Source organism: Pelmatolapia mariae, linkage group LG13 (genome assembly GCF_036321145.2).
Source record: "Pelmatolapia mariae isolate MD_Pm_ZW linkage group LG13, Pm_UMD_F_2, whole genome shotgun sequence".
NCBI classification, from domain to species: domain Eukaryota; kingdom Metazoa; phylum Chordata; class Actinopteri; order Cichliformes; family Cichlidae; genus Pelmatolapia; species Pelmatolapia mariae.
The window spans coordinates 25,882,869-25,954,957 of NC_086238.1; the positions used below are offsets into that span (position 1 = coordinate 25,882,869).

General features: G+C 41.5%; 1 protein-coding gene across 1 annotated transcript; it reads right to left on the reverse strand.

Moving 5' to 3' along the window:
* Window positions 1-21,034: 21,034 nt before the first annotated feature.
* Window positions 21,035-53,682, reverse strand: LOC134640010 (peroxisomal membrane protein PEX13-like). The gene is made up of 5 exons (XM_063491567.1): window positions 53,364-53,682; window positions 53,151-53,285; window positions 22,614-22,882; window positions 22,102-22,224; window positions 21,035-21,933 (listed from the first exon to the last, which is right to left on the reverse strand). Exons 3-5 carry the CDS (start codon window positions 22,735-22,737, stop codon window positions 21,812-21,814), a joined length of 369 nt encoding a protein of 122 aa, XP_063347637.1. The 5' UTR covers window positions 22,738-22,882; window positions 53,151-53,285; window positions 53,364-53,682; the 3' UTR covers window positions 21,035-21,811.
* Window positions 53,683-72,089: the final 18,407 nt, after the last annotated feature.

The following is a 72,089-nucleotide window of genomic DNA, read 5'->3' on the forward strand; positions in this document are numbered from 1 at the left end:
GAGGACGATTCGCTACTACCGAGGGAACCGGAGATTCGTTGCTAGCTGCTGCGAGCGGAGACGGTTGCTACCGCAACGAGCGAGTGATTCATCGGGTGCGGCCAAGACTTCATGGATACACGGAGGTATCGTTATTAAAAAGAGCTCCAACTAAAGCGCGCCAACAAAAACAGACTAAGAGTGCACTCAAAATAAAATTAGACAGTTTGAGAAAAGAGAGATTAAAACCTATCCCCCGGGGTTCTATTTTATTTTCTATATTCGTTCTTCTTCATAAAAAAAAAGGGTTTGAATGTGAGTTTCCCGCAAATGTTTAATACATTTTCTAAAACTGAGATCTCGTGTTGGTTTTATTGCATGGTGTTTTAACATTTAAGTATTCAGATACATAAGCGTTTACAGGCCAAGTGTATTTCCCATAGCCTCCAATTGATTATTTAGACGTGAGAATCATACGATACCCTAGACTGATATTTACTTTTCGAGATGTATCTTTTATCACAGAATGTTTAACCAGGGTTAAGACTTCACCCGAAGGCATAAGGTGGGTTTTATTACACGAGCCGGTGGTAAAAGTGTTACACATATATATATATATATATATATATATATATATATATATATATATATATATATATATATATATATATATATATATATATATATATATATATATATATATATATATATATATATATATATATATATATATATATATATATATATATATATATATATATATATATATATATATATATATATATATATATATATATACACTCAGAAAAATAAAGGTGCCAACTGAAACCAAAAGTGGTTCTTTAGACTGATGCCACAAAGAACCTTTCAAACAATGGTTCTTTGAAGAACCATTTCTTTCAGTCGTTCATTGAAGAACCTTTAATGGTTTTTCAAAGAACCTTTTTTAAAATGGTTCTTTAGAGAACCATTTTTAAAAGCTCCTTCAAATGGTTCTTTAAAAAAAACATTTTAAAGAACCATTTTAAATCTTTCAAAATAAAATGTATCATAAATTGAATTTAGGTAGGATAAAATAAATACGAGCACAGCATAGACATATATTAATGGTTTATTGTCATTTCATAATATACCAAAAGACAAAAAGGCATTTTAACCCTCAGCACCACATCACTACTAATACATGTTACATATTAGTCATTTAAACAGTAATAATTAAACATTTTTACTATACTTTAAATAAATATATATATGAATACTATATCTATAGATAACACAACAATTAATACATGTATTATTTAATTAATAAAACATCAGAAAGTGATAAAGACACATTAGAAATAGCAATTGCTTCATAACAGACGAATAAATCAACACATTTTCATCAGCAGATGTTTGCATAATCTGTAAAAATATTTCAACAAGTTTTTGATTAAAATTATCAATGAACTTCAGCCTTACGTTATGTAAGGTAAGTTTCATGTTGAACTCATGGTTCTTTGTTAGTCCAGTTTAGGACAATGTCTCTGACATATGTATCATTTCAAATATATGTCATATCAAAACAAGCCCACACCTGCAGTTGTTTCAGTTTTTCACATGTGTTTCCTGTCAGCTGGTCAACCGCACTCAGGTGGACATCCATATCAACCAACCAAACGACAAGCTCCTCCCTTTGTGCTTCAAATCCCTCCCACTCTGAGACAAGGAGCTGAGAGAGAGAAAACAAGGGTCAATTATAAAGAAGAGAGAAAAGTGAAACCATCCTCAGAAGGTCTGACTCGCATACCTGCAGTCGACCTATGATGGACTCCAGTTTGGCGTCATCACAGCGGCGGCCGCACTCCCTCACCAATGCCAGCAGCCGAGTCTGCAGGGTGCCCTGGAAGAGCAGAGTTAATGTTCGACTCTTCCTGGTCAGTCTCTCCAGCTGGGTGAGCCGAGGTTTCCCCTCTCACCGCCGCCTCTGAACACACGAAAACAAATTGCATGTGAAGCAGGAGGTGCAGATTTTTTTGCTGTTCTTTTCTAAATCCAGGCTTGATAACGTGAAGGTATTTGGAAAACTTTTTTGGCCAGCGGACGACTGTTGCCTCGCAGAAAGTCAAATCAAATGTATGCGATACACAATCAATTCACAAGAACACATTATAAAAAACAAGTCCAGTTCTTGCCTGATTTCAAGTGAATTCTGCATCAAAACAGGGTAACAGAATTAAAATGAGTGTTTGCAGCAAATGTGAGCACAAAGCCTCACTTTGTACAAGCCTGCTATTAAAGTTCTCCTCTATGCAGACAACGTTCCTGTTTTCAAGGCACAACTTGGATCTGCTGTACAAATCTTATGGATACACGCTTAAAGCAAACAGAAGTTTGCACAACTCCAGATTCTGATCCCTCCACCTAATATGGTCCCAAAAGGCTAACAAATACCCACATAGCAATAGCAATAAAGCAAATGTTGAGGCTTCAAAATACAAAGTCCATAAACCAATGGCTGACATGGGTTTTATCATAAGGGTGATAAATATACAACATATGTTTTTAAGACTAAAAGTATAATACAGATTTTAGTCTGAGAGATTTGATGTTCATTTACCTGCAGATGCACTATACGTGCCTGCTCCGTGGTTTTCCACAACGTTTTGCACATCACTATTTAATACAGGAAGTAGGTGAACTAAAACAAGTCATCTTTCTTTGTGAGAGGACAATATTAATGAAACAAACCTCAATGACATCATAGAGATCCCTAAAGATGCTCCTGCTGCTTTTCTTCCTCCTCATCCTAAGCTTCCTTCTCCTTGTCCTCGACTTCCATCCAATTGTAATTCAATCTAATTGTTTTTCTCCCTCTCGTCTTCCTCATGTTGTTGGAGCTGTGAACAGAATTAATGTGAATCTGAATTGATTTTTGCAAACAAGAAAAATCTACAGCTTTTCGGTCAGAGGTGGTCTTGTGATTTAAGCCGGGTAGAGTAGACTTATGTGTTGATACTGCCTGCTTCAGCTCTACGACTGGCTGCTGAGTGATATTTACACCCTGGCTGGATTACAATCTTTAACCACGTGCTGAACTTTGGCCCAGCGTTGATTTGTCTTGTTAGTATAATGACCTCTCTTGGCTTAATGTATGATGGTGGATAAATGAAATGTACAAAGAAAATTTAACTACAGGGTGTGCCATTTATATGGATACACCGTAATAAAATGGGAATGGTTGGTGATATTAAAGTCCTGTTTGTGGCACATTAGTATGTGTGAGGGGGCAAACTCCTCAAGATGGGTGGTGACCATGGTAACACTCAGTAGTCGCCTCATTGTTCTGACACACACAACAAAACTATTGACTACACTACACACTAACTACACAAGATTTGCACTAAACGTCGCAAATCTCTCGCATCTCAAAACACCGCCGTCACTCCTAAAACTTCCCCCTTCCTAAACAACTAAATGCCGCCATATCATTATTTGATTGGTCGACATGGTACATTTTTCGACCAATAGGAAAGGGTTTTTTTGGTTTTGGTTTTGGTTTTGCTCACAGGCGGAGAGTGCTTTCGAGTGTTTTCCTTATAAAACGCCATTTTTACCGTTTCTTCCCGCAGTAAATATAAACAACGCTAGTATTCAGGAAGAAAACCAAACATTGCAGATATTTTTATCATAACTCTGGTTTTACGTGGCCTATCAACACAATTTAAAAACTGGTATAAAGTCCACACTTTTTCCATCAATTGTTCCGTCTGTCCTGCTCACATCTCCAGTGGTTGTACACGTTGTCATTAACGTGGCGCTTTGCTAGCTAAAACACCGGTGCACATAAGGACGCTGTCATAGCCTGTCGACGACGTTCATTAGCAGCGTATATACGAATGTGAATCGCATTATTGGCTGGACTATGGGATAAGGCGGCATCGTTCTAATCCCATACGGGAGCAGCCAGTCACTTACTGACTAACACTGCAAAACAGAATTGTTAAAGTTTTGATTTTAATTTCAATTCAGGTTAGATTTTGTTTTTGTGTGCAGAGACCGTGCCAGCAGTGCGCGATTCCAAGAGAATGAGTCTGCATCAATGTTCACCTTCCCCGGCCTGTATTTGACATCAAACCTGAAATCTGCCAGCTCACCTACCCAGCGGTGGCCTACTGCATTCAGCTTTGCAGTACTCATCACATATGTGAGGGGATTATTGTCTGTATAGACCAGGGGTCGCATGTGGCTCTTTCATCCTTATACTGCGGCTCCGCGTGGCTTGGGACAATACACTTCCATTTAATACTTATCAATAAATTGATAAGTATTTAATGATAAGTATTAAGTTATATAATAAATATAATAAAATTATATTTTATTATTTTTGTTGCTCAAAATAAGCATCGCATAACGTGGAAGCCGGTGTACCCGCCAAAACGCCATGCATTTATCGAGACTTTCAACCTCGGGTAGGCCAAGTATGGAGAAATGTAAGAAAAGAAAAATATCAGAAGAAAATAGAACATTTAATGATGCCTGGGCAGATTCATTTGCATTTACTTCTGACGAGAGTGGCCTACCAGTATGCCTAATTTGTGGAGAGAGACTGGCTAACAATAAAAGGTCAAATGTCGAAATAAAAACACAGCCTTTGCTGAAAAATATCCAGAGGGAGAAGAGAGGAAAAAAGCCTTTTTGGAAGTGATTTGGAAGGCTGATCTGTGGAAACATCAATTCAAGAAGTGGATGAAGTCTGCATATGCAAGTTTTGTGGCCGCTCAGGAAATAGTCAGGCGTGGGAAGCCGTTGACGGACAGAGAATATATGAAGGAATCATTCATTAAGATTTCAGAACACCTATTCGCTGACTTTAAAAACCAGAGTGCACAATCTCCGTGCAGAAAATCTGAGCGATGCCTCTCTCTGCGAAGACTATCAAAGACAGAACCATCAAAATGGCAGAAAATATCACAAGACAGCAAATTAAAGACGTCAGTTCAGCTGCAGCGTACTCAATTGCCTGTGATGAGTCCAAAGACAAAAGTGACAGTGAACAAATAGCGCTGTTTTAGCAATATGTGAACTCTGCTGACCACAGCAAGAAATGATTGAGCTGATAGCACTAAAATGCCAGACACGGGGGAGGACATCTGTGAGGCTGTGATGATTGTTTAAGAGTCAAAGAAATAAAAACAAGCCACCTAGTGTCAGTGGCTACTGATGGGGCACCAAGTATGACTGGAGGGCACAGGGGCTTTGTGGCCTGGCTGCAGAAGTCACTGGATAGAAAGCTGCTGACGTTTCACTGCATCCTGCACCAAGAGGCATTGTGTGCGCAAACCTTTCCTCCAGAATGCACAGAGGCCATAAATGTTGTCATTCAGATCATCAATAAAATAATGGCAAAAGGTTTAAATCCAGAACTGTTCATTACTGGATGAGGTGGAGAGCATTTACCCTGATCTCCTGCTGTATAACAGAGTGTCCAGAGGAGAGGTGCTGAAACGCTTTGCTGCATGTCTGGGAGAGGTGAAAACTTTCATGAGCAGCAAAGGGCTCACCTTTTCTGAGCTGGAACAGCCAGAGTGGCTGAAAAAGCTGCACTTCGTGGACATTACAGCGAACCTGAAGAAGCTGAATACAACTCTGCAGGGGAGAGGAGGCACAGCGTTACACATGCTGGAGGAGGTGTTAGCGTTTGAGTGCAAACTGACAGTTTTAGCCAGAGATTCACAGAGAGGCACACTGTTTCACTTCCCCTCTTTAAGGGAGTTCAAACAAGCTCACAAGGTGATAAATTCAGAGCATTTGCAGTCTGCAAACACCATAATTATTTGGGAAATAATTCCACGAGTTCAGAGAGGAAAAACCCACATTATCCTTCCCCGTCACAGCCCTGACCATCGATCCATCCCTGTTAAATGTGACTGGATTTTCAGGTATAAGTCAACCTGATCTGGAGCTGGAGCTGGCTGACATAGCTGACAAAGATATGAGGGTGTCCAAATTCAAACGCTTGACAGAGTATCTTGAAGATGTTGCCCATCAGAAGGCCACTCTTGTTCAGAATCACAAATGGAGTGATACTGAGAACCTTGTTTGAAACATTGAATGCCATCCCCGACACACAAACATGAAGAAATATGCATTTGGAGTCCTGTCGATCTTCAGATCCACATACGTATGTGAGCAGCTATTCTCCACCATGAACTGTGTTACAAACAAACACAACTCACGCCTCACAGACGACAGCTTACAGTCCTGCGTAGATGAAAGTGACTTCATGACGCCCTGATTTGCAGACGCTGTGCGCAGAGGTTCAGGAGCAGAAGTCCCATATTAAACTTACCACGGCAGACCCGACGATGTTTGCATGAACATGCTCTTCAGCATCTCTTTATTGACCACTTTAGTTCACTGAAACTTCAATGCCAGTTTAGTTTAAGACATTAAACTGGTCGCGCTTTGAATCCAATTGATAATAACAGAGCTATGCTGGACATAAGCAACTGTGTTAGTGTGACGCCCTGCATATTTGAAGGATTACGATAAACTTCAGTTCTTACTGAATCTATAACATTGCCTTGATCTGCCTACATCATTTTAAAATGCATTTTTTAAAAATAGTTTGTGTTGTTAAATGAGTTTTGTGTCACTGTGCACAGTGAAAAACTCACCTGATGTAGTGGTAAGGCCATGTTCACCACTAGATGGTGACAACCTCCCACAGGTATTTTCTATACGCACTAAATTTCACACTAAAAAGCCTTGGTGGGAATTTTTGTTTGCATAGAAAGTAAAGGAAAAAATGTCTTGAGGTCTTTTTCCAGTGTTTTCAAGATTGTGTTTTTCAGATACACATCAAAGCTTCACACAGACAAACACACACACAAAACAACAAAATATGTCAAATTACATAAGATAAGATAAGATAACCTTTATTAGTCCCACGCGCGGGAAATTTGTTTTGTTACAGCGGTGGACACTGCAAAGTTACATGGAGAATTAGAAAAAAGAAAAACACTGGAATGGAGTGTGATATCAATAGAAACTGTACACAATAGAATAGAATAAAATAAAATAAATATATATACAATCAAAAACAATAGAATACAAATGCTATATACAATTGAGTATAATACAACGATGCCGGAAAAGAGTATTGCACTTACTGTTATTGCTATTGCACATGTGTGGATGGGTGTGTTTGATCAGTTGAAGTCTTTGTTGTGGAGTCTGACAGCAGTAGGGAGGAAAGACCTGCGAAATCTCTCCATCCCTCATCGTGGGTGCCGCAGCCTGCCACTGAAGGAGCTGCTCAGTGTTGTCAGAGTCTCTTGCACGGGGTGGGAGATGTTGTCCAACAGGGATGACAGCTTAGCCACCATTCTCCTGTCACTCACCACCTCCACTGGGTCCAGAGGGCGTCCTAGAACACAGCTGGCCCTTCTGATCAGCCTGTTCAGTCTCTTCCTGTCCCCAGCAGAGATGCTGCTGCCCCAGCAGACCACACCCTAAAAGATGGCTGAGGCCGCCACAGAGTCATAGAAGGTCATGCACGTCTCATTCATTTTTTGAGAATCTCCCCACTTTTAGTTTTCATGGAAAATAACTTGTGTTATTCATGGCATGACATCATTTCCAATAACTTTGTCAGGTCAGTAAATAGCTGCCACATAAGTACAAATCTAAATCATACATGTGTATTATAGAAAAAAAAAGCAAAAACCGTTGTGCTGTTTGTTCATAATAAATGGGTAGGGGTGCATAGTCAGTAAAAGTCACCAAGGCTCTGCAGAGCTCCAAACCTCCTCTGCCACAAACAGAAGCATCAAAAATGTGCGCTGGGAGCTTCATGGCATGGTTTTCTACAGCCAAGCAAATCTATATGTATGTGGCCAAGAACCTTAGTCCATGTAGGGTATCTTAGCACAGTTTACTTGTGTCAGTTAGGTCAGCTAGTGGGAGGGCAGAGAGGGCAGCCTTTACATTATTTTATTGTAGAGTGACAGGAACTGCCTATGAGCTTCTAATCAGGCAGAAGTATTGACAGAAAATATATCAAAGGAAATACATTGATGAAAATCAAAGAAGAGAAATATTTATGTGATGTTCCATTTTCCTGAGAACTGATTGGCTGTGATGACTCCTTCAAGTACTACATGCTACTTTGTCCTGCTAGTTAAGCCTGCTGTCTGTTCTCAGGCCTCCTCCTGTTTCACTGACATATATCCATCACCAGAGGGCTCCACCGACCTGCCTGCTGACATCAGAGCACACCCCTGTGTCATGTGACCTGGCTGGAGTTGCAAAGCTGGACTCAGACCTCAGGAAGAGAGATTTTTATCAGTCAGCTGGCAGATGACACAGTGCTCTTCCTTAAAGATGTTTCTCAGGTTTCAGTTGCAATCAGCACCCTTGAGTCTTTCTCCAGAGCATCGGGCCTCTTCCTAAACCGCAATAAGTGTGAACTGCTACCAGTGAACAAGTGTACCGTGTCCTATGTTTCCGGTATCCCAGTGAAAAGTTGTGTAATATATTTGGGAATCGTTATTACCAAGGATATGAATTCTAGGAACGCTCTAAACGTTAACGCTATCATCAACAAAACTCAAAATGTCCTCAACTTTTAAAAAACATGAATCCAAACCCGACAATTAAAATATCTGACATTTATTTTTACACTACATGTTGTTTAGATGAGTTTTTCATATGTGTTTGGTAATATTTGACCTTTCTTCATTATGAAACAATAATCAGAGAAAGGTCTACACAGATTAGTCTTAATATGAAACATTAGAAAGCACAGCAGTGTTATTGCAGCCCCGCCCTCACATTGTGAGCAATGCTGTGACGTTTCTCAGTTACAATAATGTGACATAACTTCTGCCAAGCAGCTTCTGTGTTTGGTAGCGTTGGTGTCACTGTGTCTGTAAACATGATAACTGGAAACAGGCATGTAGAGCGGCCCAGTGTTAACAATCCAGTCAAAGTTTGCCTGACATCCACTGAGGTCATCAAAGTCCGTCCACCGTCTTTCACTTATCAGGGTCGTGGGGGGCTGGAGCCTATCACAGCTGTCATAGGGCGAGAGGCGGGGTCCACCCTGGTTCCACAGGTCGCCAGCCCGTGGCAGGGCTAACACACAGACAACCATTCACACCGATCCCCACTAACTGCATGTCTTTAGACTGTGGGAGGAAGCCGGAGAGAACATGCAAACTGCACGCAAAGACCCCGGCCTGATGAGGTTAGGGTTCTGAGTTCGATACCCTAACCCAGAACTGAACTCAGGACAGAGGAAGGGATGGGTGATGTTCATGTGTGCCCAGGTGTATGATGTGGCTCTTTGCGGTGACACAGTAAAAAATGTGGCTCTTTGTCTCTGACTGGTTGGCTGCCCCAGCCCTGGCCCTTCATGTATTTCAGTAATGTCTTTTTCTCCCGTCTCCTCCTCTTGTTTACATGTTTTCCCCTTGTGACCCATTCCTTCTGTCACGTGTGTTTTCCCCCCAGCCATCATGTTCTGTTTGTGCTTAGTTATGTCCATGTAAATGAAACTTAAAGAATCTTTGGCTCACGTCTTCATCTGGATGGTACAGCATAACCAGGTTAAGTCATCTCTAAAAAAAAAAGATATTTTTGAGTGTTTTTCAGTGTTTTTAATTATTTGTTTTAATTTTGTTTATTTTTCATTGTTCAATGTGGCCTGGTAAGCATTTTGTCAATATATATTTCATAAGGTCATCGTTAAATATTTACAAGAAATCAGGCATTATACAGTGTGTAAACTTCAGTGCAGTGTGATTTGGATGCTCAGCAGAAAATGTAGCCAGACATCAGCTGGGTTTAGATACATTTCAGATAAGATAACCCTTGTTAGTCCCAGAGTTGGGAAATTCAAATTGTTACTGCAGCAGAGGACACAAGGCAGGAACAAATGAACACATGCAGCATACCTAACAGCAATAATGCTGTGCAAAAATAGAAGAAATATAGACCAAGAAATAGATATGTACTTATATATGTAAGTTTATATATCTATATCTATCTATCTATATATAGATCTATATACATATATATATATATGATGCAATAATACAGATTACTAGTAGGAGAAGAATGAAACATTTCATAGTGCAGTGTTTGGGTGTTAATAGGTATTAACAGGTATTGCACACTGATTTATGTAAAGACCCCAGTGTGTGCATATGTGGTGTACATTCACTGCTGTTGTGCAGTGTACAGTCTGACAGCAGCTGGAGGGAAAAGCCTCCAAAATCTCCCCTTTGCACACTGTGGGTGCAGCAGCCTATCACTGGAGGGAAAACAGGTTAGTGTTGTCAGGGTGGCCTGTATGGGGTGGGAGCTGTTATCTGACAGAGATAACTACCTCCACTGGGTCAAGAGGGCATCCAAGAACAGAGCTAGTTTTCTTGATCAACCTGTTCAGTTTCTTCCTATCCCCAGCAGACCACACCATAAAACATGGACAATACCACCACAGAGTCCTAGAAGGTCTTCAGGAGCTCTCCCTGCTCCCTTCCAAAAGACTTCTCTGTTGCAAATACAACCGTCTCTATCCTTTTGTGTAGATGGACTCTCTGTTGTTACTCCAGATCAGTTTATTGGTTAGATCACTTATATGAGTCAGCTATCTTAATGCCCATTCTCTGGATGTTCACTGGTGTAGGTGGAGTCCACTACCTGCTCGCTGGTTTTCGGAGTGTTGATCTGGAAGTGGTTCTGCTGGCACCAGTTGACAAAGTCCTCAGTCAGTTCTCTGTATTCCCTGTTGTCCTGTTGTCAGTAAAGTACACCGTGAGGAGATGCTCTCATTGCCCACTCATTATTTTAAAATAGAGATAGCCTACATAGTTCATACATATGCGAGACTTTTATGAGCCAATTAGGAGAAAGCGTTAAATGAGCTGTGGGCCACTGCTGGCACTGTCATCACATTGGAGGGTCACTTTAGTGTTTAAGTAGTATAAAAACAAACGAGAAAAACCCACAAATATTTCAGAAAATGTACGGTTTTGTTTGTTTGCCACTGAATAGTGTTGGAATAAAGTGTGAAAATTATGAAGGATTAAAATATTCCAAGAGCTCAAATTACTTCACCAAAACATGTTTCAATTATATTTTATCAACACAAATTGCACAGGTTTATTGAATATGAATAACTTGTGTTAATTCAACTCAGTTGTTTAAGCTCCTGCCAAAGTAAAACATCTGTGTGCATTTAGTGTAATAAACTATTAAACCAGAATTACATATTAGGATTTAGCCAAGTGTTAGGATGTAATACAGAGTAGTATTTCTAGTAGGCTTGTTTTGATATGCCTGTTTTCATTTTATTTTCTAAATTTTAAAGAAGGCTTTAGAAAGGTCAAAATAAATCTTCTGTGAGGGCGTATCAGCTATTCTAGTAGAATTTATTTTACCAATGCAAGGGTGCATTAGTACCTTGTAATACAACATATCTATTTCATAAAGGGCGAACACAAATTTCCAAAGAGACTTCCTGACAGCTGCCATTTTAAGTATAACCTCTGGTACGGGCACATTCAGTTTGCAGCAGCTATGCAACAGTGGCCTCTAGAGGTGTTTACACACTATGACCAAATCAGACAATGCAACACAACACGCAGGTCGCCCCAATGAATTGATTCAGCTTGTAGCAGTGACTTGTTAACTTCTCATTTGTCAAGCATATCTCCCATGAATGATATGAAATCATTTAGAGACATAACATTGACATCACAAAGCAGAAGCTGCAATCAGTTTTTAGGAAAGTGAGTTTAATAGGAGTAGGTAAAATAATGCAGTAATTTCTTAGTTTTATAATCCCTTTATAAATCATGTTGGCTACAGCCTATTTAGCAGTGCAAAAGGAGCATCGGACAAACAAACAAACAAATAAATAAACAGTCAACAACAACAAAAAAGTTAGTACCCAGGGATAAAAATGTTGTGTATGAAAGGGAAACCTAATGGACAGATGTGATGCCTGAACAGTGGTGGCTTTAAGTGATGTATCAACTCAAACATGCATCCATGGTCTGTGTTACATAAGTACGATGATCGGTGGTGACGGTTGGCGCCGCTTTGGAAGCAGAAACTGTTGGTTTGAAAGCCTTCAGTGTCTCCTTGTGGCGGGACTCTTATACTGCACTGTAAGATGTCGAGCAGTGTCAGTCGTATGCTAGAAAGTGATACATTAAAATTCCTGGGGTCACCATGAAGAGCTTACTTCCTTTCTTGCTCAGTGTGTAAAATGTGGTACTTAATGGACTGAAAAGAAAAATGATGGCACCCTTGTAGTTCACACAAGTGGTGATGATTCAGGGTTTTAATTTGTAAGGTTTGAATTTTGAGCCATCATAAATTTTAAAAGAGGAAAGTATACTATTTAACATATGTTAAGTCAAAGCTAATATAGCTGCTCATATATAGCTACTTATAATTTGAAGAGCTGCCTACACCAATGAGTAGACTTCCCAGAATGGAAACAGCACTCTTTGTGTGGTTTGAGAAAACAGTCAAGTTGTTAAGAACTATGACTGAGAAGGATGTGCCTGTGTACAGCAGCAGGCTGCCTTCCTAGAATTTGGATATCCCCCGTGTGCTCGTCTCTGCATTATGTGCATTACCTCTCTTGGAAAATTAAAACCACAGCAGCTTTTTATAGTTTTTTTCATTCACTATCAGCTTACACCAAAAGTCTACTCTGAAGAAGATTATTCAAAACATGCAACACAGAATAAAACAAGTTTAAATTAAAATTAAAGAAATCAAAATCTTGTGGACGTATGCCTTTTACATGTTGGCAAAATATTTAGGATGAGATGGAGATATAACACTCATGCACCCTGAAAATTATGAAGGTCTAAATATGTATCAAAGGGGCTCACTGAACATCAGTGGCTTTCTATGGGGCAAACGTACTTAAACCAGCCACTGTGACCATTGCGGCAGAGCAGAATGAATGATACTGATGGGGACTAAGAGGGTTTGTAGTTAAATTCCTGCTCTTACAGGATCAGTGAGTGTCTGTTTAAAGATTATTAACATACTTTTACATCACTATGGAACACCAGCATTTCTGCAGAGGACAGAACTCCCTGCTTTAATCTACCAAGATGCTCTGTGTTATGTTGTCATGGCAATATGAAGTCAAATAAATACAAATATACAAAAATGCACATTTAAAGGAGGACAAGAAGACAGGCAATTGGAAGAGCTTTTGAAGCAGGAAAACTTTTCTGGATTTCTCTTAATTTAACTGGAAATTTTGCGAATACAAGTCAAGAAGGAAACAAGGAGGCAGCTCGTTGGATTATATCTGAGGACAGGATGCATAAAGGAGAAGCATGAGGAGAGAGAAAACAGCAGAGCGATGGTGCAGAGCCAATCATGGATCAAGTCGAAGAAGCAAGCATCAAAACTGTGAGTAAACATAACACACAAAGAGTTAAAAATTACTGTGCTGATTAAGGAAACATTAAATTTGGTTAGTTTGGGGTCTGCAGCTTCAGGTTTATGGATTCAGTTGGTCTAAAAATTAAGGAAAGACAAAAAATGTTTCTTTTGAAAGGTTGTTGGAGGATTCTTACTGTAAGAAATATCTGGGTGTGCATCTGCTTTTATTTAAAAAGGTTGAATTTTATTTCGTCACATTGGAAAGGGAAAATTGGAGAATCGGGACAATAATGTGGCCAAATTTACTGTTTCCTTAATCAGAACAATAATTTTGATCTGAACTAGAAATTGTAAAATGGGTTATTTTCTTTCTTCTCTACTGATCACTGTGTTAAATGTTGAGTTACTTGTCAGTCTACATTAATGTTAATGGTACTTTTAAAAAATGCAGTTTATTCGTAATTTTGTAGAAAAAGGCTCTGCACCTGTGAAAAAAAACAAGTATCCACACCCCCAAAATCACTGTGGATCAGAGTAGCTAAGCCCTGGTTAACAGCAATTATATTACAGGAGATGAAAAATATTGGAATGATTGAAAGAAACAAAGATTGCTTTAGGGTTTGAAGATTTGAGGTAATATATAAAATAGTTTCTATATTACTTGAAAAAATGATGTTGGTTAGCGCTGCTGTATTTGGAAAAATGCTGGCTCACCCCTGGTCTATACAGACAATAATCCCCTCACATATGTGATGAGTACTGCAAAGCTGAATGCAGTAGGCCACCGCTGGGTAGGTGAGCTGGCAGATTTCAGGTTTGATGTCAAATACAGGCCGGGGAAGGTGAACATCGATGCAGACTCATTCTCTCGGTTTCCACTTGACATTGACACCTACCTCACAAAGTGTACTGAAGAGCTGACGAGAGAGGCCATTCAGGCTACATGGGAGGGTTGTGAGTCTGCAAAGAGACAAGATGCTGCATATGTCGCCGCCCTGTGCCTAACATGCCCAGCCAGAGACACCTGTGAACATGTCACCATTGCAGCCTGTCACAGTGACCTGGTAAAATCCCAAAGGAAGGATCCCTCTATCAGTTAACTTATCAAACTGAAAGAAACAAAATCAGTAATAACTAATGATGGCAGAAGGAGAGCCAGTGGCCCTGTGAGAGAGCTTATGCACGAGTGGGGAAAGCTTCATATGGAAAATCAGCTGCAACATCGTACAGCGGCTCAGCGAAGGCAGCTTGTGCTGCCAGCACAATATCATCTCCTAGTGCTTAAACATCTCCATGATGACTTGGGTCACGCAGGGCAGAGAGGGTCATTCACTTGGCACGGGACCGTTTCTACTGGCCTTTTATGAAGAAGGACATTGAGGCGTATGTGACCAGAAAACACCCCTGCATTAAGCAAAAGAAACCAGTCAAACACATCAGTAACCCTACGATGTGTCATATATGCATGCAGATTGATGTCATATGTCACCACAAGCTCAGCATCAAATGGCAACCCAGCTGAGCGATCTAATTGGACATTTCTTCAAATGCTAAGGACACTGGAGGAGAAGGCAAAGAGCAGCTGGAAAGAGCATCTGCCTCAGATACTACATGCATACAACTGCACCAGGCATGAGGAAACAGACTTTTCACCCCACTACCTCATGTTTGGTCGACACCCCCGTCTCCTAGTAGACTTAATTTTTGGCCTGTTAGCCAGAGATGGGACTGAAACACCTCAGAGCTATGCTAAAAAGTGGGTTTTGTGGATGGAAGAGGCTTATCGTATTGCAGCTGAGAACAGCCAGCACTCTAGTGCAAGGGTTAAGAAGAACTATGATCATCACACACAGAACACAGTCACTCTCCAACCTGGTGAGACAGTGTCCTAGTCTGTAACATGAGTGAGAGGGGAGGACCTGGAAAATTGAGACCTTACTGGGAGCAAACTGTGTATGTCGTCAAACAACAAGTGAGTGACAGTCCCATTTACAAAATGTGTTCAGAGACGTAATGTGTTTACTTCATAGAAATCTCCTACACCTCGTGAAAGACCTACCTGTTGACCACTGGGGGACCACTACCACGTAGAGGGAACCAAAAGAAAAGAAGTCATCGTGTTGGGAGACGTGACTGGTTGGAGACACCTGAAAGCAGTGACTGTGAAAACTCTGAAACAGCCAGAGTAGAATAGAATAGCCTTTATTGTCATTGTACAGGGTACAACGAAATTGGAGTGCCACTCCCTTGGTGCAAAATGCAATAATAAATATAATAAAAAAATAGTAAGATATAAAAGGTACAATAAAACAAACATAAGTACTCAACAAAAGTAAGTATGATATTTACAGGATAGCAGCATTAATATAATGACAGTATGACAGTATGAATAGCAGCATAATAATAATAGCATAATATAATGGCAGTGACAATATGGTATGGCTAAGCAGGTTCAATTGTTTTTGTGCTTATTTGCAATGGTGATAGCTCTGGGAAAGAAGCTATCCCTGAATCTGTTTGTTCTGGTTTTATGTGACCTGTACCGTCTGCCTGACGGTAATAGTTCAAACAGTTGATTGCTGGGGTGAGAATGGTCCTTGATGATATTGCCAGCTCTGCTGAGGTATCGAGAGTTTGCAATGACCTCCAGGCTGGGCAGAGAGCAGCCAGTGATCTTCTGGGCTGTGTTGATGACCCTCTGCAGTGCTTTCCTGTCTGCAGCTGAGCACCCTGCATACCATGTTGTTATGCTGTACGTTAGGATGCTCTCTATGGTGGCTCTGTAGAATGTCACCAGCAGCCTCTCCTCCAGGTTGTTCCTCCTGAGCACTCTCAGAAAGTGGAGACGCTGCTGGCTTAGAGTATCACCACAAGCTCAGCATCAAACAGTGAATATGAGAGCAACAATCCGGTTTGGATCTTGCACTTGTGTCCATCCCATTTACCTCGTGCCGCTGGGCCGTGACAGATGTCATATATGGCATACAGCTTGGTGTCATTTATGTCATACAGCCTTGTCTCATGTATGCACTCAGCTTGAAGTCCTGGAACGAGACAGCTTGATATCATATATGCATTCAGATTGATGTCATATAGGCATACAGTATGATGTCATATATGCATACAAATTGATGTCAGGTCAGGCATACAGTGTGATGTCATATAGGCATACAGTATGATGTCATATATGCATACGGTATGATGTCATATATGCATACAGTATGATGTCATATAGGCATACAGTATGATGTCATATATGCATACAGTATGATGTCATATATGCATACGGTATGATGTCATATATGCATACAGTGTGATGTCATATAGGCATACAGTATGATGTCATATATGCATACAGTATGATGTCATATATGCATACAGTATGATGTCATATAGGCATACAGATTGATGTCAGGTCAGGCATACAGTTTGATGTCATATATGCATGCAGATTGATGTCATATGTCACCACAAGCTCAGCATCAAACAGTGAATCTGAGAGCAACATATCAGCTGCAGAGGAATCCAGAGAGAGTCCAGAAAATAAATACACATTTTATATGTCAGAGCAACCCAGAGTTACCTCACCTGAAAGGGAAACTGAACAAGAACAAATTTCCTCTGTTCATTATCTCTCCTGTTTTACAGGATTGTAATCTGTGGTCACGCCCACTACAGCAAGGCCTGTAACATGAACAAATAAATACCACCAACAAGTGTCCCTAGGGGACTGGCGAGACTTTTAAGGCAAGTGATTACTTGCCAGGTTACCACATAGAATACCTAAGCTATTAACTAGCATCAATAAGTCAGTCACTAATATTCCTTGGCAGGTGATTAGCATCCCCTGGCCTAGTTACTGTCTACTAACTAGTAACTATTTAACACCAATTCATATTATTTGTTAGATTCACTTTTCTTCTTACTTTAGTCAAAAGTCTGTTGACCTAAATATGTTCAAAGTTGCATCATCTTGATATTTACACCAGTGTTGTACAACTCTGAGTGCATTCTGCAACTGATGGGAGGGAAAGGACTCCTTAGCACGACCATTAGAAAAGCCCCTACAGCGCACAAGTAGTTTGGTGTTTAAGTGGCTCAGAGGATCAAGGACAGGAGCAGTGACAAAAGTTATCCTCTCATCACGGTGAATTGTGTGCGCCTTATACAACAGGACAGCAGGAGAGAGCTGGACCATTTTTGGTGCCTAGGTATTTTGTGCAGGCGAAGCAATGAAAAACTCACAACTGCATTTCTTAGTCTGACAGGACAGGATGATCACCCTGAGGCGCTTAAGAGAAGAAATCCAGACCCTTTAACGTTCAAGGAAATTGTGACACATTAGTACAAACAAATAATCGTTAATAAATCAATATCAGTGACTTAAAATCACAGGAGATGCAGGATGAGTTATCCAGATTCATTTAATAATTAACCAACAAATTTAGATTGTCCAGTTAATGTTGCTACTAATTCCCTGATTGATACATTTCTTTACATTTGCCCATTTTTTTGTTGATTCGGAAATAATTCATTGATCAAATTAAACTCCAATTCCTGCAAGCTTTGGCAAAGCTGAGCATGTTCGGTCTGTTGTGTATACAGTTGTGGCTCTAAATACAAACTGAAGTGGCAAAGTGCACAAAAGCAAACTTTGTACCACTGACAAAACATTAGACCACAACTGTATTCATAACTCAGGCTGACTCAGGCTCTGTTAGAGCTTCTGCTCTGTGACCCTGTTTTGCTTGGCATCAATAAGTCATTTGAGCCAGGGATGATTCTGAAGTTCCTCTGGAGCAGTGGTTCCCAAACTTTTTTTCCTGGGCCCCCCTTTGTTTTACAAGAAAAATGTAATCTGCAATAAATTACAGGCAGTAATAAAATAAACTATTAACTCTTTTATGCTACGTCCACACGTAAACAGCGTTTCGAATCACCGAAAACAGAGATTTTTTAAAACTCCTTTTTTGCGTTTACGTGTGGACGAGGAATACAGAGTTCGTCACGCAACGTCAAAGGTTTGTGCCTTTTTTCACGTCACGCTGTGCGCCATGTTATTGTTTACATGAGATGAATTGCAGAATGGCAGATAGAGACGAAATACTGTTAATCTGACTATCTGCAGTTTTTACACGCAGTTACTGTCCCTCCATTTACAAAGGCAGAGGTGTCACGGTGTGATTATTTTACATGTAGTTGTTTTTTTTCCTGTGTAATAATATTCAACATTGCGATCAATACATTTTTCAAAAAATGCCTCTCTGTGCAAAATGGGTTTAAAAACATAAACAGCTGTGGGATACTGTTTGTCTGTGATTTGAACCAGGGGAACAAATCGTGGCAGGATCAGCCTGATATTATTTTTATCCCGCTGTAACTTTACTGTATAAAGAGCTAACATCTCCAAAATGTCAGGAGTAGTTAGTCATTACAACAAGTGTTTGTGAACTAAAAATCAAAAATGTGGGATACTGTTTGTCCGTGATTTGGAGAGCCCAGCGCGTGCTCCCGACAAAGGGAAAACCAATTCTGCAGGGGAGACCTACCTTGGCACTTGTGCAGGTGAAGCCAAAGGGAAGATATGCTTCACCATATTTTCTAGTCTTTGGCTTACAATGAAGTTGGTTTGGAAACATATTCAGCTATGCTTCATCTCCTGCTTTGCGTTTCTGTGGGCGCCCCGTGCTAGGAATAAGACACGCAGACTTAACATGACTGAACATGACGAACCGACGAGGAACACGTACACTGTGAATACATACAGAGGGAAAAGGGGACTGGAGATGAGACATGGACATAACTAAGCATAAATAGAACATGAAGGCTGGGGGGGAAACACACATGACAGAAGGAATGGGTCACAAAACATGTTTACAAAACATGTAAACAAGAGGAGGAGACGGGAGAAAAAGACTTTACTGAAATACATGAAGGGCCAGGGCTGGGGCAGCCAACCAGTCACAGACAAAGAGCCACATCATACACCTGGGCACACATGAACATCACCCATCCCTTCCTCTGTCCTGCGTTCAGTTTAGGGTATCGAACTCAGGACCCTAACCTCATCAGGCCGGGGTCTTTGTGTGGAGTCTGCATGTTCTCTCCAGCTTCCTCCCACAGTCTAAAGACATGCAGTTAGTGGGGGTCTTCTCGCGCCGTTCGCATTCACACAGAGATGCATTGAAGATCACCTTGTGGTTAGTGCCTTCTATTCGATGTACAGACTGAATAATAACACCTTCTAATTAGTATGCAGCCTGTTCTGTCTCCTATTGGTGCTTTTCCTACGAGTAATCAGTGCTTCATGGCTTACTAAGCTTAACTTTTTTCACAACATTGATAACAAACACACACAAAACAACAACAACAACATATCTTATCTAAAAAAAACTTGATTGGACCACAGTTTTGATGTTCATCCTACATGTTTATTGAGATTGTCTAATGTCTGCGACGGTATCTTCTCCCACGTCTGCGGACACCGGAGGCCTTGTGGGGTCTCCTGCGTCTGCGAACGGGGCGAGAAGACCTCGCATGTTTGCGTCTATACCTGCGTCGTGGCATTGTCCAAACGGCGGTACCTGCTCCACGTCACGGGTTCTATTTATGGACTCACCTGGCAACTTTAGTGATGTCACTGCTGATGTTGTCACTGTTGGTGTGACCTCATGACTCATTCATGCCATCTGAACTGTGGTGTAATTATGAGTCACAGGGGGACGTGAATTTATTCACAAAGTTGATAGATAGTTTGGGTCATAACTCAAAGACACAACGATGCAGTCAAATCATTTGGAATTAAATATCTGTAAATTACAAGATTTAGAGGGTTCTGACATCACATTCAGTCTCTCTGCTGTGATTTCAAATATCAATGCCCAAACCCCACCACCGACAAATAACACAGAACACGCAGCCAGTGACGCACCAAACACACACCACGTTTAGTGACCAATAAATCAAGCGCCACAGGTGGTGTAAATGACAGATCAGGGATGGGTAATAATGTTGATTTTTTTCTGTTCTTGTTCCTTTTTACCAAGCCGGGTTTGTTTGTCCTTGTTTCCCTCTCCTGCAGAGTTCCTCCTGACGGAGTTCATAAGCCAGTCAAAGATCTGCACGTCACAATGGACTGAGATGTCAACTTCCTCCCACCAAAAAAACAAAAAAAAGTAAAGTCGTCATGCAGCATGAGGACAAAAAGTCATACTACAGCTATTGCACCCTCTAATTTATTAGATTCTTTCAATTATGTTTCATAGGGGCCTCGGAGCACTTCTGCAAACTAAACGAGCTGTGCTGGAACTTACACCATCATGTAACCCAAAAAAGGAAATCTCTTATTCATAAAAAGAAAAAAATGTTTGCTTTGATTATTCCTTGAGAAACTGAATGTCACGGTCCTGGGTCGATGGCCCAGTGTTTTCTGTTTTGTTTTATTAATCTTTGATTTCTTGATGTGTCTTTGTTAGTTCTTAGGTTTTGGTTCTGTGTCCCCGCTGTTCTGTGTTGGTATTGTGCCTCTATATAAATAGCATCATAATTTCATATTTTGTCAGCACTTCCTAGTAGTATGTAACTACACCATAAATGTCAGGGTTTGCGTGTTGAGATATGAATGGAGGACCCAAGATGCAGGCACTGCTGATGTGAGTGAGCTTTATTCATGGAGAGTGACATACAAACAAAGGCGAGGGAGGCGAGAAACAAAACTAAGAAAACCTAAACTGGGAAAGCTGAGAACCAAATAACAAACCTGGACACGAGGGAATGGAGTTAAAACACGAAGGATGACAAGCAGGAAAAACAGCATGGAGGAGCACAGACGGACCAGTAACACACACAAGAGGACAAATGCTATAAATTAGTGAGGGCCCGCTTGAAGCTGACGCTCCGGCGCGTGTGTCAAAAAACACCAACACACCGCTTCAGAAGCACTCTGTCGATGCTTGATTCGTTTGGCCACAGTCACGTGATCAGTGATGTCCAATTGTGAATTGTGAATTCCACTGTGTAGAGTGGGCAATCATAATGACGCAGTTCAGTTTTTTTGTAGATTCAAGCTGCTCTTCATATTTTTGACCACCAGATGTCACCAGAGAGGACTGTGTTAAAAAGCTTCCAGTAATGAATCGTTTTTCAACACAAGCTTCAATGCTTCAGAAAGCTTTGTTTGGCCATCACTACTATAAATACACACAGAGGGAAACGAGGAAACTGCACACAGGAGGGGGACACAGCTGAGCCTAATGAATCTGACGAGACTGAGCTGAAAGACGAGATGGATCATTCAAGTACTGTACATGATGTGGGTAGATGCTGTACGTTTATGGGCTGCAGGAGAGGCACAGATTAGGGTATTTGTGCAGACGAGGTTGTTTGGGGTGCCTGCGTGTTTGCCTGCTGGGCCTGAGCGAGCCTCTCATATCTGTGGCCCGGCGGTCTCTTCTCTTGCTGAGGATCTTAACGTAGTTGGCTGGGACGAGCATGTGGTCTCACCGTCCACACTGGCCAGGAGCCAGCCACGCACACGGGGCTGTAGCTCTAAACACGAGGGAGAGGAAAACACTGTGATAGATGTAAACATGGGGCACGCTCACACAAAAGAAGAGCCCTCATCTGTTAGTTGTAAGATAAGGAAAACAAAAATAGAAGGTTTTGGGTCAAAGCACTCAGAATCAAATGTCCCGCAGCCAGTAAAAAGCTCATCACCTTTAGGAGCGAGGTTGAGCATCTCTCCAGCTCGCATAGAAAGCTCCTCCTGAGAAGCAGCTGTCAAGTCATATTCTCCTCTGGCCACCACGTGGTCGTCCTCCTCGCTCGCCCAGTTAGTGTCTAAACCAAGCAAGGAAACTGAATTAACGACATTCATAATTTTAACTGGTCTTAACCAAAAACAAGTCCTTCTGCTTTTCCTTACACTTGTAAAGTAACTAATGGCATATGGAGCTATGGTACCCAATTTATTTGCCACAGAGTTACACAAAGGCACATATGATGTCATACAAGCAGACTCATCTTTACACGTGTACTGCAGCCCTGAACATTACCAGGTTCAGATTCTATTATCAAACTTTACAACAGCAGCCTTAATTACTTTAACTCAAAACAATTAGCACCTGCAGCCACTGTCCTGTGTTGAGTACACCTCTCAAAACAACAAAATGTACTCATGTGAATATGTAAGTGCTTGCTGTTCCATCTCTTCCACCTGCTGCACAAACCTGCTGGGGGGGACGTCTTCAAGGTGAGGTGTGTGTCTGTATCCTCCCAGGCTGTAGCCACCACCATAGCCGCCACCATAGCTGTAGCTGTAAGGCCTGTAGCCACCACAGATGGAGCTCCCATAGAGGCTGTAAGAGGGGAGAAGGAGCTGTTGGATGGACGGTAGGACTGCTGGACCTGACGAGGGGGCACCAGGAGCGCCAACCTGGGCAGGACAGAAGAGCCAGCAGGGGTGGAGGAGCCTGTAGCTTATCCCAAATCTGTAGATCTGTTTGGTGACAACATAAAGATAGAATATCAGTAAAATCCACCCATAATTCATTGCAACATTAATTGAGCAAAGCATTAGTTCGAAACGTCATGGAGTCAAGCTAAACCACAAACTGAATGAACAGCTCATAGAGTGGCTCTCTTCCACAGCGTGTCCTTTGTCCTTTCTCCCTCCCCTCAACCCCAACCAGTCCTCAGAGGCTGCCCCTCCCTATACCTGGTTCTGCTGGAAGTTTCTTCCAGTTAAAATGGTGTTTTTCCTTCCCACAGTCACCAAGTGCTCACTCAAAAGGGTTTTTTTTGATCATTTAGTTTTCTCTGTATTACAATAGGGCCTCCACCTTGCAGTATAAAGTGTCTTGAGGTGACTGTTGTTGTGATTAACGCTATATAAATAAACTGAAATTGAATTGAGTCAACACTTCCTCCTGCCTCATCTCCAGCTCTGCTACTCTTCATCTGTACAGACTGTGGAAAATACACAATAAATTCACCATCAACCAGCAGCTAGTGGCAACTTTTAGCATGGGATGTTTTCTGACATGAGCTGACATTATGAACCAGTCAACACACCTTAAATATCATTATCACAGCTCTGATTGTTCAGCTTCTCCAATCTGATGACCATATTCTCTTAACCGTAAAAAGATATGTTGATATGTCCAAAAAAGATAAAGATGTGTCCAGATTTAATTCCATTTCCTCACTTAAAGCGGAAAAAAGTGTCAGGGTGGGGGGACTGATTGAACTGTGATTGTGGAATTTGCCTCACACAGGTGCGTTCACTATTGCTTGTTTGAGAATACTGCTGTATATATACAAATGCTGACTGTACAAACAAACTGTTGTACATATATTTTTAGAATTATCGGAAAATGTTGAGAAAAAGACAAGAAAAAACAATGACTTGCAGCATCAAGCGGAGGAGTTTAATCTTCTCTGGGTCTCGTTTAGGAGTTTGGGGACAGGTGAGCAGAGGACTGACAGATGAAAAAAAATGAGCTTTCTCTAAGGGTGTTGCCTCTCCCTTAAAGACAGGCTGAGGAGTTCAGCTACTCAAAAGGGGCTCAGAGTAGAACTGCTATTCCTTCACGTTGAAGAGAGGCTGATGAGAAAAGGAGAAAGAGGCCCCAGGGCAGACCCAGGACACTCTGGAGAGGCTATATCTCTCAGCTGGCCTGAGGATGTCTTGGTGTTATCCCAGAAGAAGTGGAGGAGGTGGCTGGGGAGAGGGAGATGTGGGCTTCTCTGCTTAGGCTGCTGCCCGGGTAAACCAGTCCTTGATAAGCAGAAGAAAATGGATGGATAACAATAATAAGCAGAAGAAGCTAAAAGACACAGACACAAATTTAAAATAAAACATTATTAGTTATGAATTGAAAGATATAATTATTCAGCTATATAATAACTCAGCTTATAAATATACATGTAGGCATTTTTTTAAAGTAAATTATCGGGCAAAGGAACTGAGTTTGTTGGCAAACAGCAACAGGAAGACAGCAGCTACATTTTCTTCTGAATTGACAGTTAGCAAGTACAGAACAAACAGAAATGCAATTACAATATTTATTTTATTAATTTAACTTATTACCCAGAACTGCAACAAAACAAACAAACAAAAAACGCTCAATTAACAGAAGAGAGAGAAATCTAGCGAGACACTCTGACTAGGACACGGCCTCAGAGGACCAAACTAGCAGTCAGCCACTTGTACGGCTGTGCAGATAAATAATTAGTTGCCGTTTTTGTTTTGGGGGCTTTTTTTATTCCTGGGACTTCTGATCCTCTCCAAATACACAGGGAAGTACCTGATGCAGCTAGTTTTGGGTACTACCATCACCAAGCATTTACAAAATCTATTAGAGGATAATAAAGTGTTTTCACCAACTTGGCCCAGAAGAAAAACATATTTTAGCATATAAAATAGCAGTCTCTTCCAAACAAGTCCTTTAGCATGCTGATGTTAAAAAATATCATGTAGAGTAAGACAGGCATAGAGAACAGCACTGACTGGGAGAGGCTTTGAACAGATGACATACTCAGTTCAATTCAACATATAAGACTTTAAGAATGCACAAGCATCTATCAAAAACCTATTTAATCTATCATCTGTGATATTATTATATACAATTATAATGTATTGTTCATCTCCCTTAGATAAACAGGCAGCCTTCAGGTATGAAATATTCATTTGTCTACTGTTTCAGTGGCTGATAGTGCCCCACAGGCCTCAATGTGAGTTTGAAGCCATTATAATGTTTAAGTTGTTTAACGATAAACAGATTTTGAATGAAAGCCACGAAACTTCGGTAGCACAAAAAAGTCTATATTCTTTGTGTCCATATGGATCAGTCATATTACCATTATTTCCCCCTAAGGTTGCCAAAAGCACCAAGTTAATACTTGAAAAAACTGCAGCAATACACAAAAATATAATCAATATTCTGTTTACTTGGTGACAACGCCGCTTTTAGCCTTCAATCAGAAAGCCTTAAGTTGGCTAGTTAAGCATCGGGCTAACGTTTAAAGCTTTCACTTTGGAGAAGTAACTCGCATTACTGCTACTGCTGTGTAATCTTGGTTAAATTCACAGCATATTCCATAAATTACCCTGCAATAACTAACTGTTATAATAGCGGCACCGTATTGCATCACACTGAGTGCATTTCAATCATTTATCCCGCGAGTTTGCTAGCTAGCAAAATAATAAAAACGATTTTAAAAATTAGCATGTGTAACGTACACACTCGAGAAAATGATTTACTAGGACTTACGCAAACTCCCCCATTGTGAAAACGTACAAATCCTTCTTGTATTTTTGGTTTTCCAGCAAACACTCATTAAAACGGCCTCCAGGCACGTTAGTGCACTCACCCCCGACTGTTCGGGGAGGGGGTGGGGGGTCACAAATTGAAACAGACTGACGTGCAGAGCTACAAGGCAGCCCAGGCAGAGAAATGTTGCTTTTAGACTTTTTATTTCTCTATCTGATAAGAAAACTATTCAATCAGATAGTTATTTGTGGTGAATGAAATACAGTTTCAAGACGTTTTAAGCACAAAATCCCAAATAGAAGCACTACAATATTAAAATCCAAGATTGTTCAAGGATTTCAAGCACCCGTACGAAACCTGCATATGAAGTTGATGATTGTTAAAATAAAATAGAACATTTTCATCAATTTCTTGTACGAAATGACTATATACAGAAAAGCTCGACATGTTATGCAAAAGAAAAAAAAAACAATTCTCGTAATTGTCAGTTTCGTAATTTCAAAATTCTTCAAAACTAACATTTTCTTTGATTGACTCATATTAAATTTCCTACGGTCAAATTCAGTGTGAACAATATTACACAAACAAACATGTGTGTGTGCGCCTGCGCATACATTAGAATCACTTTGATCCCTTGTGATGCGGTAACTTTGCTTTGATCCTGTATGACTGGTAGCTTTGCTTTGATCCCAAAACCCATAAATACCAGCGCTCACCTATTATACTTTATGGCATAACGGACGTTGACCTGACACCAACCCAAACCCTTTCGAGACGTTTTGAGAACATTTTAGGACAGAAACCAAAACAAGTTCAGTTTTGTTTCTAACCAATTCACAGAGCAAACAGACAGATCGTGGCTATTAAAGTCAACAAGAGCGACCCTGAAATTCTGCAACAGGCAAAACTGACCAAAGAACAATTTCAATACGAGACAGATTATCAGTCCAAGGAAAGTCGATATAAAACCTAAGCGTTTCGATGACCTCGAACATCGACTGAAGGTTAGGCGAGGACCTGAAAATGGCCAACCATTATTTGTTAGTCTAATCAAACAGATGTTGGTCATGTTTCTGAGGTCGGTTTTCTCCTTTTTTATGTTGCTCTTTCAGTTTTTCTCCTGAGATGAGGTATGAAGTGTCTGTGGTGCAGCTGATCTGGTCTGTCTCGAGACAGTCCAGGCTGCACTCACCTGCAGCAGGTGGAGACTCACCAGAACATTCAGACCTCACAAATTTTGTCTTTCTCAACTCTTCTATAAAGGGTTTCTCTCCGGAGGAGGTCCACCTTTATAATGGGTGGCCAGGCGGCCCAGTCTGGGTTTTTTCTGCTTTCTTTCACACGCCTGAGGGGTGGTGCCACACCATCACGAGGGCTGGCTAGGCTTTCGCAGCCTGTGTGAGTGTATGTGTCTGCACGACTGTGTTTATTGTGTTATATATTTCAAAAAGATGCACATCTGCAGTTTCTTTGGTGGATCTGGTCTCGTCTGTCTTGAGACAGTCCAGGTTGCACCCACCTGTAACAGGTGGAGACTCACCAGTACATTCAGAACTCTGAATGTGTGTGCAGTGTGCGCAAAATTTCCATGTTCGGATTTCTTTTGGGGAGTTTATCTCTGGATGTGTGTAAATGTATGTGCATTCATGTGTGCCTGCGTGGAGTCCTGAGGTTTGCTGGTAGGGTGGACGTCTACGCATAATCACAAGTGTGTGCAAACATTTCCATGTTTTAATTTCTGGGAATTTGGTTTCTTTGGGGGAGTTTATCTCTGGATGTGTGTAAATGTATGTGCATTCATGTGTGCATGCGTGGAGATCTGATGTTGGCTGGTAGGATGGACCTCTATGCATAATCACATGTGTGTGCAAGCATTTCCATGTTTGGATTTCTTTGGGGCGGTCCACCAATGTTAAGAGCGGTGAGGCGGCCCACTCCCGGTTTTTCCTGCTTTCTTTCCCGCACCTGGAGGGCGTCGCAACCTCCTCATGAGGGCTGGCTAGTTTTTGGGAGTGTGTGTGTGTGTATGTATAACTGTGCTTATTGTTTTGTTTATTTCAAACAGATGCGTGTCCTCACCTCTGCAGTGCTGCCGTCTCCTGTATCCCGGCATGTTTCTAAGGTACGGTTTCTCCTTTTTTATGCTGTTCTTGTGGTTTTTGCCCTCACATGAGGTTTGAAATTGGGACTATTTAACAGGACTATGACATCACATATATTTAGAATCTTACCACCAATTTGATCCTTTGATCCTTAAATCCATAAATAGGGGTGAGAAGTAATGACTTTTAGTCCATTAATCACAGCATTTATGTTCGCAGAATTGAAACATTTGCCAGAGAAGTATTTTGAAACATCTGGATCCTTTTCGGAGTAACTGCTTACAGATTCCAACATGTCTCAGAGAAAACAACCCTACAGATTTTTAAGGTAAGTTTTCTTTCTTTTTTCTGTTTTTCTGTTGTTCACTAAAAGAAAAGAGACTCACACAGGCTCACCTCTACACGGCTGCCGTCTCCTCTAACCCTGCATGTTTCTAAGGCAAGTTTTCTCATTTTTTATGTTGTTCTTTTGGTTTTTGTCCTGAGATGAGGTTTGAAGTGTCTGTGGTGCACCTGGTCTGGTCTGTCTTGAGACAGTCCAGGCAGCACCCACCTGTAACAGATGGAGACTCACCAGAACATTCAGATCTCACAAGTTTTGTGTTTCTCAACTCTTCTGTTGAGGGTTTCTCTGAGAAGGGGAGGGCAGTGTGGCCTGGGGGAGGTCCACCGATATAAAGGGTGGCCATGTGTGTGTATCTGTTAATGTCTAGATGTGTGCAGACTTATGTGCATTAAGCCTGCGTGTCTTATTCCATCATGTGTCATGTATCACTCCAAATCTCACTAGCTTTAACTGATAATAACTGTTTGCTTAGTGTTATGTCTAAAAGGTATTACACAATCGCCTCTAGTAGAGGATCAGGTTTGTTTTCCACTGATAATGGATTTTAACATGACTGACCAATGATTGTGGAGCACATCCATGTAGGAGCAAACTTAAATGTTTAAAAATGTTCAAAACTTAAGATATTATATTGCTGAAGTATGACGGAAGGAAAAAGTTACATTGTTTCATATTTTAAAAAAATCCAATTTCATATGATCAAATTTATGTCAAAAAGTTCATATTTCTTCCCTCCTATGTCATGTGTGAGTACTGTACTGTAAATGTCATATATATCAGATGATACTGATAACCTAATGCTAATTGCAATAACTATGCAGAGGTCTCTAGGCCTCCACTTTTATGGAGCATGTGAAGTTTGGGGCAGAGTGGACAAAGAAAAGTTTCTCAGCAGGTTCAACAGGTTGCTACAACACAGGCCGATGAAGTATTGCACTCACTCATCCAAACTGGCAAACATGTAACATACACCCTAAGACTGATCCTGCTTTTTACTCCTTTGCTATGATTTCATTTGATATTATGTAGCCTTGGAGACAGTTTGCATAGATTAGAATGTTAGATTGCTGTGATGTCATCAATGCCCGATGTTTTGTTTTAATGTCTTGTGATAGTTCTAAGTGCAGACAAAGTCAGAGTTCAAGTGAGTTTAGTACAATTTTGAACCAGTTTCTGACATGTGGTCAAAATCTTGGCCGACCTTTACCACACCACGTGCTGTGGGTGTGCGTAAATATCTAGGTGAGTAAAGTCTCCTTTACCTGTTAAATTCATCTTAATTTGGGGCTTTTACTTCAGGTGTTTTGATTCAGTAGTAACCAAGTGATCTTTGTACAAACTGCAGACCGCCACACTGATCCCTGGTTCCTCAGGATAGAGGACAGGACGTCAGATGGGCGAATCAAGAGCTCCAAACGCAAAGATTGTGCCACAGAAAGACTGGAAAAAGCTTCCAAAAGAAGCAAGGACAGCAAAAGTCCAACCCCAGGCCTCAGCCATCTTGTCTTGGAGAAGTGTAAGTGAGACATTCAGAGATTTTTTGTTTTACAGTTATTGATCATCTGTAGGCCTGTGTGGAGTTCAGAGGTCTAATTGGTTTTGGTTTTTGCAGCTGCTTTCAGAAAGAAGAGCAGCAAAGGAAAGTCAAGCAGCGATGGAACAAAACAACCACGCAGTAAAAAGAGCAAGACATCAAGCTCACAGGAGGAGGCCAGCTGCTCCGTCTACGAGTCAGATACACACAGCACATACAAAAGTCACACTAAAGGTAAGAAGTACATAGGTAAGTTCACACCACACCTGCAGTGATAGAGCCTCTTTCCCAAGCTCTCAGAGTTTAGCTGGTATCCATCTGCTAATCACTAGGAAGCTTCTAACAAAGACTGTATGAATGTGTACATTGAGGCAAAGTCAGCTTTCCTACATACAACTAATCACAACCCCTGTGTTTGTTTTGTCTCTCTGTAGAGGACTTTGAAGAAAAATACGAAGAGCAGGATAAGCTGGGTGAAGGAGGCTTTGGGACTGTCTTCTTTGGAAAACGCAGAGAAGACAATTTCCCAGTATGGCTTCTTATGTGTGCACTTTACAATTCTTCTAGTGGCAATCTTTAATGGATAATGTAAATCTGATTATTTGAACGTATTTTTCATTTGTCTGTCAGGTCATAATGAGACAGCTGGTACATGCAGCCGCTGAAATGCAATCCAAGGGTGTCTTCCATCGAGACATTAAGCCAGACAATATTGTGTTTGACACATCGCCTGATCATCCAGCATTTCTATGTGTCAAATTCATCGATTTTGGCATTGGAGTCCAGTTTAGAGCAGAAGCAGTCACACGAAGAAATGGTAGGTCGTCAGCCTCACTGTTTAAATGTCCTTGCCTGCCCACACGCTTAGTGTCCACATGAATTCCTTACCATGAATAATTACTCTCTGGATTTTAGGGACCAAATCAGCCGCTGTAAACTGGCAGGACTTTAATGCCACCACAGCAGATTGCGTCACAGTTTTGCAGCTGGGTGCGGTGATGGATTGGCTGGTACGTCACATCATCCCTGATGACAACAACACATCTGAGATGCACTCTGACATTTCAGAGGGGAAGCTGAATGTTAATTCTTTAACCTGTCACATTACAAAAACTTGAAAAAATCCCCCAAAGAAACCAAATTCCAAGAAATCCAATCATGGAAATGTTTGCACACACTTGTGATTATGCACAGAGGTCCACCCTACCAGCCAACCTCAGATCTCCACGCATGCACAAATGAATGCACATACATCGACACACATTCTGGTATTGATATTTGACATCACAGTAGAGACGCAAAGCTGGCATAGCTCTGAGGTCTTTCAGTCCCATCTCTGGCTAACAGGCCAAAAATTAAGTCTACTAGGAGACGGGGGTGTCGACCATACAAGAGGTAGTGGGGTGAAAAGCCTGTTGCCTCATGCCTGGTGCAGTTGTATGCATGTACTATCTGAGGCAGATGCTCTTTCCAGCTGCTCTTTGCCTTCTCCTCCAGTGTCCTTAGCATTTGAAGAAATATCCAATTAAATGGCTCAGCTGGAAATGGGTTGCCATTTGGATGGTATGGTGTTGTCCTTGAGTGAGCATCTCCAGCCAGGTGTCCCCACTTTGCAGTTATTTATTTGTAAAAAATGTTTGGTATCATGTATGATTTTCGTTCCACTTCTCAAGTGTACACCACTTTGTATTGGTCTTTCACGTGGAATTCCAATAAAACTGATTCATGTTTGTGGCTGTAATGTGACAAAATGTGGAAAAGTTCAAGGGGGCCGAATACTTTTGCAAGCCACTGTATATCAGATGATACTGATAACCTAATGCTAATTGCAATAACTATGCAGAGGTCTCTAGGCCTCCACTTTTATGGAGCATGTGAAGTTTGGGGCAGAGTGGACAAAGAAAAGTTTCTCAGCAGGTTCAACAGGTTGCTACAACACAGGCCGATGAAGTATTGCACTCACTCATCCAAACTGGCAAACATGTAACATACACCCTAAGACTGATCCTGCTTTTTACTCCTTTGCTATGATTTAATTTGATATTATGTAGCCTTGGAGACAGTTTGCATAGATTAGAATGTTAGATTGCTGTGATGTCATCAATGCCCGATGTTTTGTTTTAATGTCTTGTGATAGTTCTAAGTGCATACAAAGTCAGAGTTCAAGTGAGTTTAGTACAAGTTTGAACCAGTTTCTGACATGTGGTCAAAATCTTGGCCGACCTTTACCACACCACGTGCTGTGGGTGTGCGTAAATATCTAGGTGAGTAAAGTCTCCTTTACCTGTTAAATTCATCTTAATTTGGGGCTTTTACTTCAGGTGTTTTGATTCAGTAGTAACCAAGTGATCTTTGTACAAACTGCAGACCGCCACACTGATCCCTGGTTCCTCAGGATAGAGGACAGGACGTCAGATGGGCGAATCAAGAGCTCCAAACGCAAAGATTGTGCCACAGAAAGACTGGAAAAAGCTTCCAAAAGAAGCAAGGACAGCAAAAGTCCAACCCCAGGCCTCAGCCATCTTGTCTTGGAGAAGTGTAAGTGAGACATTCAGAGATTTTTTGTTTTACAGTTATTGATCATCTGTAGGCCTGTGTGGAGTTCAGAGGTCTAATTGGTTTTGGTTTTTGCAGCTGCTTTCAGAAAGAAGAGCAGCAAAGGAAAGTCAAGCAGCGATGGAACAAAACAACCACGCAGTAAAAAGAGCAAGACATCAAGCTCACAGGAGGAGGCCAGCTGCTCCGTCTACGAGTCAGATACACACAGCACATACAAAAGTCACACTAAAGGTAAGAAGTACATAGGTAAGTTCACACCACACCTGCAGTGATAGAGCCTCTTTCCCAAGCTCTCAGAGTTTAGCTGGTATCCATCTGCTAATCACTAGGAAGCTTCTAACAAAGACTGTATGAATGTGTACATTGAGGCAAAGTCAGCTTTCCTACATACAACTAATCACAACCCCTGTGTTTGTTTTGTCTCTCTGTAGAGGACTTTGAAGAAAAATACGAAGAGCAGGATAAGCTGGGTGAAGGAGGCTTTGGGACTGTCTTCTTTGGAAAACGCAGAGAAGACAATTTCCCAGTATGGCTTCTTATGTGTGCACTTTACAATTCTTCTAGTGGCAATCTTTAATGGATAATGTAAATCTGATTATTTGAACGTATTTTTCATTTGTCTGTCAGGTCATAATGAGACAGCTGGTACATGCAGCCGCTGAAATGCAATCCAAGGGTGTCTTCCATCGAGACATTAAGCCAGACAATATTGTGTTTGACACATCGCCTGATCATCCAGCATTTCTATGTGTCAAATTCATCGATTTTGGCATTGGAGTCCCTTTTAGAGCAGAAGCAGTCACACGAAGAAATGGTAGGTCGTCAGCCTCACTGTTTAAATGTCCTTGCCTGCCCACACGCTTAGTGTCCACATGAATTCCTTACCATGAATAATTACTCTCTGGATTTTAGGGACCAAATCAGCCGCTGTAAACTGGCAGGACTTTAATGCCACCACAGCAGATTGCGTCACAGTTTTGCAGCTGGGTGCGGTGATGGATTGGCTGGTACGTCACATCATCCCTGATGACAACAACACATCTGAGATGCACTCTGACATTTCAGAGGGGAAGCTGAATGTTAATTCTTTAACCTGTCACATTACAAAAACTTGAAAAAATCCCCCAAAGAAACCAAATTCCAAGAAATCCAATCATGGAAATGTTTGCACACACTTGTGATTATGCACAGAGGTCCACCCTACCAGCCAACCTCAGATCTCCACGCATGCACAAATGAATGCACATACATCGACACACATTCTGGTATTGATATTTGACATCACAGTAGAGACGCAAAGCTGGCATAGCTCTGAGGTCTTTCAGTCCCATCTCTGGCTAACAGGCCAAAAATTAAGTCTACTAGGAGACGGGGGTGTCGACCATACAAGAGGTAGTGGGGTGAAAAGCCTGTTGCCTCATGCCTGGTGCAGTTGTATGCATGTACTATCTGAGGCAGATGCTCTTTCCAGCTGCTCTTTGCCTTCTCCTCCAGTGTCCTTAGCATTTGAAGAAATATCCAATTAAATGGCTCAGCTGGAAATGGGTTGCCATTTGGATGGTATGGTGTTGTCCTTGAGTGAGCATCTCCAGCCAGGTGTCCCCACTTTGCAGTTATTTATTTGTAAAAAATGTTTGGTATCATGTATGATTTTCGTTCCACTTCTCAAGTGTACACCACTTTGTATTGGTCTTTCACGTGGAATTCCAAAAAAACTGATTCATGTTTGTGGCTGTAATGTGACAAAATGTGGAAAAGTTCAAGGGGGCCGAATACTTTTGCAAGCCACTGTATATCAGATGATACTGATAACCTAATGCTAATTGCAATAACTATGCAGAGGTCTCTAGGCCTCCACTTTTATGGAGCATGTGAAGTTTGGGGCAGAGTGGACAAAGAAAAGTTTCTCAGCAGGTTCAACAGCTTGCTACAACACAGGCCGATGAAGTATTGCACTCACTCATCCAAACTGGCAAACATGTAACATACACCCTAAGACTGATCCTGCTTTTTACTCCTTTGCTATGATTTAATTTGATATTATGTAGCCTTGGAGACAGTTTGCATAGATTAGAATGTTAGATTGCTGTGATGTCATCAATGCCCGATGTTTTGTTTTAATGTCTTGTGATAGTTCTAAGTGCAGACAAAGTCAGAGTTCAAGTGAGTTTAGTACAAGTTTGAACCAGTTTCTGACATGTGGTCAAAATCTTGGCCGACCTTTACCACACCACGTGCTGTGGGTGTGCGTAAATATCTAGGTGAGTAAAGTCTCCTTTACCTGTTAAATTCATCTTAATTTGGGGCTTTTACTTCAGGTGTTTTGATTCAGTAGTAACCAAGTGATCTTTGTACAAACTGCAGACCGCCACACTGATCCCTGGTTCCTCAGGATAGAGGACAGGACGTCAGATGGGCGAATCAAGAGCTCCAAACGCAAAGATTGTGCCACAGAAAGACTGGAAAAAGCTTCCAAAAGAAGCAAGGACAGCAAAAGTCCAACCCCAGGCCTCAGCCATCTTGTCTTGGAGAAGTGTAAGTGAGACATTCAGAGATTTTTTGTTTTACAGTTATTGATCATCTGTAGGCCTGTGTGGAGTTCAGAGGTCTAATTGGTTTTGGTTTTTGCAGCTGCTTTCAGAAAGAAGAGCAGCAAAGGAAAGTCAAGCAGCGATGGAACAAAACAACCACGCAGTAAAAAGAGCAAGACATCAAGCTCACAGGAGGAGGCCAGCTGCTCCGTCTACGAGTCAGATACACACAGCACATACAAAAGTCACACTAAAGGTAAGAAGTACATAGGTAAGTTCACACCACACCTGCAGTGATAGAGCCTCTTTCCCAAGCTCTCAGAGTTTAGCTGGTATCCATCTGCTAATCACTAGGAAGCTTCTAACAAAGACTGTATGAATGTGTACATTGAGGCAAAGTCAGCTTTCCTACATACAACTAATCACAACCCCTGTGTTTGTTTTGTCTCTCTGTAGAGGACTTTGAAGAAAAATACGAAGAGCAGGATAAGCTGGGTGAAGGAGGCTTTGGGACTGTCTTCTTTGGAAAACGCAGAGAAGACAATTTCCCAGTATGGCTTCTTATGTGTGCACTTTACAATTCTTCTAGTGGCAATCTTTAATGGATAATGTAAATCTGATTATTTGAACGTATTTTTCATTTGTCTGTCAGGTCATAATGAGACAGCTGGTACATGCAGCCGCTGAAATGCAATCCAAGGGTGTCTTCCATCGAGACATTAAGCCAGACAATATTGTGTTTGACACATCGCCTGATCGTCCAGCATTTCTATGTGTCAAATTCATCGATTTTGGCATTGGAGTCCCTTTTAGAGCAGAAGCAGTCACACGAAGAAATGGTAGGTCGTCAGCCTCACTGTTTAAATGTCCTTGCCTGCCCACACGCTTAGTGTCCACATGAATTCCTTACCATGAATAATTACTCTCTGGATTTTAGGGACCAAATCAGCCGCTGTAAACTGGCAGGACTTTAATGCCACCACAGCAGACTGCGTCACAGTTTTGCAGCTGGGTGCGGTGATGGATTGGCTGGTACGTCACATCATCCCTGATGACAACAACACATCTGAGATGCACTCTGACATTTCAGAGGGGAAGCTGAATGTTAATTCTTTAACCTGTCACATTACAAAAACTTGAAAAAATCCCCCAAAGAAACCAAATTCCAAGAAATCCAATCATGGAAATGTTTGCACACACTTGTGATTATGCACAGAGGTCCACCCTACCAGCCAACCTCAGATCTTCACGCATGCACAAATGAATGCACATACATCGACACACATTCTGGTATTGATATTTGACATCACAGTAGAGACGCAAATCTGGCATAGCTCTGAGGTCTTTCAGTCCCATCTCTGGCTAACAGGCCAAAAATTAAGTCTACTAGGAGATGGGGGTGTAGACCATACAAGAGGTAGTGGGGTGAAAAGCCTGTTGCCTCATGCCTGGTGCAGTTGTATGCATGTACTATCTGAGGCAGATGCTCTTTCCAGCTGCTCTTTGCCTTCTCCTCCAGTGTCCTTAGCATTTGAAGAAATATCCAATTAAATGGCTCAGCTGGAAATGGGTTGCCATTTGGATGGTATGGTGTTGTCCTTGAGTGAGCATCTCCAGCCAGGTGTCCCCACTTTGCAGTTATTTATTTGTAAAAAATGTTTGGTATCATGTATGATTTTCGTTCCACTTCTCAAGTGTACACCACTTTGTATTGGTCTTTCACGTGGAATTCCAATAAAATTGATTCATGTTTGTGGCTGTAATGTGACAAAATGTGGAAAAGTTCAAGGGGGCCGAATACTTTTGCAAGCCACTGTATATCAGATGACACTGATAACCTAATGCTAATTGCAATAACTATGCAGAGGTCTCTAGGCCTCGACCTTTATGGAGCATGTGAAGTTTGGGGCAGAGTGGACAAAGAAAAGTTTCTCAGCAGGTTCAACAGCTTGCTACAACACAGGCCGATGAAGTATTGCACTCACTCATCCAAACTGGCAAACATGTAACATACACCCTAAGACTGATCCTGCTTTTTACTCCTTTGCTATGATTTCATTTGATATTATGTAGCCTTGGAGACAGTTTGCATAGATTAGAATGTTAGATTGCTGTGATGTCATCAATGCCCGATGTTTTGTTTTAATGTCTTGTGATAGTTCTAAGTGCAGACAAAGTCAGAGTTCAAGTGAGTTTAGTACAAGTTTGAACCAGTTTCTGACATGTGGTCAAAATCTTGGCCGACCTTTACCACACCACGTGCTGTGGGTGTGCGTAAATATCTAGGTGAGTAAAGTCTCCTTTACCTGTTAAATTCATCTTAATTTGGGGCTTTTACTTCAGGTGTTTTGATTCAGTAGTAACCAAGTGATCTTTGTACAAACTGCAGACCGCCACACTGATCCCTGGTTCCTCAGGATAGAGGACAGGACGTCAGATGGGCGAATCAAGAGCTCCAAACGCAAAGATTGTGCCACAGAAAGACTGGAAAAAGCTTCCAAAAGAAGCAAGGACAGCAAAAGTCCAACCCCAGGCCTCAGCCATCTTGTCTTGGAGAAGTGTAAGTGAGACATTCAGAGATTTTTTGTTTTACAGTTATTGATCATCTGTAGGCCTGTGTGGAGTTCAGAGGTCTAATTGGTTTTGGTTTTTGCAGCTGCTTTCAGAAAGAAGAGCAGCAAAGGAAAGTCAAGCAGCGATGGAACAAAACAACCACGCAGTAAAAAGAGCAAGACATCAAGCTCACAGGAGGAGGCCAGCTGCTCCGTCTACGAGTCAGATACACACAGCACATACAAAAGTCACACTAAAGGTAAGAAGTACATAGGTAAGTTCACACCACACCTGCAGTGATAGAGCCTCTTTCCCAAGCTCTCAGAGTTTAGCTGGTATCCATCTGCTAATCACTAGGAAGCTTCTAACAAAGACTGTATGAATGTGTACATTGAGGCAAAGTCAGCTTTCCTACATACAACTAATCACAACCCCTGTGTTTGTTTTGTCTCTCTGTAGAGGACTTTGAAGAAAAATACGAAGAGCAGGATAAGCTGGGTGAAGGAGGCTTTGGGACTGTCTTCTTTGGAAAACGCAGAGAAGACAATTTCCCAGTATGGCTTCTTATGTGTGCACTTTACAATTCTTCTAGTGGCAATCTTTAATGGATAATGTAAATCTGATTATTTGAACGTATTTTTCATTTGTCTGTCAGGTCATAATGAGACAGCTGGTACATGCAGCCGCTGAAATGCAATCCAAGGGTGTCTTCCATCGAGACATTAAGCCAGACAATATTGTGTTTGACACATCGCCTGATCGTCCAGCATTTCTATGTGTCAAATTCATCGATTTTGGCATTGGAGTCCCTTTTAGAGCAGAAGCAGTCACACGAAGAAATGGTAGGTCGTCAGCCTCACTGTTTAAATGTCCTTGCCTGCCCACACGCTTAGTGTCCACATGAATTCCTTACCATGAATAATTACTCTCTGGATTTTAGGGACCAAATCAGCCGCTGTAAACTGGCAGGACTTTAATGCCACCACAGCAGATTGCGTCACAGTTTTGCAGCTGGGTGCGGTGATGGATTGGCTGGTACGTCACATCATCCCTGATGACAACAACACATCTGAGATGCACACTGACATTTCAGAGGGTAAGCTGAATGTTAATTCTTTAACCTGTCGCATTACAAGGTTTGAAAATTCTGTTTTCGGTGTTATCTGTCTTTATCTGTATCACTAATGCACACGCAGACTTATATAAACACCAACGTGATAAACTCAAACCCCTCTGTTGTATTTCTGAACAGACTGCAAGTGTTTTCTGTTGGGTTGTTACTGTCAGAACCATGAAGACCGCCTCACCCTAGAGGAACTTCAGAATCATCCCTGGCTCAAATGACTTATTGATGCCAAGCAAAACAGGGTCACAGAGCAGAAGCTCTAACAGAGCCTGAGTCAGCCTGAGTTATGAATACAGTTGTGGTCTAATGTTTTGTCAGTGGTACAAAGTTTGCTTTTGTGCACTTTGCCACTTCAGTTTGTATTTAGAGCCACAACTGTATACACAACAGACCGAACATGCTCAGCTTTGCCAAAGCTTGCAGGAATTGGAGTTTAATTTGATCAATGAATTATTTCCGAATCAACAAAAAAATGGGCAAATGTAAAGAAATGTATCAATCAGGGAATTAGTAGCAACATTAACTGGACAATCTAAATTTGTTGGTTAATTATTAAATGAATCTGGATAACTCATCCTGCATCTCCTGTGATTTTAAGTCACTGATATTGATTTATTAACGATTATTTGTTTGTACTAATGTGTCACAATTTCCTTGAACGTTAAAGGGTCTGGATTTCTTCTCTTAAGCGCCTCAGGGTGATCATCCTGTCCTGTCAGACTAAGAAATGCAGTTGTGAGTTTTTCATTGCTTCGCCTGCACAAAATACCTAGGCACCAAAAATGGTCCAGCTCTCTCCTGCTGTCCTGTTGTATAAGGCGCACACAATTCACCGTGATGAGAGGATAACTTTTGTCACTGCTCCTGTCCTTGATCCTCTGAGCCACTTAAACACCAAACTACTTGTGCGCTGTAGGGGCTTTTCTAATGGTCGTGCTAAGGAGTCCTTTCCCTCCCATCAGTTGCAGAATGCACTCAGAGTTGTACAACACTGGTGTAAATATCAAGATGATGCAACTTTGAACATATTTAGGTCAACAGACTTTTGACTAAAGTAAGAAGAAAAGTGAATCTAACAAATAATATGAATTGGTGTTAAATAGTTACTAGTTACTAGACAGTAACTAGGCCAGGGGATGCTAATCACCTGCCAAGGGATATTAGTGACTGACTTATTGATGCTAGTTAATAGCTTAGGTATTCTATGTGGTAACCTGGCAAGTAATCACTTGCCTTAAAAGTCTCGCCAGTCCCCTAGGGACACTTGTTGGTGGTATTTATTTGTTCATGTTACAGGCCTTGCTGTAGTGGGCGTGACCACAGATTACAATCCTGTAAAACAGGAGAGATAATGAACAGAGGAAATTTGTTCTTGTTCAGTTTCCCTTTCAGGTGAGGTAACTCTGGGTTGCTCTGACATATAAAATGTGTATTTATTTTCTGGACTCTCTCTGGATTCCTCTGCAGCTGATATGTTGCTCTCAGATTCACTGTTTGATGCTGAGCTTGTGGTGAAATATGACATCATACTGTATGCCTATATGACATCATACTGTATGCCTATATGACATCAATCTGTATGCATATACGATATCAAGCTGTCTCGTTCCAGGACTTCAAGCTGAGTGCATACTGCATACATGAGACAAGGCTGTATGACATAAACAGTAGCGGTTTTAGATACGGGCGACACGGGCGGTTGCCCGGGGCGGCATCGTGGTGGGGGGCGGCATCACGGGCATCGGCAAAAAAAACCCAAAACATGCTTGTACTCATGCTGCCCCGACATCATGCCAGCGCATATTGGGAATGGCATAGGCACCGATCGGTTTTCTATCGCCCATTAGCTGGGAGTAACGGCGCCCTCAGTTTGCGAGGTGCGCCTGCTGCTTGCGGCACAGGGAGGAGAGGGCGGGGCGGCGGGGGATTCTCTGGCTGGCTGGAGCAGCATCTAATAACCAACTCGCAAAATAAAACTAAATAAAAACAAACCAACAACACGAAAACACCAGACATTATGATACAGACTTATAATTTGCACCGATGTTTTTTCAAAATTCTATACGCGAAAAGTGAGCGTGAGAGCCCTCGGTGCGTCTGCTCGCTGCTGAAGTCAAAGTAAACTTTATTGTCATCTCCGCTACATACAGTCCAGTATATAGAGAGACGAGACGACGAGGCTCCAGTTACAGCAGTGCAAGTAAACGAACAATAAATATTTAAGAGTTTCACAAATAAATATACACTTTAGGACTTGGGGTAAAGGGATCAATAACAATTTAAAATGTATATTTTATATTTTGTTGATTTAAAGTCTCATACACAACCCGTTTTTAAAGTTTAAAAAAAAAAGAGAAAAGAAGAGGAGTGTAGCGACTTCCACAGTCGTTGAGCCTGCCTGACGCGCTGTCAACTTTACGCAATAATGCCAGAGGTGGAATTGCTTGCTTGTTTATTAAAGTGCTTGAAAAGTACTTTAATAAACGTGATCGGCTCGCGATTCAAACTCTTAAAACATCACAGGCTCTAATGCAACAAGGGGAAACTCGTTGTGCTGCGGTCAACAAAAACTACCAGCCCTCCTCTCTGTCAAAATCAAACCAGTGAAAGACAGACTGACAACGCCCTCTTAATGTCGCCGCTACCACCCACGTGACTCCCGTTACACATCACCATAGCAACCAAACAAATGAAAACCCAGTGATCATTAAAATTCAATACATTTAATTATGGCTCCTACAAGGAGAAACGAGCAAAAGATACAGGTAAGCAGATGTGTCATTGGATAATGGCAGGTCATGTATCCTAAAACATTAAGAATCAGAATACTTTCTTAATCCCTAAGGAAATTATGTGGGTTACAGTTCCTCCAAGAAGAAATGGTAAAATAGTAACAGTAGCAGACTAAACTCCAAACAATATATACAATAATATAATGTTAATTAGTCAGTGTCAATTGCTGATTTGTCCTGTTCTCATTGTATGACGAATTATGATGTCTGTTTAGTAGCCGTTTACATACTATGCATACTCTCTCTCTCTTCATATGTGTGTGTGTGTGTGTGTGTGTGTGTGTGTGTGTGTGTGTGTGTGTGTGTGTGTTTGATGCTGAGCTTGTGGTGATACTCTAAGCCAGTACTGTACTCTGGCTGTTTCAGAGTTTTCACAGTCACTGGTTTCGTAGGGTTACTGATGTGTTTGACTGGTTTCTTTTGCTTAATGCAGGGGTGTTTTCTGGTCACATACGCCTCAATGTCCTTCTTCATAAAAGGCCAGTAGAAACGGTCCCGTGCCAAGTGAATGACCCTCTCTGCCCTGCGTGACCCAAGTCATCATGGAGATGTTTAAGCACTAGGAGATGATATTGTGCTGGCAGCACAAGCTGCCTTCGCTGAGCCGCTGTACGATGTTGCAGCTGATTTTCCATATGAAGCTTTCCCCACTCGTGCATAAGCTCTCTCACAGGGCCACTGGCTCTCCTTCTGCCATCATTAGTTATTACTGATTTTGTTTCTTTCAGTTTGATAAGTTAACTGATAGAGGGATCCTTCCTTTGGGATTTTACCAGGTCACTGTGACAGGCTGCAATGGTGACATGTTCACAGGTGTCTCTGGCTGGGCATGTTAGGCACAGGGCAGCGACATATGCAGCATCTTGTCTCTTTGCAGACTCACAACCCTCCCATGTAGCCTGAATGGCCTCTCTCGTCAGCTCTTCAGTACACTTTGTGAGGTAGGTGTCAATGTCAAGTGGAAACCGAGAGAATGAGTCTGCATCGATGTTCACCTTCCCCGGCCTGTATTTGACATCAAACCTGAAATCTGCCAGCTCACCTACCCAGCGGTGGCCTACTGCATTCAGCTTTGCAGTACTCATCACATATGTGAGGGGATTATTGTCTGTATAGACCAGGGGTGACCCAGCATTTTTCCAAATACAGCAGCGCTAACCAACATCATTTTTTCAAGTAATATAGAAACTATTTTATATATTACCTTTTTAAACATCCCATTTTTCTTTCTAATGTCATTAAAACAAGTTTGCACATTTGTATAACAACAGTCAGACCTCCAGATCTTTTAAGCGTTCAGTTTTTTTCTCAGTGTCACACATAGATTAGTTTTCGTCTCTTTCAATAAGAAAGTCAAATCTTCAAACCCTAAAGCAATCTTTGTTTCTTTCAATCATTCCAATATTTTTCATCTCCTGTAATATAATTGCAGTTAACCAGGGCTTAGCTACTCTGATCCACAGTGATTTTGGGGGTGTGGATACTTGTTTTTTTTGACAGGTGCAGAGCCTTTTTCTACAAAATTACGAATAAACTGCATTTTTTAAAAGTACCATTAACATTAATGTAGACTGACAAGTAACTCAACATTTAACACAGTGATCAGTAGAGAAGAAGGAAAATAACCCATTTTACAATTTCTAGTTCAGATCAAAATTATTGTTCTGATTAAGGAAACAGTAAATTTGGCCACATTATTGTCCCGATCCTCCAATTTTCCCTTTCCAATGTGACGAAATAAAATTCAGCCTTTTTAAATAAAAGCAGATGCACACCCAGATATTTCTTACAGTAAGAATCCTCCAACAACCTTTCAAAAGAAACATTTTTTGTCTTTCCTTAATTTTTAGACCAACTGAATCCATAAACCTGAAGCTGCAGACCCCAAACTAACCAAATTTAATGTTTCCTTAATCAGCACAGTAATTTTTAACTCTTTGTGTGTTATGTTTACTCACAGTTTTGATGCTTGCTTCTTCGACTTGATCCATGATTGGCTCTGCACCATCGCTCTGCTGTTTTCTCTCTCCTCATGCTTCTCCTTCATGCGTCCTGTCCTCAGATATAATCCAACCAGCTGCCTCCTTGTTTCCTTCTTGACTTGTATTCGCAAAATTTCCAGTTAAATTAAGAGAAATCCAGAAAAGTTTTCCTGCTTCAAAAGCTCTTCCAATTGCCTGTCTTCTTGTCCTCCTTTAAATGTGCATTTTTGTATATTTGTATTTATTTGACTTCATATTGCCATGACAACATAACACAGAGCATCTTGGTAGATTAAAGCAGGGAGTTCTGTCCTCTGCAGAAATGCTGGTGTTCCATAGTGATGTAAAAGTATGTTAATAATCTTTAAACAGACACTCACTGATCCTGTAAGAGCAGGAATTTAACTACAAACCCTCTTAGTCCCCATCAGTATCATTCATTCTGCTCTGCCGCAATGGTCACAGTGGCTGGTTTAAGTACGTTTGCCCCATAGAAAGCCACTGATGTTCAGTGAGCCCCTTTGATACATATTTAGACCTTCATAATTTTCAGGGTGCATGAGTGTTATATCTCCATCTCATCCTAAATATTTTGCCAACATGTAAAAGGCATACGTCCACAAGATTTTGATTTCTTTAATTTTAATTTAAACTTGTTTTATTCTGTGTTGCATGTTTTGAATAATCTTCTTCAGAGTAGACTTTTGGTGTAAGCTGATAGTGAATGAAAAAAACTATAAAAAGCTGCTGTGGTTTTAATTTTCCGAGAGAGGTAATGCACATAATGCAGAGACGAGCGCACGGGGGATATCCAAATTCTAGGAAGGCAGTCTGCTGCTGTACACAGGCACATCCTTCTCAGTCATAGTTCTTAACAACTTGACTGTTTTCTCAAACCACACAAAGAGTGCTGTTTCCATTCTGGGAAGTCTACTCATTGGTGTAGGCAGCTCTTCAAATTATAAGTAGCTATATATGAGCAGCTATATTAGCTTTGACTTAACATATGTTAAATAGTATACTTTCCTCTTTTAAAATTTATGATGGCTCAAAATTCAAACCTTACAAATTAAAACCCTGAATCATCACCACTTGTGTGAACTACAAGGGTGCCATCATTTTTCTTTTCAATCCATTAAGTACCACATTTTACACACTGAGCAAGAAAGGAAGTAAGCTCTTCATGGTGACCCCAGGAATTTTAATGTATCACTTTCTAGCATACGGCTGACACTGCTCGACATCTTACAGTGCAGTATAAGAGTCCCGCCACAAGGAGACACTGAAGGCTTTCAAACCAACAGTTTCTGCTTCCAAAGCGGCGCCAACCGTCACCACCGATCATCGTACTTATGTAACACAGACCATGGATGCATGTTTGAGTTGATACATCACTTAAAGCCACCACTGTTCAGGCATCACATCTGTCCATTAGGTTTCCCTTTCATACACAACATTTTTATCCCTGGGTACTAACTTTTTTGTTGTTGTTGACTGTTTATTTATTTGTTTGTTTGTTTGTCCGATGCTCCTTTTGCACTGCTAAATAGGCTGTAGCCAACATGATTTATAAAGGGATTATAAAACTAAGAAATTACTGCATTATTTTACCTACTCCTATTAAACTCACTTTCCTAAAAACTGATTGCAGCTTCTGCTTTGTGATGTCAATGTTATGTCTCTAAATGATTTCATATCATTCATGGGAGATATGCTTGACAAATGAGAAGTTAACAAGTCACTGCTACAAGCTGAATCAATTCATTGGGGCGACCTGCGTGTTGTGTTGCATTGTCTGATTTGGTCATAGTGTGTTTTTTTTTATTATTAGTAAAGATAACATACAAATAAAATGCACCATATATTATACATTCAGAGAATAAACATTCCTTACAAATTAACAACTTTCATACATAGGAAAAAAAATATATATAAAGATGGGGTCACATAATTTAACAGATTATTAACTCACTAAATCAAAATCTTCCACAAAGGAGACAAAAAAAGCAGCCTTTTTCTTTTTAACTAAAGTCAAAGATTTAACCAACAGGTTTAAGGCGTTTTTCCAGTAAGCTAGTGTTGGTTTGGTCTTAAAAAAACGACATTTATGTATAAATTGCTTGCACAAGATTAATAACACATTAACACCATAATTAGCTTTCTTTTCTTTCAAAAACACTCCAAACATGATCATATTTAAGGTAAGTGGGGTAATTTGAATCCCACTGGAAAAAAGCCAGGTATGAAAATCCAACCAAAATATTTGTATAAAATTGCACAAAAAGAATAGATGGTCCAAATCCTCCTCTTCTGTTTCACAAAATACACAATTACCAGTTTCTATTTTGAATCTATCACCAAGGAGTCTATTTGTCGGGTAAATTTTATTCAAAATTTTAAATTGGACTTCTTTCCCTTTAGGAGGGATAGGGAAGGTGATATAATCAGTTCTTATTTTTTCAATTTCTTCCCTTTGGAAATCTTTTAATATGTAATTACGTCTAAGTAAATTTGGAGAATAAAGGCTCCTTAATGAAGATCTTAGAAACTTATTATTGCATTTAACATCACAAAATCGAATATCATCTATATATAAATGCCTTAACTTGGGGGATATGTCAGAATATATTATATCATTTACAACTATGTTTTTAAGTGACAATGGAATGGATTTTATAACCCGATTAAATTTACTTTTAGAACATTGGATATTAAACTTTTGGCAAAAATCTTGATGTTCTAGAACATGTCCTTCCTCATCTACAAAATGGGCAATTGCCCAAACACCTTTTGATAACCAATCTTGAATAAAAATAGATTTTCTGTTCATTAGTATATATCTATTGTTCCAAATTGGGCTATTATGTGGAGTGAAATTATGTTTAAATAACATTTTCCAATAAAGAAGGACCTGTTTATGGAATTCAGAGAGTTTAACAGGTAGCTTAGTAATTTCAAAGTCACACTTTAGGAGAAAATCGATACCCCCCAATGTGTTAAAGACCTTACTTGGTATAAAAAACCAAATGGAGTGTGGATTATTTAGGAAGGATTTTAACCATTTAAGTTTCAAAACACCATTCATTATATCGAAGTCAATTGCGTTTCCACCACCTTCAATGTATGGTTTAACCAAATCATCTTTAGATATATAATGGCACTTATTCCTCCAAATAAAATTAAAATTCAAGCTATTAATTGTTTTAATAACTTTATTTGATATTGATAAAGAGTAAGCTGGCTATATAAATCTAGATAAACTATCCATTTTGGTTAATAATATTCTTCCAAAAATTGTGATGTCTCTTTGTAACCACTTATTTAAGATTGTCTTACATTTGTCAACATTATCTGAAATATTTACTTTTTCTAAGACTTTGTGATCTTTTGAAATTGTGATGCCCAAATATTTTACCTCCTTCTTCACCTTTATATCGTACAGTAATTGTGAATGACACTCCTTTAACGCCAATAGTTCACATTTATTTAAATTTAACTTTAAGCCTGAAGCTTTTGAGAATGTAGTGATTATTTGTTTTACCAGGGGAATCTGATGTTCATTTTTTAAGAAAAGAGTAGTGTCATCCGCAAGTTGACTAATTATTAAAAAATTAGTAAAAGTAAAATCTCAGCCCACACAACTATATCAACAGCAGTGATCACAAAACGGTGTATAACTGAACACAGTAGTGAGATCTTTAACCAGGTCTTCCCATTAACACCTGACCTGTCCAGAGGTTCAGTCAATGAGCTCGTCACTAGCTTCAATGCTAAAATGTTAAATGTAATGGACACTATTGCTCCCATTAAGGTGAAGGTTATCTCTGGAAGGAAGAAGTCTCCATGGAGAAACTCCACACTGGTGAAATATGAAAAAAGAGAGTGTAGGAAAGCTGAGCGCAGATGGAGAAAAACAAACCTCCAGGTTCATTATGACATCTATAAAGAGAAACTTCACAATTATAATTTACAACTGAGGAGTGCAAGGAGGTCCTACTTCTCTGACATCATCACCAAAAACAGTCATAACGCTCGGGTCCTATTTTCTACAGTTGACAGGCTAACAAACCCTCCTGTGTCAGTGGCAGCTGAACTTCATTCGACCATGGCCTGCAATGACTTTGCCAAATTCTTCACAGAAAAAATCCAAAAGATTAGACAAGCAATTGGTACATCAACAGCAGATCCAGGACATGTACTGTGTCCACCAAAAAACTGTTTAAACACCATCAAACAGTTTCACCCTATTAACAACAAAGACCTGGAGGACATCTTAGGTCAACTGAACTCCTCCTCTTGCTGTTTAGATGTCCTGCCAACGAGTTTTTTCAAAAAGGTCTCAAAGACTTTGGAGTCAGACCTGTTACAGATCATAAACTTTTCTTTAACGTCAGGTGTGTTTCCAGAATCACTAAAAACTGCTGTAATTAAACCTATACTGAAAAAGGACAATCTTGACAAGACACAAATGAATAACTACAGGCCGATCTCAAACCTCCCATTTTTAAGTAAGATCATTGAAAAAGCAGTTTCTCAACAGCTCAATTACTTCTTAACACAGAATAACTGCTATGATGCCTTCCAGTCAGGTTTTAGACAGAACCACAGCACTGAAACCGCTCTGACCAAAGTGTTTAATGACATATGTCTGAATACAGAAAGTGGAAAAATGTCAGTCTTAGTTTTACTGGATCTCAGTGCAGCATTTGATACAGTTGACCACAACATATTACTCAAACGACTGGAGAGCTGGGCAGGTCTTTCAGGAACTGTACTAAACTGGTTCAAAACATACTTAGAAAACAGGAAATACTTTGTATCAATAGGTAACTTCACATCTGAGCAGACAAGTATCACATGTGGAGTTCCCCAAGGTTCCATCTTGGGACCCCTTCTGTTTAACATCTACATGCTCCCACTGGCACAGATTATAAAGAACAACAAAATAAACTATCATAGCTATGCAGATGACACACAAATATATATCACAATGTCACCAGGAGACCAAGGCCCTGTACAGGCTCTTGGTAAATGCATTGAGGAAACTAATGACTGGTTGTGCCACAATTTTCTCCAGCTAAACAAAAACAAAACTGAAGTAATAGTCTTTGGTGCCAAAGAAAAACGATTACAGGTCACCAGAGAACTTCAATCTATACACCTAAAAACCACCAACCAGGCGAGAAATTTGGGTGTAGTGATGGATGCAGACCTAAACTTAGAAAAACACATTAAGACAATAACAAAATCGGCTTACTATCACCTCAAGAATATTTCAAGGATAAAAGATCTGATGTCTCAACACGACCTGGAAAAACTAGTCCATGCATTCATCTTTAGCAGGCTTGATTACTGTAACAGCATCTTTACAGGTCTACCTAAAAAATCAGTCAGACAACTACAGCTCATTCAGAACTCTGCTGCTAGAGTCCTCACTAAGACCAAAAAAGTGGACCACATCAGTCCAGCTCTGAGGTCTTTACACTGGCTGCCTGTCCGTCAGAGGATAGACTTTAAAGTTCTGATGCTGGTTTATAAAGCTCTGAATGGTTTAGGACCAAAATACATCAGTGACCTCCTGACCCAGTATGAACCTTCCAGATCCCTCAGGTCATCTGGATCCGGTTTTTTATCAGTTCCCAGAGTCAGAACCAGACACGGAGAAGCTGCATTCAGCTTTTATGCTCCATATATCTGGAACAAACTCCCAGAAAGCCTCAGATCAGCTGAAACACTCAGTTTATTTAAATCCAGGTTGAAGACTCACCTATTCTCAGCTGCTTTTGAATAAAGCACCAAATCCACACTTTTAAGCTTAAATTTCAAAACTTACATTTTAACTACTGACTTTATCTACTGTTCTGATTTTATCTACTGTTCTGATTTTATCTACTGTTTTGATTTTTGATTTTAAATACTGTTTTGTTTGTTTGTTTGTTTGTTTGTTTGTTTGCTTGTCTTAATCAATTTTAAATCGTGCTTTTTATTTGTTTTTGTTTTTAATGTCTCTGTAAAGCACTTTGAATCACCTTGTTGTTGAATTGTGCTATATAAATAAACTTGCCTTGCCTTGCCTTGCCTTACACTAAATGCACACAGATGTTTTACTTTGGCAGGAGCTTAAACAACTGAGTTGAATTAACACAAGTTCTTCATATTCAATAAACCTGTGCAATTTGTGTTGATAAAATATGATTGAAACATGTTTTGGTGAAGTAATTTGAGCTCTTGGAATATTTTAATCCTTCATAATTTTCACACTTTATTCCAACACTATTCAGTGGCAAACAAACAAAACCGTACATTTTCTGAAATATTTGTGGGTTTTTCTCGTTTGTTTTTATACTACTTAAACACTAAAGTGACCCTCCAATGTGATGACAGTGCCAGCAGTGGCCCACAGCTCATTTAATGCTTTCTCCTAATTGGCTCATAATAGTCTTGCATATGTATGAACTATGTAGGCTATCTCTATTTTAAAATAATGAGTGGGCAATGAGAGCATCTCCTCACGGTGTACTTTACTGACAACAGGACAACAGGGAATACAGAGAACTGACTGAGGACTTTGTCAACTGGTGCCAGCAGAACCACTTCCAGATCAACACTCCGAAAACCAGCGAGCAGGTAGTGGACTCCACCTACACCAGTGAACATCCAGAGAATGGGCATTAAGATAGCTGACTCATATAAGTGATCTAACCAATAAACTGATCTGGAGTAACAACAGAGAGTCCATCTACACAAAAGGATAGAGACGGTTGTATTTGCAACAGAGAAGTCTTTTGGAAGGGAGCAGGGAGAGCTCCTGAAGACCTTCTAGGACTCTGTGGTGGTATTGTCCATGTTTTATGGTGTGGTCTGCTGGGGATAGGAAGAAACTGAACAGGTTGATCAAGAAAACTAGCTCTGTTCTTGGATGCCCTCTTGACCCAGTGGAGGTAGTTATCTCTGTCAGATAACAGCTCCCACCCCATACAGGCCACCCTGACAACACTAACCTGTTTTCCCTCCAGTGATAGGCTGCTGGCCCCAACTGACCGAGTGCTCAGTGAATACCTCAGGCAGCAGAAACCCAAGAAAGAGGAGGGAGACGAGGAACCATCATGGAAGGACAGGCCCCTGCACGGTATGTACCACCGGCAGATAGAGGAGGTGGCTGATATCCAGAAATCCTACCAGTGGCTGGACAAAGCTGGACTGAAAGACAGCACAGAGGCACTAATCATGGCAGCACAAGAACAAGCTCTGAGTACAAGATCCATAGAGGCTGGGGTCTATCACACCAGGCAAGACCCCAGGTGCAGGCTGTGTAAAGATGCCCCAGAGACAATCCAGCACATAACAGCAGGGTGCAAGATGCTAGCAGGCAAGGCATACATGGAACGCCATAACCAAGTGGCCGGCATAGTGTACAGGAACATCTGTGCCGAGTATAACCTGGAAGTCCCGAGGTCAAAATGGGAGATGCCCCCAAGGGTGATGGAGAATGACCGAGCTAAGATCCTGTGGGACTTCCAGATACAGACGGACAACATGGTGGTGGCTAACCAACCGGACATAGTGGTGGTAGACAAACAGAAGAAGACGGCTGTAGTGATCGATGTAGCGGTTCCGAATGACAGCAATATCAGGAAGAAGGAACACGAGAAGCTGGAGAAATACCAAGGGCTCAGAGAAGAGCTCGAGAGGATGTGGAGGGTGAAGGTAACGGTGGTCCCCGTGGTAATCGGAGCACTAGGTGCGGTGACTCCCAAGCTAGGCGAGTGGCTCCAGCAGATCCCGGGAACAACATCGGAGATCTCTGTCCAGAAGATCGCAGTCCTAGGAACAGCGAAGATACTGCGCAGGACCCTCAAGCTCCCAGGCCTCTGGTAGAGGACCCGAGCTTGAAGGATAAACCGCCCGCAGGGGCGTGCTGGGTGTTTTTTATATACACACATATACATACGCCCTGCCCGTGATCAGGTACCCTGCTGGGGTAATAGGCTGGCCAAAGGAGGAGATAGAAGCCACTGACATAAAGACAAGAAAGCCCCTTACCATGCATGGAGGGTTTCACCCCAAGTCCAGCATCCTGAGGCTGTACGCTAAGTGGAAGGAAGGAGGCCGGGGACTGGTGAGTGTCAGCACCACAGTCCAGGATGAGACAAGGAACATCCACAAATACATCACGAAGATGGCCCCAACTGACAGCGTGCTCAGTTCAATTCAATTCAATTCAATTCAATTTTATTTATATAGCGCCAAATCACAACAAAAGTCGCGTCAAGGCGCTTTATATTGTACAGTAGATTGCACAATAATAATATGAATACCTCAGGCAGCAGAAACCCAAGAAAGAGGAGGAAGGCGAGGAACCATCATGGAAGGACAGGCCCCTGCACGGTATGTACCACCGGCAGATAGCGGAGGTGGCTGATATCCAGAAATCCTACCAGTGGCTGGACAAAGCTGGTCTGAAAGACAGCACGGAGGCACTAATCATGGCAGCACAAGAACAAGCACTGAGCACAAGATCCATAGAGGCTGGGGTCTATCACACCAGGCAAGACCCCAGGCTGTGTAAAGATGCCCCTGAGACAATCCAGCACATAACAGCAGGGTGCAAGATGCTAGCAGGCAAGGCATACATGGAACGCCATAACCAAGTGGCCGGCATAGTGTACAGGAACATCTGTGCCGAGTATAACCTGGTAGTCCCGAGGTCAAAATGGGAGATGCCCCCAAGGGTGATGGAGAATGACCGAGCTAAGATCCTGTGGGACTTCCAGATACAGACAGACAAAATGGTAGCGGTCAGGAAGCAACATCAGGAAGAAGGAACACGAAAAGCTGGAGAAATACCAAGGGCTCAGAGAAGAGCTCGAGAAGATGTGGAGGGTGAAGGTGACGGTGGTCCCCGTGGTAATCGGAGCACTAAGTGCGGTGACTCCCAAGGTAGGCGAGTGGCTCCAGCAGATCCCGGGAACAACATCGGAGATCTCTGTCCAGAAGAGCGCAGTCCTAGGAACAGCGAAGATACTGCGCAGGACCCTCAAGCTCCCAGGCCTCTGGTAGAGGACCCGAGCTTGAAGGATTAACCGCCCACAGGGGCGAGTGGGGAATTATTTATATATATATATATATATATATATATATATATATATATATATATATATATATACACTCAGAAAAATAAAGGTGCCAACTGAAACCAAAAGTGGTTCTTTAGACTGATGCCATAGAAGAACCTTTTTTGGTGCCACAAAGAACCTTTCAAACAATGGTTCTTTGAAGAACCATTTCTTTCAGTCGTTCATTGAAGAACCTTTAATGGTTTTTCAAAGAACCTTTTTTAAAATGGTTCTTTAGAGAACCATTTTTAAAAGCTCCTTCAAATGGTTCTTTAAAAAAAACATTTTAAAGAACCATTTTAAATCTTTCAAAATAAAATGTATCATAAATTGAATTTAGGTAGGATAAAATAAATACGAGCACAGCATAGACATATATTAATGGTTTATTGTCATTTCATAATATACCAAAAGACAAAAAGGCATTTTAACCCTCAGCACCACATCACTACTAATACATGTTACATATTAGTCATTTAAACAGTAATAATTAAACATTTTTACTATACTTTAAATAAATATATATATGAATACTATATCTATAGATAACACAACAATTAATACATGTATTATTTAATTAATAAAACATCAGAAAGTGATAAAGACACATTAGAAATAGCAATTGCTTCATAACAGACGAATAAATCAACACATTTTCATCAGCAGATGTTTGCATAATCTGTAAAAATATTTCAACAAGTTTTTGATTAAAATTATCAATGAACTTCAGCCTTACGTTATGTAAGGTAAGTTTCATGTTGGACTCATGGTTCTTTGTTAGTCCAGTTTAGGACAATGTCTCTGACGTATGTATCATATCAAATATATGTCATATCAAAACAAGCCCACACCTGCAGTTGTTTCAGTTTTTCACATGTGTTTCCTGTCAGCTGGTCAACCGCACTCAGGTGGACATCCATATCAGCCAACCAAACGACAAGCTCCTCCCTTTGTGCTTCAAATCCCTCCCACTCTTAGACAAGGAGCTGAGAGAGAGAAAACAAGGGTCAATTATAAAGAAGAGAGAAAAGTGAAACCATCCTCAGAAGGTCTGACTCGCATACCTGCAGTCGACCTATGATGGACTCCAGTTTGGCGTCATCACAGCGGCGGCCGCACTCCCTCACCAATGCCAGCAGCCGAGTCTGCAGGGTGCCCTGGAAGAGCAGAGTTAATGTTCGACTCTTCCTGGTCAGTCTCTCCAGCTGGGTGAGCCGAGGTTTCCCCTCTCACCGCCGCCTCTGAACACACGAACACAAATTGCATGTGAAGCAGGAGGTGCAGATTTTTTTGCTATTCTTTTCTAAATCCAGGCTTGATAACGTGAAGGTATTTGGAAAACTTTTTTGGCCAGCGGACGACTGTTGCCTCGCAGAAAGTCAAATCAAATGTATGCGATACACAATCAATTCACAAGAACACATTATAAAAAACAAGTCCAGTTCTTGCCTGATTTCAAGTGAATTCTGCATCAAAACAGGGTAACAGAATTAAAATGAGTGTTTGCAGCAAATGTGAGCACAAAGCCTCACTTTGTACAAGCCTGCTATTAAAGTTCTCCTCTATGCAGACAACGTTCCTGTTTTCAAGGCACAACTTGGATCTGCTGTACAAATCTTATGGATACACGCTAAATGAAACAGAAGTTTGCACAACTCCAGATTCTGATCCCTCCACCTAATATGGTCCCAAAAGGCTAACAAATACCCACATAGCAATAGCAATAAAGCAAATGTTGAGGCTTCAAAATACAAAGTCCATAAACCAATGGCTGACATGGGTTTTATCATAAGGGTGATAAATATACAACATATGTTTTTAAGACTAAAAGTATAATACAGATTTTAGTCTGAGAGATTTGATGTTCATTTACCTGCAGATGCACTATACGTGCCTGCTCCATATCATTATTTGATTGGTCGACATGGTACATTTTTCGACCAATAGGAAAGGGGTTTTTTGGTTTTGGTTTTGCTCACAGGCGGAGAGTGCTTTCGAGTGTTTTCCTTATAAAACGCCGTTTCTACCGTTTCTTCCCGCAGTAAATATAAACAACGCTAGTATTCAGGAAGAAAACCAAACATTGCAGATATTTTTATCATAACTCTGGTTTTCGTGGCCTATCAACACAATTTAAAAACTGGTATAAAGTCCACACTTTTTCCATCAATTGTTCCGTCTGTCCTGCTCACATCTCCAGTGGTTGTACACGTTGTCATTAACGTGGCTTCACTTCACATCAGCCACACCACTTTGCTAGCTAAAACACCGGTGCACATAAGGACGCTGTCATAGCCTGTCGACGACGTTGATTAGCAGCGTATATACGAATGTGAATCGCATTATTGGCTGGACTATGGGATAAGGCGGCATCGTTCTAATCCCATACGGGAGCAGCCAGTCACTTACTGACTAACACTGCAAAACAGAATTGTTAAAGTTTTGATTTTAATTTCAATTCAGGTTAGATTTTGTTTTTGTGCGCAGAGACCGTGCCAGCAGTGCGCGATTCCGAGAGAATGAGTCTGCATCAATGTTCACCTTCCCCGGCCTGTATTTGACATCAAACCTGAAATCTGCCAGCTCACCTACCCAGCGGTGGCCTACTGCATTCAGCTTTGCAGTACTCATCACATATGTGAGGGGATTATTGTCTGTATAGACCAGGGGTCGCATGTGGCTCTTTCATCCTTATACTGCGGCTCCGCGTGGCTTGGGACAATACACTTCCATTTAATACTTATCAATAAATTGATAAGTATTTAATGATAAGTATTAAGTTATATAATAAATATAATAAAATTATATTTTATTATTTTTGTTGCTCAAAATAAGCATCGCATAACTTGGAAGCCGGTGTACCCGCCAAAACGCCATGCATTTATCGAGACTTTCAACCTCGGGTAGGCCAAGTATGGAGAAATGTAAGAAAAGAAAAATATCAGAAGAAAATAGAACATTTCATGATGCCTGGGCAGATTCATTTGCATTTACTTCTGACGAGAGTGGCCTACCAGTATGCCTAATTTGTGGAGAGATACTGGCTAACAATAAAAGGTCAAATGTCGAAATAAAAACACAGCCTTTGCTGAAAAATATCCAGAGGGAGAAGAGAGGAAAAAAGCCTTTTTGGAAGTGATTTGGAAGGCTGATCTGTGGAAACATCAATTCAAGAAGTGGATGAAGTCTGCATATGCAAGTTTTGTGGCCGCTCAGGAAATAGTCAGGCGTGGGAAGCCGTTGACGGACAGAGAATATATGAAGGAATCATTCATTAAGATTTCAGAACACCTATTCGCTGACTTTAAAAACCAGAGTGCACAATCTCCGTGCAGAAAATCAGAGCGATGCCTCTCTCTGCGAAGACTGTCAAAGACAGAACCATCAAAATGGCAGAAAATATCACAAGACAGCAAATTAAAGACGTCAGTTCAGCTGCAGCGTACTCAATTGCCTGTGATGAGTCCAAAGACATGGACTCATCACTGGAGTTGGCCTGGAGTTGGCCGTCCGACTGGGGTCTGGTGTGTGGGGCCTCCCTGCTGCTGCGGAGTCGGGGCAGTCTGCTTCTCCCCACTGCAGGGAAAAGGGTAACACCACCTGGGTCTGGGTGCAGTTTCCCCCTCCAGGGGCAAGGGTACCTAGACCCGGTTCTTAGAGTACGCTTGGGGAGTGTGATTGTGTGTACAGCGTCTCTTTATGTCTGTCTCCACGTTGGTTGAGTGTGGAGTAATTGCCTATGAGAGCATGAGGGTGGGAATGGATGTTTGTATTTGAGTGTGCCTGTATGTCTGTGTCTATATGTCAGGTTGGGTATCAGACGCCACCTCTCTGGGGACATCTCAGGCCCTCCAAGGTTTGGAGGCCTATCTCCCCCCACCACTTCCCCTGCCGGTGGCAGACGCCCTCAGACATCGATGCGTTGGTGGTTCTTTGTGTCCGGGGGTGGGCGTCCGGGTACACACCGGCTCACTCCTTGGTGGCTGCTTATCGGGGCCTGGAACCTGGGGCTCGCTCGGGCCACTTCGGGGGTGGGGTGCCCTCGGCCTCTCGGCCTGGGGCTCGGTCACTCAGGCACAGCTGGCTGCCGGCGGAGCTCACGGGCACGTCACTGCAACCCCCCCTGGCTTCTGCTCCGCGGCTGCTGAGTGATCCCTCATCTGGGACTCTCCTCAGCTCTTTCTGGGACAGTGGCGCGGCTGCCCCTCTGTTGGTCTTCCTTGGTCTCTTGTGTTCTGGGGGCCTCTGGATGTCTGGAGTTTTGATCTCCTCCATACCTGCTTCATGCCCTGGAGGATGGGACTGTGGCCCCCCACACCCCCTAGCAGATCATTACATTAAGGAACCTTTTAAATACAAGCGCGCTCATGCTCACAGGTGTACACACAGGTGATCGCACACACAAACTACACCCTTTTTGGCTCCTACCTCAAAGCACACTGTGCGCTGTCGATCTTACGTGCTGCACAATAATGTTTAATATTAAGTATGTAGTGTTATATTCCCATATATCATTGTGATGTTGTTTATTCTATTACTCTCGTTTTCTTCTGCTTGTTTTCTTTTTTCTTTCTCAACAGGTGATCCAGGTGATCGATATATGTATTTTTTGTCTGCTTATTTTGTTGGTTTTTGTTTTTTGCCCTTTATCCCCGTCCCTCTTCTCCGCTGTTTTTTTTTTTTTGTTTTGTTTTTTCCCCCCTCTTTCTTTCTCCCTTTTCTTTTCCCCTGTCCCGTATCTAGCAAGTAAAAAAAAAATAAATAAATAAAATAAACAATAAAAGGTAAATCAAATGGACCATTACGGCAAGGCTGGGATGGTCCATTTGGTAAAGTAAATCCGTTGGGCATCTTTCTTCGCCTTTAGACAATAATTCTGATGGCAAAAGAACCAAACGGGACAGGTTTAAAAAAAAAGAAAAAAAAAAAAAAAAAAAAAAGAAAAGAAAAATATCAGAAGAAAATAGAACATTTAATGATGCCTGGGCAGATTCATTTGCATTTACTTCTGACGAGAGTGGCCTACCAGTATGCCTAATTTGTGGAGAGATACTGGCTAACAATAAAAGGTCAAATGTTGAAATAAAACACAGCCTTTGCTGAAAAATATCCAGAGGGAGAAGAGAGGAAAAAAGCCTTTTTGGAAGTGATTTGGAAGGCTGATCTGTGGAAACATCAATTCAAGAAGTGGATGAAGTCTGCATATGCAAGTTTTGTGGCCGCTCAGGAAATAGTCAGGCGTGGGAAGCCATTGACGGACAGAGAATATATGAAGGAATCATTCATTAAGATTTCAGAACACCTATTCGCTGACTTTAAAAACCAGAGTGCACAATCTCCGTGCAGAAAATCTGAGCGATGCCTCTCTCTGCGAAGACTATCAAAGACAGAACCATCAAAATGGCAGAAAATATCACAAGACAGCAAATTAAAGACGTCAGTTCAGCTGCAGCGTACTCAATTGCCTGTGATGAGTCCAAAGACAAAAGTGACAGTGAACAAATAGCGCTGTTTTAGCAATATGTGAACTCTGCTGACCACAGCAAGAAATGATTGAGCTGATAGCACTAAAATGCCAGACACGGGGGAGGACATCTGTGAGGCTGTGATGATTGTTTAAGAGTCAAAGAAATAAAAACAAGCCACCTAGTGTCAGTAGCTACTGATGGGGCACCAAGTATGACTGGAGGGCACAGGGGCTTTGTGGCCTGGCTGCAGAAGTCACTGGATAGAAAGCTGCTGACGTTTCACTGCATCCTGCACCAAGAGGCATTGTGTGCGCAAACCTTTCCTCCAGAATGCACAGAGGTCATAAATGTTGTCATTCAGATCATCAATAAAATAATGGCAAAAGGTTTAAATCCCAGTCAGTTCTGTTCAATACTGGATGAGGTGGAGAGCATTTACCCTGATCTCCTGCTGTATAACAGAGTGTCCAGAGGAGAGGTGCTGAAACGCTTTGCTGCATGTCTGGGAGAGGTGAAAACTTTCATGAGCAGCAAAGGGCTCACCTTTTCTGAGCTGGAACAGCCAGAGTGGCTGAAAAAGCTGCACTTCGTGGACATTACAGCGAACCTGAAGAAGCTGAATACAACTCTGCAGGGGAGAGGAGGCACAGCGTTACACATGCTGGAGGAGGTGTTAGCGTTTGAGTGCAAACTGACAGTTTTAGCCAGAGATTCACAGAGAGGCACACTGTTTCACTTCCCCTCTTTAAGGGAGTTCAAACAAGCTCACAAGGTGATAAATTCAGAGCATTTGCAGTCTGCAAACACCATAATTATTTGGGAAATAATTCCACGAGTTCAGAGAGGAAAAACCCACATTATCCTTCCCCGTCACAGCCCTGACCATCGATCCATCCCTGTTAAATGTGACTGGATTTTCAGGTATAAGTCAACCTGATCTGGAGCTGGAGCTGGCTGACATAGCTGACAAAGATATGAGGGTGTCCAAATTCAAATGCTTGACAGAGTATCTTGAAGATGTTGCCCATCAGAAGGCCACTCTTGTTCAGAATCACAAATGGAGTGATACTGAGAACCTTGTTTGAAACATTGAATGCCATCCCCGACACATAAACATGAAGAAATATGCATTTGGAGTCCTGTCGATCTTCAGATCCACATACGTATGTGAGCAGCTATTCTCCACCATGAACTGTGTTACAAACAAACACAACTCACGCCTCACAGACGACAGCTTACAGTCCTGCGTAGATGAAAGTGACTTCATGACGCCCTGATTTGCAGACGCTGTGCGCAGAGGTTCAGGAGCAGAAGTCCCATATTAAACTTACCACGGCAGACCCGACGATGTTTGCATGAACATGCTCTTCAGCATCTCTTTATTGACCACTTTAGTTCACTGAAACTTCAATGCCAGTTTAGTTTAAGACATTAAACTGGTCGCGCTTTGAATCCAATTGATAATAACAGAGCTATGCTGGACATAAGCAACTGTGTTAGTGTGACGCCCTGCATATTTGAAGGATTACGATAAACTTCAGTTCTTACTGAATCTATAACATTGCCTTGATCTGCCTACATCATTTTAAAATGCATTTTTTAAAAATAGTTTGTGTTGTTAAATGAGTTTTGTGTTACTGTGCACAGTGAAAAACTCACCTGATGTAGTGGTAAGGCCATGTTCACCACTATAGTGGTGACAACCTGCCACAGGTATTTTCTATACGCACTAAATTTCACACTAAAAAGCCTTGGTGGGAATTTTTGTTTGCAAAGAAAGTAAAGGAAAAAATGTCTTGAGGTCTTTTTCCAGTGTTTTCAAAATTGTGTTTTTCAGATACACATCAAAGCTTCACACAGACAAACACACACACAAAACAACAAAATATGTCAAATTACATAAGATAAGATAAGATAACCTTTATTAGTCCCACGCGTGGGAAATTTGTTTTGTTACAGCGGTGGAAACTGCAAAGTTACATGGAGAATTAGAAAAAAGAAAAACATCTCCATCCATCCATTTGCTTCCGCTTTTCCTTTTCAGGGTCGTGGGGGGCTGGAGCCTATCACAGCTGTCATAGGGCGAGAGGCGGGGTCCACCCTGGACAGGTCGCCAGCCCGTGGCAGGGCTAACACACAGACAACCATTCACACCGATCCCCACTAACTGCATGTCTTTAGACTGTGGGAGGAAGCAGGAGAGAACATGCAAACTCCACGCAAAGACCCCGGCCTGATGAGGTTAGGGTCCTGAGTTCGATACCCTAACCCAGAACTGAACTCAGGACAGAGGAAGGGATGGGTGATGTTCATGTGTGCCCAGGTGTATGATGTGGCTCTTTGCGGTGACACAGTAAAAAAATGTGGCTCTTTGTCTCTGACTGGTTGGCAACCCCAGCCCTTGCCCTTCATGTATTTCAGTAATGTCTTTTTCTCCCGTCTCCTCCTCTCGTTTACATGTTTTGTAAAGATGTTTTGTGACCCATTCCTTCTGTCAGGTGTGTCTTCCCCCCCAGCCATCATGTTCTGTTTATGCTTAGTTATGTCCATGTCTCATCTCCAGTCCCCTTTTCCCTCTGTATGTATTTACAGTGTGCGTGTTCCTCGTCGCTTCGTCATGTTAAGTCTGCGTGTCTTATTCCGTCATGTGTCATGTATCACTCCAAATCTCACTACCTTTAACTGATAACAACTGTTTGCTGAGTGTTATGTCTAAAAGGTATTGCACAATCGCCTCTAGTAGAGGATCAGGTTTGTTTTCCACTGATAATGGATTTTAACATGACTGACCAATGATTGTGGAGCACGTCCATGTAGGAGCAAACTTAAATGTTTAAAAATGTTCAAAACTTAAGATATTACATTTCTGAAGTATGACGCAAGGAAAAAGTTACATTATTTCATATTTTTAAAAAAAAAATCCAATTTCATATGATCAAATTTATGTCAAAAAGTTCATATTTCTTCCCTCCTATGTCATGTGTGAGTACTGTACTGTAAATGTCATATAGAGATTTACATTAATGGATAATGTAAATCTGATTATTTGAATGTATTTTTCATTTGTCTGTCAGGTCATAATGAGACAGCTGGTACATGCAGCCGCTGAAATGCAATCCAAGGGTGTCTTCCATCGAGACATTAAGCCAGACAATATTGTGTTTGACACATCGCCTGATCATCCAGCATTTCTATGTGTCAAATTCATCGATTTTGGCATTGGAGTCCCTTTTAGAGCAGAAGCAGTCACACGAAGAAATGGTAGGTCGTCAGCCTCACTGTTTAAATGTCCTTGCCTGCCCACACGCTTAGTGTCCACATGAATTCCTTACCATGAATAATTACTCTCTGGATTTTAGGGACCAAATCAGCCACTGTAAACTGGCGGGACTTTAATGCCACCACAGCAGATTGCGTCACAGTTTTGCAGCTGGGTGCGGTGATGGATTGGCTGGTACGTCACATCATCCCTGATGACAACAACACATCTGAGATGCACACTGACATTTCAGAGGGGAAGCTGAATGTTAATTCTTTAACCTGTCACATTACAAAAACTTGAAAAAATCCCCCAAAGAAACCAAATTCCAAGAAATCCAATCATGGAAATGTTTGCACACACTTGTGATTATGCACAGAGGTCCACCCTACCAGCCAACCTCAGATCTCCACGCATGCACAAATGAATGCACATACATCGACACACATTCTGGTATTGATATTTGACATCACAGTAGAGACGCAAATCTGGCATAGCTCTGAGGTCTTTCAGTCCCATCTCTGGCTAACAGGCCAAAAATTAAGTCTACTAGGAGACGGGGATGTCGACCATACAAGAGGTAGTGGGGTGAAAAGCCTGTTGCCTCATGCCTGGTGCAGTTGTATGCATGTACTATCTGAGGCAGATGCTCTTTCCAGCTGCTCTTTGCCTTCTCCTCCAGTGTCCTTAGCATTTGAAGAAATATCCAATTAAATGGCTCAGCTGGAAATGGGTTGCCATTTGGATGGTATGGTGTTGTCCTTGAGTGAGCATCTCCAGCCAGGTGTCCCCACTTTGCAGTTATTTATTTGTAAAAAATGTTTGGTATCATGTATGATTTTCGTTCCACTTCTCAAGTGTACACCACTTTGTATTGGTCTTTCACGTGGAATTCCAATAAAACTGATTCATGTTTGTGGCTGTAATGTGACAAAATGTGGAAAAGTTCAAGGGGGCCGAATACTTTTGCAAGCCACTGTATATCAGATGACACTGATAACCTAATGCTAATTGCAATAACTATGCAGAGGTCTCTAGGCCTCGACCTTTATGGAGCATGTGAAGTTTGGGGCAGAGTGGACAAAGAAAAGTTTCTCAGCAGGTTCAACAGCTTGCTACAACACAGGCCGATGAAGTATTGCACTCACTCATCCAAACTGGCAAACATGTAACATACACCCTAAGACTGATCCTGCTTTTTACTCCTTTGCTATGATTTCATTTGATATTATGTAGCCTTGGAGACAGTTTGCATAGATTAGAATGTTAGATTGCTGTGATGTCATCAATGCCCGATGTTTTGTTTTAATGTCTTGTGATAGTTCTAAGTGCAGACAAAGTCAGAGTTCAAGTGAGTTTAGTACAATTTTGAACCAGTTTCTGACATGTGGTCAAAATCTTGGCCGACCTTTACCACACCACGTGCTGTGGGTGTGCGTAAATATGTAGGTGAGTAAAGTCTCCTTTACCTGTTAAATTCATCTTAATTTGGGGCTTTTACTTCAGGTGTTTTGATTCAGTAGTAACCAAGTGATCTTTGTACAAACTGCAGACCGCCACACTGATCCCTGGTTCCTCAGGATAGAGGACAGGACGTCAGATGGGCGAATCAAGAGCTCCAAACGCAAAGATTGTGCCACAGAAAGACTGGAAAAAGCTTCCAAAAGAAGCAAGGACAGCAAAAGTTCAACCCCAGGCCTCAGCCATCTTGTCTTGGAGAAGTGTAAGTGAGACATTCAGAGATTTTTTGTTTTACAGTTATTGATCATCTGTAGGCCTGTGTGGAGTTCAGAGGTCTAATTGGTTTTGGTTTTTGCAGCTGCTTTCAGAAAGAAGAGCAGCAAAGGAAAGTCAAGCAGCGATGGAACAAAACAACCACGCAGTAAAAAGAGCAAGACATCAAGCTCACAGGAGGAGGCCAGCTGCTCCGTCTACGAGTCAGATACACACAGCACATACAAAAGTCACACTAAAGGTAAGAAGTACATAGGTAAGTTCACACCACACCTGCAGTGATAGAGCCTCTTTCCCAAGCTCTCAGAGTTTAGCTGGTATCCATCTGCTAATCACTAGGAAGCTTCTAACAAAGACTGTATGAATGTGTACATTGAGGCAAAGTCAGCTTTCCTACATACAACTAATCACAACCCCTGTGTTAGTTTTGTCTCTCTGTAGAGGACTTTGAAGAAAAATACGAAGAGCAGGATAAGCTGGGTGAAGGAGGCTTTGGGACTGTCTTCTTTGGAAAACGCAGAGAAGACAATTTCCCAGTATGGCTTCTTATGTGTGCACTTTACAATTCTTCTAGTGGCAATCTTTAATGGATAATGTAAATCTGATTATTTGAACGTATTTTTCATTTGTCTGTCGGGTCATAATGAGACAGCTGGTACATGCAGCCGCTGAAATGCAATCCAAGGGTGTCTTCCATCGAGACATTAAGCCAGACAATATTGTGTTTGACACATCGCCTGATCATCCAGCATTTCTATGTGTCAAATTCATCGATTTTGGCATTGGAGTCCCTTTTAGAGCAGAAGCAGTCACACGAAGAAATGGTAGGTCGTCAGCCTCACCGTTTAAATGTCCTTGCCTGCCCACGCGCTTAGTGTCCACATGAATTCCTTACCATGAATAATTACTCTCTGGATTTTAGGGACCAAATCAGCCGCTGTAAACTGGCAGGACTTTAATGCCACCACAGCAGATTGCGTCACAGTTTTGCAGTTGGGTGCGGTGATGGATTGGCTGGTACGTCACATCATCCCTGATGACAACAACACATCTGAGATGCACACTGACATTTCAGAGGGTAAGCTGAATGTTAATTCTTTAACCTGTCACATTACAAAAACTTGAAAAAATCCCCCAAAGAAACCAAATTCCAAGAAATCCAATCATGGAAATGTTTGCACACACTTGTGATTATGCACAGAGGTCCACCCTACCAGCCAACCTCAGATCTCCACGCATGCACAAATGAATGCACATACATCGACACACATTCTGGTATTGATATTTGACATCACAGTAGAGACGCAAATCTGGCATAGCTCTGAGGTCTTTCAGTCCCATCTCTGGCTAACAGGCCAAAAATTAAGTCTACTAGGAGACGGGGGTGTCGACCATACAAGAGGTAGTGGGGTGAAAAGCCTGTTGCCTCATGCCTGGTGCAGTTGTATGCATGTACTATCTGAGGCAGATGCTCTTTCCAGCTGCTCTTTGCCTTCTCCTCCAGTGTCCTTAGCATTTGAAGAAATATCCAATTAAATGGCTCAGCTGGAAATGGGTTGCCATTTGGATGGTATGGTGTTGTCCTTGAGTGAGCATCTCCAGCCAGGTGTCCCCACTTTGCAGTTATTTATTTGTAAAAAATGTTTGGTATCATGTATGATTTTCGTTCCACTTCTCAAGTGTACACCACTTTGTATTGGTCTTTCACGTGGAATTCCAATAAAACTGATTCATGTTTGTGGCTGTAATGTGACAAAATGTGGAAAAGTTCAAGGGGGCCGAATACTTTTGCAAGCCACTGTATATCAGATGATACTGATAACCTAATGCTAATTGCAATAACTATGCAGAGGTCTCTAGGCCTCCACTTTTATGGAGCATGTGAAGTTTGGGGCAGAGTGGACAAAGAAAAGTTTCTCAGCAGGTTCAACAGGTTGCTACAACACAGGCCGATGAAGTATTGCACTCACTCATCCAAACTGGCAAACATGTAACATACACCCTAAGACTGATCCTGCTTTTTACTCCTTTGCTATGATTTCATTTGATATTATGTAGCCTTGGAGACAGTTTGCATAGATTAGAATGTTAGATTGCTGTGATGTCATCAATGCCCGATGTTTTGTTTTAATGTCTTGTGATAGTTCTAAGTGCAGACAAAGTCAGAGTTCAAGTGAGTTTAGTACAATTTTGAACCAGTTTCTGACATGTGGTCAAAATCTTGGCCGACCTTTACCACACCACGTGCTGTGGGTGTGCGTAAATATCTAGGTGAGTAAAGTCTCCTTTACCTGTTAAATTCATCTTAATTTGGGGCTTTTACTTCAGGTGTTTTGATTCAGTAGTAACCAAGTGATCTTTGTACAAACTGCAGACCGCCACACTGATCCCTGGTTCCTCAGGATAGAGGACAGGATGTCAGATGGGCGAATCAAGAGCTCCAAACGCAAAGATTGTGCCACAGAAAGACTGGAAAAAGCTTCCAAAAGAAGCAAGGACAGCAAAAGTCCAACCCCAGGCCTCAGCCATCTTGTCTTGGAGAAGTGTAAGTGAGACATTCAGAGATTTTTTGTTTTACAGTTATTGATCATCTGTAGGCCTGTGTGGAGTTCAGAGGTCTAATTGGTTTTGGTTTTTGCAGCTGCTTTCAGAAAGAAGAGCAGCAAAGGAAAGTCAAGCAGCGATGGAACAAAACAACCACGCAGTAAAAAGAGCAAGACATCAAGCTCACAGGAGGAGGCCAGCTGCTCCGTCTACGAGTCAGATACACACAGCACATACAAAAGTCACACTAAAGGTAAGAAGTACATAGGTAAGTTCACACCACACCTGCAGTGATAGAGCCTCTTTCCCAAGCTCTCAGAGTTTAGCTGGTATCCATCTGCTAATCACTAGGAAGCTTCTAACAAAGACTGTATGAATGTGTACATTGAGGCAAAGTCAGCTTTCCTACATACAACTAATCACAACCCCTGTGTTTGTTTTGTCTCTCTGTAGAGGACTTTGAAGAAAAGTACGAAGAGCAGGATAAGCTGGGTGAAGGAGGCTGTGGGACTGTCTTCTTTGGAAAACGCAGAGAAGACAATTTCCCAGTATGGCTTCTTATGTGTGCACTTTACAATTCTTCTAGTGGCAATCTTTAATGGATAATGTAAATCTGATTATTTGAACGTATTTTTCATTTGTCTGTCAGGTCATAATGAGACAGCTGGTACATGCAGCCGCTGAAATGCAATCCAAGGGTGTCTTCCATCGAGACATTAAGCCAGACAATATTGTGTTTGACACATCGCCTGATCATCCAGCATTTCTATGTGTCAAATTCATCGATTTTGGCATTGGAGTCCCTTTTAGAGCAGAAGCAGTCACACGAAGAAATGGTAGGTCGTCAGCCTCACTATTTAAATGTCCTTGCCTGCCCACACGCTTAGTGTCCACATGAATTCCTTACCATGAATAATTACTCTCTGGATTTTAGGGACCAAATCAGCCGCTGTAAACTGGCAGGACTTTAATGCCACCACAGCAGATTGCGTCACAGTTTTGCAGCTGGGTGCGGTGATGGATTGGCTGGTACGTCACATCATCCCTGATGACAACAACACATCTGAGATGCACACTGACATTTCAGAGGGTAAGCTGAATGTTAATTCTTTAACCTGTCACATTACAAAAACTTGAAAAAATCCCCCAAAGAAACCAAATTCCAAGAAATCCAATCATGGAAATGTTTGCACACACTTGTGATTATGCACAGAGGTCCACCCTACCAGCCAACCTCAGATCTCCACGCATGCACAAATGAATGCACATACATCGACACACATTCTGGTATTGATATTTGACATCACAGTAGAGACGCAAATCTGGCATAGCTCTGAGGTCTTTCAGTCCCATCTCTGGCTAACAGGCCAAAAATTAAGTCTACTAGGAGACGGGGGTGTCGACCATACAAGAGGTAGTGGGGTGAAAAGCCTGTTGCCTCATGCCTGGTGCAGTTGTATGCATGTACTATCTGAGGCAGATGCTCTTTCCAGCTGCTCTTTGCCTTCTCCTCCAGTGTCCTTAGCATTTGAAGAAATATCTAATTAAATGGCTCAGCTGGAAATGGGTTGCCATTTGGATGGTATGGTGTTGTCCTTGAGTGAGCATCTCCAGCCAGGTGTCCCCACTTTGCAGTTATTTATTTGTAAAAAATGTTTGGTATCATGTATGATTTTCGTTCCACTTCTCAAGTGTACACCACTTTGTATTGGTCTTTCACGTGGAATTCCAATAAAACTGATTCATGTTTGTGGCTGTAATGTGACAAAATGTGGAAAAGTTCAAGGGGGCCGAATACTTTTGCAAGCCACTGTATATCAGATGATACTGATAACCTAATGCTAATTGCAATAACTATGCAGAGGTCTCTAGGCCTCGACCTTTATGGAGTATGTGAAGTTTGGGGCAGAGTGGACAAAGAAAAGTTTCTCAGCAGGTTCAACAGGTTGCTACAACACAGGCCGATGAAGTATTGCACTCACTCATCCAAACTGGCAAACATGTAACATACACCCTAAGACTGATCCTGCTTTTTACTCCTTTGCTATGATTTCATTTGATATTATGTAGCCTTGGAGACAGTTTGCATAGATTAGAATGTTAGATTGCTGTGATGTCATCAATGCCCGATGTTTTGTTTTAATGTCTTGTGATAGTTCTAAGTGCAGACAAAGTCAGAGTTCAAGTGAGTTTAGTACAATTTTGAACCAGTTTCTGACATGTGGTCAAAATCTTGGCCGACCTTTACCACACCACGTGCTGTGGGTGTGCGTAAATATCTAGGTGAGTAAAGTCTCCTTTACCTGTTAAATTCATCTTAATTTGGGGCTTTTACTTCAGGTGTTTTGATTCAGTAGTAACCAAGTGATCTTTGTACAAACTGCAGACCGCCACACTGATCCCTGGTTCCTCAGGATAGAGGACAGGACGTCAGATGGGCGAATCAAGAGCTCCAAACGCAAAGATTGTGCCACAGAAAGACTGGAAAAAGCTTCCAAAAGAAGCAAGGACAGCAAAAGTCCAACCCCAGGCCTCAGCCATCTTGTCTTGGAGAAGTGTAAGTGAGACATTCAGAGATTTTTTGTTTTACAGTTATTGATCATCTGTAGGCCTGTGTGGAGTTCAGAGGTCTAATTGGTTTTGGTTTTTGCAGCTGCTTTCAGAAAGAAGAGCAGCAAAGGAAAGTCAAGCAGCGATGGAACAAAACAACCACGCAGTAAAAAGAGCAAGACATCAAGCTCACAGGAGGAGGCCAGCTGCTCCGTCTACGAGTCAGATACACACAGCACATACAAAAGTCACACTAAAGGTAAGAAGTACATAGGTAAGTTCACACCACACCTGCAGTGATAGAGCCTCTTTCCCAAGCTCTCAGAGTTTAGCTGGTATCCATCTGCTAATCACTAGGAAGCTTCTAACAAAGACTGTATGAATGTGTACATTGAGGCAAAGTCAGCTTTCCTACATACAACTAATCACAACCCCTGTGTTAGTTTTGTCTCTCTGTAGAGGACTTTGAAGAAAAATACGAAGAGCAGGATAAGCTGGGTGAAGGAGGCTTTGGGACTGTCTTCTTTGGAAAACGCAGAGAAGACAATTTCCCAGTATGGCTTCTTATGTGTGCACTTTACAATTCTTCTAGTGGCAATCTTTAATGGATAATGTAAATCTGATTATTTGAACGTATTTTTCATTTGTCTGTCGGGTCATAATGAGACAGCTGGTACATGCAGCCGCTGAAATGCAATCCAAGGGTGTCTTCCATCGAGACATTAAGCCAGACAATATTGTGTTTGACACATCGCCTGATCATCCAGCATTTCTATGTGTCAAATTCATCGATTTTGGCATTGGAGTCCCTTTTAGAGCAGAAGCAGTCACACGAAGAAATGGTAGGTCGTCAGCCTCACTATTTAAATGTCCTTGCCTGCCCACACGCTTAGTGTCCACATGAATTCCTTACCATGAATAATTACTCTCTGGATTTTAGGGACCAAATCAGCCGCTGTAAACTGGCAGGACTTTAATGCCACCACAGCAGATTGCGTCACAGTTTTGCAGCTGGGTGCGGTGATGGATTGGCTGGTACGTCACATCATCCCTGATGACAACAACACATCTGAGATGCACACTGACATTTCAGAGGGTAAGCTGAATGTTAATTCTTTAACCTGTCACATTACAAAAACTTGAAAAAATCCCCCAAAGAAACCAAATTCCAAGAAATCCAATCATGGAAATGTTTGCACACACTTGTGATTATGCACAGAGGTCCACCCTACCAGCCAACCTCAGATCTCCACGCATGCACAAATGAATGCACATACATCGACACACATTCTGGTATTGATATTTGACATCACAGTAGAGACGCAAATCTGGCATAGCTCTGAGGTCTTTCAGTCCCATCTCTGGCTAACAGGCCAAAAATTAAGTCTACTAGGAGACGGGGGTGTCGACCATACAAGAGGTAGTGGGGTGAAAAGCCTGTTGCCTCATGCCTGGTGCAGTTGTATGCATGTACTATCTGAGGCAGATGCTCTTTCCAGCTGCTCTTTGCCTTCTCCTCCAGTGTCCTTAGCATTTGAAGAAATATCCAATTAAATGGCTCAGCTGGAAATGGGTTGCCATTTGGATGGTATGGTGTTGTCCTTGAGTGAGCATCTCCAGCCAGGTGTCCCCACTTTGCAGTTATTTATTTGTAAAAAATGTTTGGTATCATGTATGATTTTCGTTCCACTTCTCAAGTGTACACCACTTTGTATTGGTCTTTCACGTGGAATTCCAATAAAACTGATTCATGTTTGTGGCTGTAATGTGACAAAATGTGGAAAAGTCCAAGGGGGCCGAATACTTTTGCAAGCCACTGTATATCAGATGACACTGATAACCTAATGCTAATTGCAATAACTATGCAGAGGTCTCTAGGCCTCGACCTTTATGGAGCATGTGAAGTTTGGGGCAGAGTGGACAAAGAAAAGTTTCTCAGCAGGTTCAACAGCTTGCTACAACACAGGCCGATGAAGTATTGCACTCACTCATCCAAACTGGCAAACATGTAACATACACCCTAAGACTGATCCTGCTTTTTACTCCTTTGCTATGATTTCATTTGATATTATGTAGCCTTGGAGACAGTTTGCATAGATTAGAATGTTAGATTGCTGTGATGTCATCAATGCCCGATGTTTTGTTTTAATGTCTTGTGATAGTTCTAAGTGCAGACAAAGTCAGAGTTCAAGTGAGTTTAGTACAATTTTGAACCAGTTTCTGACATGTGGTCAAAATCTTGGCCGACCTTTACCACACCACGTGCTGTGGGTGTGCGTAAATATGTAGGTGAGTAAAGTCTCCTTTACCTGTTAAATTCATCATAATTTGGGGCTTTTACTTCAGGTGTTTTGATTCAGTAGTAACCAAGTGATCTTTGTACAAACTGCAGACCGCCACACTGATCCCTGGTTCCTCAGGATAGAGGACAGGACGTCAGATGGGCGAATCAAGAGCTCCAAACGCAAAGATTGTGCCACAGAAAGACTGGAAAAAGCTTCCAAAAGAAGCAAGGACAGCAAAAGTCCAACCCCAGGCCTCAGCCATCTTGTCTTGGAGAAGTGTAAGTGAGACATTCAGAGATTTTTTGTTTTACAGTTATTGATCATCTGTAGGCCTGTGTGGAGTTCAGAGGTCTAATTGGTTTTGGTTTTTGCAGCTGCTTTCAGAAAGAAGAGCAGCAAAGGAAAGTCAAGCAGCGATGGAACAAAACAACCACGCAGTAAAAAGAGCAAGACATCAAGCTCACAGGAGGAGGCCAGCTGCTCCGTCTACGAGTCAGATACACACAGCACATACAAAAGTCACACTAAAGGTAAGAAGTACATAGGTAAGTTCACACCACACCTGCAGTGATAGAGCCTCTTTCCCAAGCTCTCAGAGTTTAGCTGGTATCCATCTGCTAATCACTAGGAAGCTTCTAACAAAGACTGTATGAATGTGTACATTGAGGCAAAGTCAGCTTTCCTACATACAACTAATCACAACCCCTGTGTTTGTTTTGTCTCTCTGTAGAGGACTTTGAAGAAAAGTACGAAGAGCAGGATAAGCTGGGTGAAGGAGGCTTTGGGACTGTCTTCTTTGGAAAACGCAGAGAAGACAATTTCCCAGTATGGCTTCTTATGTGTGCACTTTACAATTCTTCTAGTGGCAATCTTTAATGGATAATGTAAATCTGATTATTTGAACGTATTTTTCATTTGTCTGTCAGGTCATAATGAGACAGCTGGTACATGCAGCCGCTGAAATGCAATCCAAGGGTGTCTTCCATCGAGACATTAAGCCAGACAATATTGTGTTTGACACATCGCCTGATCATCCAGCATTTCTATGTGTCAAATTCATCGATTTTGGCATTGGAGTCCCTTTTAGAGCAGAAGCAGTCACACGAAGAAATGGTAGGTCGTCAGCCTCACTGTTTAAATGTCCTTGCCTGCCCACACGCTTAGTGTCCACATGAATTCCTTACCATGAATAATTACTCTCTGGATTTTAGGGACCAAATCAGCCGCTGTAAACTGGCAGGACTTTAATGCCACCACAGCAGATTGCGTCACAGTTTTGCAGCTGGGTGCGGTGATGGATTGGCTGGTACGTCACATCATCCCTGATGACAACAACACATCTGAGATGCACACTGACATTTCAGAGGGTAAGCTGAATGTTAATTCTTTAACCTGTCACATTACAAAAACTTGAAAAAATCCCCCAAAGAAACCAAATTCCAAGAAATCCAATCATGGAAATGTTTGCACACACTTGTGATTATGCACAGAGGTCCACCCTACCAGCCAACCTCAGATCTCCACGCATGCACAAATGAATGCACATACATCGACACACATTCTGGTATTGATATTTGACATCACAGTAGAGACGCAAATCTGGCATAGCTCTGAGGTCTTTCAGTCCCATCTCTGGCTAACAGGCCAAAAATTAAGTCTACTAGGAGACGGGGGTGTCGACCATACAAGAGGTAGTGGGGTGAAAAGCCTGTTGCCTCATGCCTGGTGCAGTTGTATGCATGTACTATCTGAGGCAGATGCTCTTTCCAGCTGCTCTTTGCCTTCTCCTCCAGTGTCCTTAGCATTTGAAGAAATATCCAATTAAATGGCTCAGCTGGAAATGGGTTGCCATTTGGATGGTATGGTGTTGTCCTTGAGTGAGCATCTCCAGCCAGGTGTCCCCACTTTGCAGTTATTTATTTGTAAAAAATGTTTGGTATCATGTATGAT

Coding starts and splice junctions, on each gene's coding strand:
- LOC134640010 (XM_063491567.1), bottom strand. CDS start 22,737: ATGGGAGCTCCATCTGTGGTGGCTACAGGCCTTACAGCTACAGCTATG. Junction 22,225..22,613: donor GAAGACGTCCCCCCCAGCAG/GTTTGTGCAGCA, acceptor TGCTTGGTTTAG/ACACTAACTGGGCGAGCGAG. Junction 21,934..22,101: donor GCTCAACCTCGCTCCTAAAG/GTGATGAGCTTT, acceptor CCTCGTGTTTAG/AGCTACAGCCCCGTGTGCGT.